The sequence below is a fragment of the Mesoplodon bidens genome (genome assembly GCF_964165515.1).
Source record: "Mesoplodon bidens genome assembly, chromosome: 18".
Classification (NCBI taxonomy): domain Eukaryota; kingdom Metazoa; phylum Chordata; class Mammalia; order Artiodactyla; family Ziphiidae; genus Mesoplodon; species Mesoplodon bidens.
The window spans coordinates 29,852,674-29,915,807 of NC_138175.1; the positions used below are offsets into that span (position 1 = coordinate 29,852,674).

Sequence of the window (63,134 nt, forward strand, 5' to 3'; positions counted from 1 at the left end):
CCACAGTTTTAACCCTGGTCAGTAAAAAGAATCGCTGAGATAAAATAGAAAAGGACACTATATGTGACACCCATTTTTCCCTTCAACACGTCAAATCACCTTCATACGTGGAGGAGCAATTCTGAAAGCTGGACGCTTTCATATGCTGCACTTACATTGAAGGTGTGCCCGAGTCCTGGGAACGCTTCACAGACGCCCCACTGTGCGGACCACACACGCCTGGAGCAGCTCTGCCCCCTGCCTCCCCACAGGGAACATCAGTCTTGGCTTGCCCAGGGCTACTGACAGGACACTCGCCACCCGTGACAGCTCCCTGCAGGGCCTTGGCTCTGAATCTTCGCAAGTTCCTCCCTAGATCAGGCTGACATCTTCCCTTCCCTCAAATGCAGCCCGTGGCTACTTGACACCCCGATAGTGATTTGAATTTGGTGGGAATTTCCCAGCTGTTTCCCTGAGACTTGCTTTCAGAAGAAGGACCTCATGTGTTCCTCTGCAGAGTGATGGTGGTGCTGCAGTGCGGAGGGCCTGGTGCTGTTTATTAGCAAGAAGCGTGTGCTGAGGGAACAGGTAATATAGTTCAGGTGTTGCGCCCCCTGGCGGTCTGGGGAGGGAACTCCTAGTTGATGGGCACTCGGAGAGAAAGAGGAGACACGTGGCTCAGAAGTCAGGAGCAAGATTGCCCACAGGTGCCCTGTGTGAAGGGGGGCATTTCAGGAGCCGGCCCGTTCTGCGTGCGTGGGTGTTGGTGTCAGGCACTCGGGTTCACAGCCAGCATGCCACTTCCTGACCTGGCAAGTCACTGATACTCTCGGAGATTTCATTTCCTCCTTTCGCTAAAAAAGATTAATTTCAATGAGGGGGAATAAGCCAGATAGTGGCCTGGCTCCTAGCTCGGGCTTCCCGAACGGTGTCCTTTATGATCGCTCTCTCCACACTGACATTTGTGCACAGAGAATCCTTGAGCTCCCAACAAGCTCCTGGAGAAAGGCTCCCTGGTTTGCAAGCAAGCTCATGGTGAGGGCACAGATGGATAGGAACCTTGCTTATCCAGTGCCAGAGGGCGTGGGGATGTTCTCCAACAAGCCCCATGGAACGAGGCACCGCCACAGCATTTGCACAGACTCAGTGAACCTGCAAGGTCTGGAGTGAGGGTGCCAATTGCAGAGAGGTTAAGCAACTTACCCAAGGGCACACAGCCTATACTCAGAGGACTACGCCTACACTACAGCTGTCTCACCTCCCGGCCACAGGGTGCCGGTTATGACATCACTGGAGGCTGAATCCGGCCTCTCCTTTTTCAGGGCTGCAAGGGTCTTCAGAGACAGTCCAGCTGTGCTCCTGGCTGCAGAGGTGGGAGGCTGAAGCCCAGAGAGGTCACAGAGCTGTGCAGAGGGCTCTGACTGCCAGCTCAGGGCTTTCCCACCGCTGCCTCTGTGCCAGGTGTTCCGTGTTCTCACCTTTCATGGGATGACACGGTGTCCGGTTGGGCGGGGGGCTGCAGTCAGCCTGCAGGAGGGCCAGTCCCATCTGTGTCACATGTAGCCCTGTGACATAACCTCTCTCTGGCTCAGTCTCCTCTGCTCTAAAGGGCAAAATAATAGTGTCTGGCTCTCGGGACTACAGAATTGAATACACGCAAAGAAGGTCAGAACCTACCGGGCACTCAGTGAGTCATCCATCGGATCACCGATTCACTTATTTATCTCTTTATTTATTTGTTATCATTAGCCTAGGAGACATTGTCCTCCTTCCAGACACGCAAGCAAGGATGGTGTGTTTAGCTCTGTGCTCTGGGCCGTCCTCATCAACCCTGTGAGCCTGGGACCAGTTCCCCTGAGAGGGTTATCCGGCCTTCCCGCAAAGAGCCGTTGACACTACAGGTAGAAAGCCGTGAGTCACACAGTCGCCGTCCTCCTAACACATACAGAAGGATCCTGCCATTTCTGCTGTCACCTGCATCCGGATTTCCTTACCATTTTCTTTTCAGCGATTTTCCGAAATATGTTATGCCAAAAGAAACCTCTTGAACACTACTGAAGGAGAGAGTCAGAAGGCAGCCACAAAGTCATAAATCCATTCCTATTCCGTCACTCTGGTCGCCCCCAGGATTGAGCTGGACATGGCAGAGACGGGCTGAGGACACAGCTCTGGGCCAAAGGGGAGCTTTCTCACTGACTCCCTCTCTCAGCCGCGAAGCGACAAAAGCACAGAAGCAGGGCACCACTCCCCAGCACCGTGGGCCTGCCTCCGGAGCCTCCTTGTACTGTAGGTAGTTTGGCCTTTGGGAAACGGGCTCCTGACTAGGATCTCCCTTCCCGGTTGGTGTGACAGTTCAAAGAGCAAGAGTGATGAACAAGGCTTGGCCTGGACTCCACGGTGAGTAACTGTCGGGACTACTCAAAGGGAACTATCCACTTGTCTCGCTGCTTTGTTATTTAACGCCAGGTCTGCCTATCACCTACAATGACGCCGTCCCTGGGGAGCATCCCATGATTGGGGAACCTCCACCCTGGCGTGGGGTGGACCGGCTACAGTGAGGAGCCCCCCTGGAAAGTTGAGGCAAAGAAGCCCCCGCGGAAATGAGCCAGGATCCCTCCAGGAAAGGAAGACACAAGTGAGGACGACTAGCGGCTGAAGGCAATGTTCAGCGCGCTGCGGTTCCAGGAGACGGTACCGGAAACATGCTTCCAAAGGACCGTGGTGGGGACCGGGGCTGGCAACGCCTGGGGACACGTGGGCTGGGCGAAACGGTGCTGAGGGTCACATCCGCCTGCCGTCTCTGACACCGCTCCCCGGCTCCAGCCAAGCCAGGGACACGAGCGGGAGGCGGGGGCTGTTCTCAGGCTGCAGGAAACGGCGACCCGCAGGCCGGCGGCGCGGGGCCCGGGGCGGGGAAGACCGCAGGACGCGGGAGCTGGATTCCTGCACAACCCGCCAACAGGGTGGCTGCTCCCGTCGGGCACATGGGGAAGGGGCGGCCGGGGGGCTGGGACACCGCTTACCGCACGGCACCCGGTTCCTCCGCTCCAGCCGGCACCGAAGTGGAATCGTGCGCTCGGCCCCGCCTGTTGCTCACAGCCCGGCCCAGGGCGCTGAGGGCGCTGAGGGCGCTGCGGACGGCGCGGGCGCGGGCGCGGGCGTGGGCGCGGGCGCGGATCCGCGGGGCGCGTGCAAGGCGGGGGCGGGGCCTCTGCGCCCGGGCCGCCTCCTCGGCCTATAACTGAGCCCCCGGGCTCCTCGCTCCCACACGGCCCCCACCGGACCCGTGCAGCCGCTTCGCCCCTTGCTTTGGACCTCGGGCCTCACTTCTCCTCCAGATGGACCCCAAGTGCTCCTGCCCCACTGGTAAGGGAGCCCTGGCTTTGAGCCTTAGGATGCCCCCTTCCCAGGCACAGGACGACAAGGGAGGGTTTTGAGTTTGAGCTCAGGAGGACTCCTGTCACGGGTCCGGGGCTTTCTTGGTAGCCAGGCCCCTGGGAGCATGTCAGTCTCCCTTTGCCTCTCTGTTGACACTGAGGGCACGGAGGCTCCAGGCTGTCCTTCTTGAGGTCACCCAGCTGGTCAGGGGATTGCTAGACCGGGACCCAGTGTTTGGAGGAGGCCTCGGAGCTGCCAGGACTGGATGGGAGGAGGGGACACTGCCTCTTCGGGGTTCAGGCCATGGGCCCTGGCCCCCAGCCCCAGTCAGCCTGGGCTGGGTCTGGAGCCTGGGACCTTCCCTGTGGAGTCCCATCAGGAGGGGACCTACTCTCCTTGGACCAGAAGAGACGAGCTGGGGCTTCTCTATCCGCCTGAGTGGACACGAGCTCCCAGGACTGGGTCCTGACGGAGGAGGAGGGCTCAGGGAGGCATTGCTGACCGTCTGCTGTAGCTCCTGCATCCCTCTCCCTGCTCACTGCTGGCCTTTCCCTTCCTGGCAGGCGGCTCCTGCAGCTGCGCTGGCTCCTGCACCTGCAAGGCCTGCAGATGCACCTCCTGCAAGAAGAGTGAGTGTGCGGGGCCTTCTCTGGCAATGCGGGGTGTGGGCTGAGTGCGAGGAGGGAGCCCAGAGCTCAGCAGGCAGGAGCAGGAGAGAGACCAAACTTCCCGGCACCCCCCTCACCAGGAAGGGATTCCCAATCAGAGCTGGAATCACCTTCGACATGACCGAGACCCAGGCGCGCACTAGAGAACAGGGAGACTGAGGCCCAGACGGGTCACCAACCAACGACCTCAGACCTGTCACTAGAACTAGTCCTCCTGCCTCCTGAGGCACGCTTCTGAATCCTCCCAGGGACTGAAGCACTGTAGGGACATGAGCGAGCGAGCGACCGTGTGTGGCTTCTCGGACCTGGTGCAGCCCCTTCCTGTCGAAGCAGCCCAGAGCTTCCCTATCCCGAGCGGGAGCTACTCTGTGAGGGGTTTGCCTCCACTTTGATCCTGAGGACTTGGCTCACATCACTGGTGGTGCTGGGGGCTGGCTTTGTCTTGTCCCCAGAGGCCCTGCTCAGTGTCTCTCCAAGGCGCTGTGCCCTGTCCTGGGCACAGATGGGGCAGGCGACCTGAACCTAGTGCCTGAGAGCAATTCTCTCAGGACAGAGGACACCGTCGTAAACTCAGGGTCTGGGCCTGAGGGCGGCTGGGGCCAGGCCTGCTGTTGGGAAGGGTGGTTGCGGACAACGCGTGGTCCGACTGCACGCTGCCCTTGCCTCCCCAGGCTGCTGCTCCTGCTGCCCCGTGGGCTGCGCCAAGTGTGCCCAGGGCTGCGTCTGCAAAGGGGCCTCGGACAAGTGCAGCTGCTGTGCCTGATGTCGCGGAGAGCCTGCCCCAGGTGTCAACAGGGCAACCAGGACAAACCTGCATTTTACCGTTTTTCATACAAGCGGACCTGACGCTACATTCCTTTTTCTATGAAATATGTGAGTTGTAATAAAAGTTGTTGACTTTATTCTGGCTCTGTCTTCCTTCTTCTGTCTTGAACAAAGAGACGCCGTGCCCATCAGGGCTGGCGTGGGGAACTGGACTGGACGTGCAGAGACCTCGGCTCTGGACCAAAGAGTACCCCCCCACCCGCCAAAACCCACGCACACGGAGCGTCTTAGCCCCTTAGGTTAAGTTGAGCTTCAGTTTCTCAGCTCCAAATGAAAGCCTCGCCCGATGACATAGGGCACTGGACACACAGAGGACACGCTCCGTCTATTCCCCTTACGAGTAGGGATTGCAGAGAACGTTGTCCATTTCTCATTGTCCTTCTCTGGGGGCCCCTGCCAAACTCAGTCCTCGGTGATGAGAGCATGGAAAAGTACCCAGAGGGGATGGAATCCCACACCCCTCTTGTTTGACTTCTACACGCGACTGGCGTCTAAAACACCCTGGAAAGACCTATTTGTATTTTCTGCCACAGTTTTAACCCTGGTCAGTAAAAAGAATCGCTGAGATAAAATAGAAAAGGACACTATATGTGACACCCATTTTTCCCTTCAACACGTCAAATCACCTTCATACGTGGAGGAGCAATTCTGAAAGCTGGACGCTTTCATATGCTGCACTTACATTGAAGGTGTGCCCGAGTCCTGGGAACGCTTCACAGACGCCCCACTGTGCGGACCACACACGCCTGGAGCAGCTCTGCCCCCTGCCTCCCCACAGGGAACATCAGTCTTGGCTTGCCCAGGGCTACTGACAGGACACTCGCCACCCGTGACAGCTCCCTGCAGGGCCTTGGCTCTGAATCTTCGCAAGTTCCTCCCTAGATCAGGCTGACATCTTCCCTTCCCTCAAATGCAGCCCGTGGCTACTTGACACCCCGATAGTGATTTGAATTTGGTGGGAATTTCCCAGCTGTTTCCCTGAGACTTGCTTTCAGAAGAAGGACCTCATGTGTTCCTCTGCAGAGTGATGGTGGTGCTGCAGTGCGGAGGGCCTGGTGCTGTTTATTAGCAAGAAGCGTGTGCTGAGGGAACAGGTAATATAGTTCAGGTGTTGCGCCCCCTGGCGGTCTGGGGAGGGAACTCCTAGTTGATGGGCACTCGGAGAGAAAGAGGAGACACGTGGCTCAGAAGTCAGGAGCAAGATTGCCCACAGGTGCCCTGTGTGAAGGGGGGCATTTCAGGAGCCGGCCCGTTCTGCGTGCGTGGGTGTTGGTGTCAGGCACTCGGGTTCACAGCCAGCATGCCACTTCCTGACCTGGCAAGTCACTGATACTCTCGGAGATTTCATTTCCTCCTTTCGCTAAAAAAGATTAATTTCAATGAGGGGGAATAAGCCAGATAGTGGCCTGGCTCCTAGCTCGGGCTTCCCGAACGGTGCCCTTTATGATCGCTCTCTCCACACTGACATTTGTGCACAGAGAATCCTTGAGCTCCCAACAAGCTCCTGGAGAAAGGCTCCCTGGTTTGCAAGCAAGCTCATGGTGAGGGCACAGATGGATAGGAACCTTGCTTATCCAGTGCCAGAGGGCGTGGGGATGTTCTCCAACAAGCCCCATGGAACGAGGCACCGCCACAGCATTTGCACAGACTCAGTGAACCTGCAAGGTCTGGAGTGAGGGTGCCAATTGCAGAGAGGTTAAGCAACTTACCCAAGGGCACACAGCCTATACTCAGAGGACTACGCCTACACTACAGCTGTCTCACCTCCCGGCCACAGGGTGCCGGTTATGACATCACTGGAGGCTGAATCCGGCCTCTCCTTTTTCAGGGCTGCAAGGGTCTTCGGAGACAGTCCAGCTGTGCTCCTGGCTGCAGAGGTGGGAGGCTGAAGCCCAGAGAGGTCACAGAGCTGTGCAGAGGGCTCTGACTGCCAGCTCAGGGCTTTCCCACCGCTGCCTCTGTGCCAGGTGTTCCGTGTTCTCACCTTTCATGGGATGACACGGTGTCCGGTTGGGCGGGGGGCTGCAGTCAGCCTGCAGGAGGGCCAGTCCCATCTGTGTCACATATAGCCCTGTGACATAACCTCTCTCTGGCTCAGTCTCCTCTGCTCTAAAGGGCAAAATAATAGTGTCTGGCTCTCGGGATTACAGAATTGAATACACGCAAAGAAGGTCAGAACCTACCGGGCACTCAGTGAGTCATCCATCGGATCACCGATTCACTTATTTATCTCTTTATTTATTTGTTATCATTAGCCTAGGAGACATTGTCCTCCTTCCAGACACGCAAGCAAGGATGGTGTGTTTAGCTCTGTGCTCTGGGCCGTCCTCATCAACCCTGTGAGCCTGGGACCAGTTCCCCTGAGAGGGTTATCCGGCCTTCCCGCAAAGAGCCGTTGACACTACAGGTAGAAAGCCGTGAGTCACACAGTCGCCGTCCTCCTAACACATACAGAAGGATCCTGCCATTTCTGCTGTCACCTGCATCCGGATTTCCTTACCATTTTCTTTTCAGCGATTTTCCGAAATATGTTATGCCAAAAGAAACCTCTTGAACACTACTGAAGGAGAGAGTCAGAAGGCAGCCACAAAGTCATAAATCCATTCCTATTCCGTCACTCTGGTCGCCCCCAGGATTGAGCTGGACATGGCAGAGACGGGCTGAGGACACAGCTCTGGGCCAAAGGGGAGCTTTCTCACTGACTCCCTCTCTCAGCCGCGAAGCGACAAAAGCACAGAAGCAGGGCACCACTCCCCAGCACCGTGGGCCTGCCTCCGGAGCCTCCTTGTACTGTAGGTAGTTTGGCCTTTGGGAAACGGGCTCCTGACTAGGATCTCCCTTCCCGGTTGGTGTGACAGTTCAAAGAGCAAGAGTGATGAACAAGGCTTGGCCTGGACTCCACGGTGAGTAACTGTCGGGACTACTCAAAGGGAACTATCCACTTGTCTCGCTGCTTTGTTATTTAACGCCAGGTCTGCCTATCACCTACAATGACGCCGTCCCTGGGGAGCATCCCATGATTGGGGAACCTCCACCCTGGCGTGGGGTGGACCGGCTACAGTGAGGAGCCCCCCTGGAAAGTTGAGGCAAAGAAGCCCCCGCGGAAATGAGCCAGGATCCCTCCAGGAAAGGAAGACACAAGTGAGGACGACTAGCGGCTGAAGGCAATGTTCAGCGCGCTGCGGTTCCAGGAGACGGTACCGGAAACATGCTTCCAAAGGACCGTGGTGGGGACCGGGGCTGGCAACGCCTGGGGACACGTGGGCTGGGCGAAACGGTGCTGAGGGTCACATCCGCCTGCCGTCTCTGACACCGCTCCCCGGCTCCAGCCAAGCCAGGGACACGAGCGGGAGGCGGGGGCTGTTCTCAGGCTGCAGGAAACGGCGACCCGCAGGCCGGCGGCGCGGGGCCCGGGGCGGGGAAGACCGCAGGACGCGGGAGCTGGATTCCTGCACAACCCGCCAACAGGGTGGCTGCTCCCGTCGGGCACATGGGGAAGGGGCGGCCGGGGGGCTGGGACACCGCTTACCGCACGGCACCCGGTTCCTCCGCTCCAGCCGGCACCGAAGTGGAGTCGTGCGCTCGGCCCCGCCTGTTGCTCACAGCCCGGCCCAGGGCGCTGAGGGCGCTGCGGACGGCGCGGGCGCGGGCGCGGGCGTGGGCGCGGGCGCGGATCCGCGGGGCGCGTGCAAGGCGGGGGCGGGGCCTCTGCGCCCGGGCCGCCTCCTCGGCCTATAACTGAGCCCCCGGGCTCCTCGCTCCCACACGGCCCCCACCGGACCCGTGCAGCCGCTTCGCCCCTTGCTTTGGACCTCGGGCCTCACTTCTCCTCCAGATGGACCCCAAGTGCTCCTGCCCCACTGGTAAGGGAGCCCTGGCTTTGAGCCTTAGGATGCCCCCTTCCCAGGCACAGGACGACAAGGGAGGGTTTTGAGTTTGAGCTCAGGAGGACTCCTGTCACGGGTCCGGGGCTTTCTTGGTAGCCAGGCCCCTGGGAGCATGTCAGTCTCCCTTTGCCTCTCTGTTGACACTGAGGGCACGGAGGCTCCAGGCTGTCCTTCTTGAGGTCACCCAGCTGGTCAGGGGATTGCTAGACCGGGACCCAGTGTTTGGAGGAGGCCTCGGAGCTGCCAGGACTGGATGGGAGGAGGGGACACTGCCTCTTTGGGGTTCAGGCCATGGGCCCTGGCCCCCAGCCCCAGTCAGCCTGGGCTGGGTCTGGAGCCTGGGACCTTCCCTGTGGAGTTCCATCAGGAGGGGACCTACTCTCCTTGGACCAGAAGAGACGAGCTGGGGCTTCTCTATCCGCCTGAGTGGACACGAGCTCCCAGGACTGGGTCCTGACGGAGGAGGAGGGCTCAGGGAGGCATTGCTGACCGTCTGCTGTAGCTCCTGCATCCCTCTCCCTGCTCACTGCTGGCCTTTCCCTTCCTGGCAGGCGGCTCCTGCAGCTGCGCTGGCTCCTGCACCTGCAAGGCCTGCAGATGCACCTCCTGCAAGAAGAGTGAGTGTGCGGGGCCTTCTCTGGCAATGCGGGGTGTGGGCTGAGTGCGAGGAGGGAGCCCAGAGCTCAGCAGGCAGGAGCAGGAGAGAGACCAAACTTCCCGGCACCCCCCTCACCAGGAAGGGATTCCCAATCAGAGCTGGAATCACCTTCGACATGACCGAGACCCAGGCGCGCACTAGAGAACAGGGAGACTGAGGCCCAGACGGGTCACCAACCAACGACCTCAGACCTGTCACTAGAACTAGTCCTCCTGCCTCCTGAGGCACGCTTCTGAATCCTCCCAGGGACTGAAGCACTGTAGGGACATGAGCGAGCGACCGTGTGTGGCTTCTCGGACCTGGTGCAGCCCCTTCCTGTCGAAGCAGCCCAGAGCCTCCCTATCCCGAGCGGGAGCTACTCTGTGAGGGGTTTGCCTCCACTTTGATCCTGAGGACGTGGCTCACATCACTGGTGGTGCTGGGGGCCGGCTTTGTCTTGTCCCCAGAGGCCCTGCTCACTGTCTGTCCAAGGCGCTGTGCCCTGTCCTGGGCACAGATGGGGCAGGCGACCTGAACCTAGTGTCTTGAGAGCAATTCTCTCAGGACAGAGGACACCGTCGTAAACTCAGGGTCTGGGCCTGAGGGCGGCTGGGGCCAGGCCTGGTGTTGGGAAGGGTGGTTGTGGACAACGCGTGGTCCGACTGCACGCTGCCCTTGCCTCCCCAGGCTGCTGCTCCTGCTGCCCCGTGGGCTGCGCCAAGTGTGCCCAGGGCTGCGTCTGCAAAGGGGCCTCGGACAAGTGCAGCTGCTGTGCCTGATGTCGCGGAGAGCCTGCCCCAGGTGTCAATGGAGGACCATGGGCCGACCTGTGTTTTTATACAACTCTTACTTGATTGCTACATTCCCTTTCCTATGAAATATGTGAGTTGTAATAAAAGTTGTTGACACTCTTCCGACTCGGTTCTTTTTTCTGTGCATTGGGAATAAGGGCTTTTGTGCCATCCAGGGCTGGTGTAGGAGACTGGATGAGAAGTGCAGAGACTTGGGTACTGGAACAAAATGTGAGTCCCTCACAAACTGAGTGCCTAAGACAAGCCACACTCCCTCACTGGGTTCATCTTCCGTAAAATGGAAGAGCATTAGACCAGATGCTCTAAGGGTGTTGAGCAGATACAAGGTCCCCTCCATTCTCATGGCAAGGGTTCGTGGCATGGCAAGGGTCGGTGACTTCTCAATGCCTCATTTCCCATCCTCTGATTTCCCTGGCTAACTTCACGTCCTCATAGATTTTAGGCTTCATAGACTCGAAAGAAGTTGGAATCACACCTCCAGTTACCTGAATCCCTACCTGGAAGTCTCAAACTCCCTGCACTGAAAGATGTGTGAATTTTCTAGCTGTGGTTTTTATTTTCTAACTTCACAAACCTAAACTTTGGTAAAATAAAATTAAGTGAACTACTAAGAAGAATTTCAAAGGACACAAAATACAAAACCCAATTTTTGATTCAGTAAATTTGAATAAATGTATGAGGATCAGAGTAATACAGGAAAAATTTAAAAAGTAAAAACATGTTTGTTCACCTGAAACTAACACAATATTGTAAATCAGCCATACTTCAATTATTAGAAAAAAACCATGAGTTCATCAAAGGAGTATGTTGAACACGGAAAACACTTTCAAACGCCCCACTGTGTGGATCACCCACACCTGAAGTAGCTCTTCCCACCATCCCCACAGGGAACATCCGTCTCGGCTGGTCCAGTGCCAGTGAGAGGACACCTGCTACCCCTGAGAGCTCCCTGCGGTGAGTTGGCTCTGAATCTTTGGAAGTTCCTTTAGGTCAGGCTGAACGCTGCCTTCAAAATCCAGCCCTTGGCTACTGGAAACCAGCAAAGTGACTAGGAATTTGTAGGTAATGCCCAGGCATTTCCCAACAAGAGGCAGAGTACCTGGAAACTGGTTCCACATGAAGGACTTCATGTCTGCCTGTGCAGGGTAGTGTCAGATTCTGCATTTACAACGTGGTGGTGGTATTTATTAGGAAGGAGTGAGGCGCTGAGTGACCTGTAAATAATGGCGAGAGCTGGTCCTCCTGACAACTTCTGGAGGGATTTGCTATTTGATGGAAAGTCAAAGAGAAAGACGAGTCACGTGGCCCAAGTGTCAGGACCGCACTCACCCACAGGTGTCCTGTGTGAAGAGGGGATTTTAGGAGCCAGCCTGTGCTGGGTGCATGGGTGCTGGTGTCAGGCAGTCTTGGTTCACAGACCACAGTGGCACTTACCAGCCGCGTATCCTAAATGAGTCGCTCGACCTCTCTAAGTCTCCATGTCCTATAAAAAGGAGATGATATCCCTGTGTGGTATTGAGAGTGGCCTAGCTCCTCACTAGGGCTTAATAAACTCTGTCTACTAGGATGCTTCTGTTCACAGTGACTTTACTGGGACACAATCTTGCTGAATTCCAACAAGCTCTTGGGGAAAGGCTCATGGTGTTGCAAGCATGACTCCAGGCTGGAGGTTCAGGTTTGATTGCAAGTTTACTGATCCACTGGCAGGGGGAGTGCGGATGCCCTGCAATAGCCCCCCTAGGATAAAATGCTGCCACACCATTTGGAGAAACACAAAATCAATGCCCATCCTTCCTATCACTTGATCTATATTGAACCAGTAACACAGTGAACCTGCAGGGGCGGGAATGATTGCGCCAGCTACCCAGAGTTTCAGCAACCTGCCTAAGGGCACACAGATCATATTCAGAGGTCTGAAGCTATAGCAAGGCTGTCTCACCTCCTTGCCAAAGGTCGCCGATTAGGAGGTCACTGAAGGCTGAGTCCTGCCTATCATTATTCAGAGCTGGAAGTGTCCTTTCAGACAGTCTAGTTGTGCTTCTGGCTGCAGAGATGGGAGACTAAAGTCCAGAGAGGTCACAGAGCTATGCAGAGGGATGTGACTGCCTGCTCAGTGCCCTTCCCACTGCTGAATACTGAAAGGGAAATAACCACTTTTCATGCTTTGCTCTTTAATGCCAGGTCTGCCCATCACTTACAATGATCCCTTCCACGGGGTGGGATCTCATCCTTTGCGAACCTCCATCCTGGTGCAGGGTGGACTGGCTAGGGTCAGGAAATCCCCTGCCAAGTTTAGGCCAGGAGCACAGGGACAAGTGTGCCCATCCATCCATTCAGTAGTGCAGGAAAGAAGGAAGGATGGGAGGCAGAGGCCTGAGTTGGTCGCGGTGCTCTTACGGAGAAACGTTAGAGAAGCGCTGCCTAAGGACCATCGTGGGGACCAGGACAGGAAATGGTGGGGGAAGAGGGAGTCGGAGGATTGGTGGTGAAGGTCACATCCACCGCCGCTCTCTGCACACAACTCCCAGGATCCAGCCATGCCTGGGACGGGAGCGCGAGACTAGGGTTGCACACGGGCTCCGGAAAGGGGGAACCTGAAGACAACAGCGCGGGGGCCGGTGGTGGGGAAGACAGCGAGGATACAGAGGCTGGGTTGCTGGAAAATCCCGGAACAAGGTGGCTGCCGCCCTCGGGAAAATCGGGAGGGGCGGACAGGGACGCTAGGACACCGCGCACCTCCTGGCAAACAGTCCCTACCGGCCAGCAGGCACCAAAGACGGCTCTCCGTGCGCAGAGCGGACCCACGTACACTGGGAGAATCCTGTCTCGGCCCCAAGGGTTGCTCACAGCCGGGGCCCCGGGCGCTGCGGGCGGGGCGGGCGCAGATCCGCGGGGCGGGCGCAAGGAGGGGGTGGGACCTCTGCGCCCGGGCCGCCTCCTCTGGGTACAAACACTGCAAGCAGGCTCCTAGGCTCCACACGCCTCCCACCAGCTCACGGGCCTCTTGGCCGCTTGCTTTCGACCCCCGGCCTCGCCTTGGCTCCAAATGGACCCCAACTGCTCCTGCCCCACTGGTAAGGAACCCCTGGCTCTGGGCCTTGGATGCCCGCTTCTCAGCCCAGGACACAGTGTCCCTGGGGTTAGATGAGGAAGAAGTTTCAATTTGAGCACAAGTGGACGGCCGCGGTTCACCCAGTGCTTTCTTCCCAGCCAGGGCAGCGACAGCATTTTTTTAATCTATTTTTTGTTTTGTTTTTTGGCTGTTACCACTCAGCTTGTGGGAGCTTAGTTCCCTGACCAGGGACGGAACCCAGACACTAGGAAGTGAGAGCGCTGTCCCCTAACCACTAGATCGCCAGAGATTTCCAGCCTCTATTTTTGAAAGGGGAGTACAGAGGCTCAAGACTGCCTTTGTTGAGGTCACCCAGCAGGTCACGGAATTGCTAGACCCAGGGTTTGGAGGAGGCCTCGGACTTGCCGGGACTGGATGGGAGGAGGGGACACTGCCTCTTTGGGGTTCAGGCCATGGGCCCTGGCCCCCAGCCCCAGTCAGCCTGGGCTGGGTCTGGAGCCTGGGACCTTCCCTGTGGAGTCCCATCAGGAGGGGACCTACTCTCCTTGGACCAGAAGAGACGAGCTGGGGCTTCTCTATCTGCCTGAGTGGACACGAGCTCCCAGGGCTGCGTCCTGACGGAGGAGGAGGGCTCAGGGAGGCATTGCTGACCGTCTGCTGTAGCTCCTGCATCCCTCTCCCTGCTCACTGCTGGCCTTTCCCTTCCTGGCAGGCGGCTCCTGCAGCTGCGCTGGCTCCTGCACCTGCAAGGCCTGCAGATGCACCTCCTGCAAGAAGAGTGAGTGTGCGGGGCCTTCTCTGGCAATGCGGGGTGTGGGCTGAGTGCAAGGAGGGAGCCCAGAGCTCAGCAGGCAGGAGCAGGACAGTGACCAAACTTCCCGGCACCCCCCTCACCAGGAAGGGATTCCCAATCAGAGCTGGAATCACCTTCGACATGACCGAGACCCAGGCGCGCACTAGAGAACAGGGAGACTGAGGCCCAGACGGGTCACCAACCAACAACCTCAGACCTGTCACTAGAACTAGTCCTCCTCCCTCCTGAGTCACGCTTCTGAATCCTCCCAGGGACTGAAGCACTGTAGGGACATGAACGAGTGACCCTGTGTGGCTTCTCGGACCTGGTGCAGCCCCTTCCTGTTGAAGCAGCCCAGAGCCTCCCTATCCCGAGCGGGAGCTGCTCTGTGAGGGGTTTGCCTCCACTTTGATCCTGAGGACTTGGCTCACATCACTGGTGGTGCTGGGGGCCGGCTTTGTCTTGTCCCCAGAGGCCCTGCTCAGTGTCTCTCCAAGGCGCTATGCCCTGTCCTGGGCACAGATGGGGCAGGCGACCTGAACCTAGTGCCTGAGAGCAATTCTCTCAGGACAGAGGACACCGTCGTAAACTCAGGGTCTGGGCCTGAGGGCGGCTGGGCCAGGCCTGCTGTTGGGAAGGGTGGTTGCGGACAACGCGTGGTCCGACTGCACGCTGCCCTTGCCTCCCCAGGCTGCTGCTCCTGCTGCCCCGTGGGCTGCGCCAAGTGTGCCCAGGGCTGCGTCTGCAAAGGGGCCTCGGACAAGTGCAGCTGCTGTGCCTGATGTCGCGGAGAGCCTGCCCCAGGTGTCAACAGGGCAACCAGGACAAACCTGCATTTTACCGTTTTTCATACAAGCGGACCTGACGCTACATTCCTTTTTCTATGAAATATGTGAGTTGTAATAAAAGTTGTTGACTTTATTCTGGCTCTGTCTTCCTTCTTCTGTCTTGAACAAAGAGACGCCGTGCCCATCAGGGCTGGCGTGGGGAACTGGACTGGACGTGCAGAGACCTCGGCTCTGGACCAAAGAGTACCCCCCCCCACCCCCCAAAACCCACGCACACGGAGCGTCTTAGCCCCTTAGGTTAAGTTGAGCTTCAGTTTCTCAGCTCCAAATGAAAGCCTCGCCCGATGACATAGGGCACTGGACACACAGAGGACACGCTCCCTCTATTCCCCTTACGAGTAGGGATTGCAGAGAACGTTGTCCATTTCTCATTGTCCTTCTCTGGGGGCCCCTGCCAAACTCAGTCCTCGGTGATGAGAGCCTGGAAAAGTACCCAGAGGGGATGGAATCCCACACCCCTCTTGTTTGACTTCTACACGCGACTGGCGTCTAAAACACCCTGGAAAGACCTATTTGTATTTTCTGCCACAGTTTTAACCCTGGTCAGTAAAAAGAATCGCTGAGATAAAATAGAAAAGGACACTATATGTGACACCCATTTTTCCCTTCAACACGTCAAATCACCTTCATACGTGGAGGAGCAATTCTGAAAGCTGGACGCTTTCATGTGCTGCACTTACATTGAAGGTGTGCCCGAGTCCTGGGAACGCTTCACAGACGCCCCACTGTGCGGACCACACACGCCTGGAGCAGCTCTGCCCCCTGCCTCCCCACAGGGAACATCAGTCTTGGCTTGCCCAGGGCTACTGACAGGACACTCGCCACCCGTGACAGCTCCCTGCAGGGCCTTGGCTCTGAATCTTCGCAAGTTCCTCCCTAGATCAGGCTGACATCTTCCCTTCCCTCAAATGCAGCCCGTGGCTACTTGACACCCCGATAGTGATTTGAATTTGGTGGGAATTTCCCAGCTGTTTCCCTGAGACTTGCTTTCAGAAGAAGGACCTCATGTGTTCCTCTGCAGAGTGATGGTGGTGCTGCAGTGCGGAGGGCCTGGTGCTGTTTATTAGCAAGAAGCGTGTGCTGAGGGAACAGGTAATATAGTTCAGGTGTTGCGCCCCCTGGCGGTCTGGGGAGGGAACTCCTAGTTGATGGGCACTCGGAGAGAAAGAGGAGACACGTGGCTCAGAAGTCAGGAGCAAGATTGCCCACAGGTGCCCTGTGTGAAGGGGGGCATTTCAGGAGCCGGCCCGTTCTGCGTGCGTGGGTGTTGGTGTCAGGCACTCGGGTTCACAGCCAGCATGCCACTTCCTGACCTGGCAAGTCACTGATACTCTCGGAGATTTCATTTCCTCCTTTCGCTAAAAAAGATTAATTTCAATGAGGGGGAATAAGCCAGATAGTGGCCTGGCTCCTAGCTCGGGCTTCCCGAACGGTGTCCTTTATGATCGCTCTCTCCACACTGACATTTGTGCACAGAGAATCCTTGAGCTCCCAACAAGCTCCTGGAGAAAGGCTCCCTGGTTTGCAAGCAAGCTCATGGTGAGGGCACAGATGGATAGGAACCTTGCTTATCCAGTGCCAGAGGGCGTGGGGATGTTCTCCAACAAGCCCCATGGAACGAGGCACCGCCACAGCATTTGCACAGACTCAGTGAACCTGCAAGGTCTGGAGTGAGGGTGCCAATTGCAGAGAGGTTAAGCAACTTACCCAAGGGCACACAGCCTATACTCAGAGGACTACGCCTACACTACAGCTGTCTCACCTCCCGGCCACAGGGTGCCGGTTATGACATCACTGGAGGCTGAATCCGGCCTCTCCTTTTTCAGGGCTGCAAGGGTCTTCAGAGACAGTCCAGCTGTGCTCCTGGCTGCAGAGGTGGGAGGCTGAAGCCCAGAGAGGTCACAGAGCTGTGCAGAGGGCTCTGACTGCCAGCTCAGGGCTTTCCCACCGCTGCCTCTGTGCCAGGTGTTCCGTGTTCTCACCTTTCATGGGATGACACGGTGTCCGGTTGGGCGGGGGGCTGCAGTCAGCCTGCAGGAGGGCCAGTCCCATCTGTGTCACATGTAGCCCTGTGACATAACCTCTCTCTGGCTCAGTCTCCTCTGCTCTAAAGGGCAAAATAATAGTGTCTGGCTCTCGGGACTACAGAATTGAATACACGCAAAGAAGGTCAGAACCTACCGGGCACTCAGTGAGTCATCCATCGGATCACCGATTCACTTATTTATCTCTTTATTTATTTGTTATCATTAGCCTAGGAGACATTGTCCTCCTTCCAGACACGCAAGCAAGGATGGTGTGTTTAGCTCTGTGCTCTGGGCCGTCCTCATCAACCCTGTGAGCCTGGGACCAGTTCCCCTGAGAGGGTTATCCGGCCTTCCCGCAAAGAGCCGTTGACACTACAGGTAGAAAGCCGTGAGTCACACAGTCGCCGTCCTCCTAACACATACAGAAGGATCCTGCCATTTCTGCTGTCACCTGCATCCGGATTTCCTTACCATTTTCTTTTCAGCGATTTTCCGAAATATGTTATGCCAAAAGAAACCTCTTGAACACTACTGAAGGAGAGAGTCAGAAGGCAGCCACAAAGTCATAAATCCATTCCTATTCCGTCACTCTGGTCGCCCCCAGGATTGAGCTGGACATGGCAGAGACGGGCTGAGGACACAGCTCTGGGCCAAAGGGGAGCTTTCTCACTGACTCCCTCTCTCAGCCGCGAAGCGACAAAAGCACAGAAGCAGGGCACCACTCCCCAGCACCGTGGGCCTGCCTCCGGAGCCTCCTTGTACTGTAGGTAGTTTGGCCTTTGGGAAACGGGCTCCTGACTAGGATCTCCCTTCCCGGTTGGTGTGACAGTTCAAAGAGCAAGAGTGATGAACAAGGCTTGGCCTGGACTCCACGGTGAGTAACTGTCGGGACTACTCAAAGGGAACTATCCACTTGTCTCGCTGCTTTGTTATTTAACGCCAGGTCTGCCTATCACCTACAATGACGCCGTCCCTGGGGAGCATCCCATGATTGGGGAACCTCCACCCTGGCGTGGGGTGGACCGGCTACAGTGAGGAGCCCCCCTGGAAAGTTGAGGCAAAGAAGCCCCCGCGGAAATGAGCCAGGATCCCTCCAGGAAAGGAAGACACAAGTGAGGACGACTAGCGGCTGAAGGCAATGTTCAGCGCGCTGCGGTTCCAGGAGACGGTACCGGAAACATGCTTCCAAAGGACCGTGGTGGGGACCGGGGCTGGCAACGCCTGGGGACACGTGGGCTGGGCGAAACGGTGCTGAGGGTCACATCCGCCTGCCGTCTCTGACACCGCTCCCCGGCTCCAGCCAAGCCAGGGACACGAGCGGGAGGCGGGGGCTGTTCTCAGGCTGCAGGAAACGGCGACCCGCAGGCCGGCGGCGCGGGGCCCGGGGCGGGGAAGACCGCAGGACGCGGGAGCTGGATTCCTGCACAACCCGCCAACAGGGTGGCTGCTCCCGTCGGGCACATGGGGAAGGGGCGGCCGGGGGGCTGGGACACCGCTTACCGCACGGCACCCGGTTCCTCCGCTCCAGCCGGCACCGAAGTGGAATCGTGCGCTCGGCCCCGCCTGTTGCTCACAGCCCGGCCCAGGGCGCTGAGGGCGCTGAGGGCGCTGCGGACGGCGCGGGCGCGGGCGCGGGCGTGGGCGCGGGCGCGGATCCGCGGGGCGCGTGCAAGGCGGGGGCGGGGCCTCTGCGCCCGGGCCGCCTCCTCGGCCTATAACTGAGCCCCCGGGCTCCTCGCTCCCACACGGCCCCCACCGGACCCGTGCAGCCGCTTCGCCCCTTGCTTTGGACCTCGGGCCTCACTTCTCCTCCAGATGGACCCCAAGTGCTCCTGCCCCACTGGTAAGGGAGCCCTGGCTTTGAGCCTTAGGATGCCCCCTTCCCAGGCACAGGACGACAAGGGAGGGTTTTGAGTTTGAGCTCAGGAGGACTCCTGTCACGGGTCCGGGGCTTTCTTGGTAGCCAGGCCCCTGGGAGCATGTCAGTCTCCCTTTGCCTCTCTGTTGACACTGAGGGCACGGAGGCTCCAGGCTGTCCTTCTTGAGGTCACCCAGCTGGTCAGGGGATTGCTAGACCGGGACCCAGTGTTTGGAGGAGGCCTCGGAGCTGCCAGGACTGGATGGGAGGAGGGGACACTGCCTCTTTGGGGTTCAGGCCATGGGCCCTGGCCCCCAGCCCCAGTCAGCCTGGGCTGGGTCTGGAGCCTGGGACCTTCCCTGTGGAGTTCCATCAGGAGGGGACCTACTCTCCTTGGACCAGAAGAGACGAGCTGGGGCTTCTCTATCCGCCTGAGTGGACACGAGCTCCCAGGACTGGGTCCTGACGGAGGAGGAGGGCTCAGGGAGGCATTGCTGACCGTCTGCTGTAGCTCCTGCATCCCTCTCCCTGCTCACTGCTGGCCTTTCCCTTCCTGGCAGGCGGCTCCTGCAGCTGCGCTGGCTCCTGCACCTGCAAGGCCTGCAGATGCACCTCCTGCAAGAAGAGTGAGTGTGCGGGGCCTTCTCTGGCAATGCGGGGTGTGGGCTGAGTGCGAGGAGGGAGCCCAGAGCTCAGCAGGCAGGAGCAGGAGAGAGACCAAACTTCCCGGCACCCCCCTCACCAGGAAGGGATTCCCAATCAGAGCTGGAATCACCTTCGACATGACCGAGACCCAGGCGCGCACTAGAGAACAGGGAGACTGAGGCCCAGACGGGTCACCAACCAACGACCTCAGACCTGTCACTAGAACTAGTCCTCCTGCCTCCTGAGGCACGCTTCTGAATCCTCCCAGGGACTGAAGCACTGTAGGGACATGAGCGAGCGACCGTGTGTGGCTTCTCGGACCTGGTGCAGCCCCTTCCTGTCGAAGCAGCCCAGAGCCTCCCTATCCCGAGCGGGAGCTACTCTGTGAGGGGTTTGCCTCCACTTTGATCCTGAGGACGTGGCTCACATCACTGGTGGTGCTGGGGGCCGGCTCTGTCTTGTCCCCAGAGGCCCTGCTCACTGTCTGTCCAAGGCGCTGTGCCCTGTCCTGGGCACAGATGGGGCAGGCGACCTGAACCTAGTGTCTTGAGAGCAATTCTCTCAGGACAGAGGACACCGTCGTAAACTCAGGGTCTGGGCCTGAGGGCGGCTGGGGCCAGGCCTGGTGTTGGGAAGGGTGGTTGTGGACAACGCGTGGTCCGACTGCACGCTGCCCTTGCCTCCCCAGGCTGCTGCTCCTGCTGCCCCGTGGGCTGCGCCAAGTGTGCCCAGGGCTGCGTCTGCAAAGGGGCCTCGGACAAGTGCAGCTGCTGTGCCTGATGTCGCGGAGAGCCTGCCCCAGGTGTCAATGGAGGACCATGGGCCGACCTGTGTTTTTATACAACTCTTACTTGATTGCTACATTCCCTTTCCTATGAAATATGTGAGTTGTAATAAAAGTTGTTGACACTCTTCCGACTCGGTTCTTTTTTCTGTGCATTGGGAATAAGGGCTTTTGTGCCATCCAGGGCTGGTGTAGGAGACTGGATGAGAAGTGCAGAGACTTGGGTACTGGAACAAAATGTGAGTCCCTCACAAACTGAGTGCCTAAGACAAGCCACACTCCCTCACTGGGTTCATCTTCCGTAAAATGGAAGAGCATTAGACCAGATGCTCTAAGGGTGTTGAGCAGATACAAGGTCCCCTCCATTCTCATGGCAAGGGTTCGTGGCATGGCAAGGGTCGGTGACTTCTCAATGCCTCATTTCCCATCCTCTGATTTCCCTGGCTAACTTCACGTCCTCATAGATTTTAGGCTTCATAGACTCGAAAGAAGTTGGAATCACACCTCCAGTTACCTGAATCCCTACCTGGAAGTCTCAAACTCCCTGCACTGAAAGATGTGTGAATTTTCTAGCTGTGGTTTTTATTTTCTAACTTCACAAACCTAAACTTTGGTAAAATAAAATTAAGTGAACTACTAAGAAGAATTTCAAAGGACACAAAATACAAAACCCAATTTTTGATTCAGTAAATTTGAATAAATGTATGAGGATCAGAGTAATACAGGAAAAATTTAAAAAGTAAAAACATGTTTGTTCACCTGAAACTAACACAATATTGTAAATCAGCCATACTTCAATTATTAGAAAAAAACCATGAGTTCATCAAAGGAGTATGTTGAACACGGAAAACACTTTCAAACGCCCCACTGTGTGGATCACCCACACCTGAAGTAGCTCTTCCCACCATCCCCACAGGGAACATCCGTCTCGGCTGGTCCAGTGCCAGTGAGAGGACACCTGCTACCCCTGAGAGCTCCCTGCGGTGAGTTGGCTCTGAATCTTTGGAAGTTCCTTTAGGTCAGGCTGAACGCTGCCTTCAAAATCCAGCCCTTGGCTACTGGAAACCAGCAAAGTGACTAGGAATTTGTAGGTAATGCCCAGGCATTTCCCAACAAGAGGCAGAGTACCTGGAAACTGGTTCCACATGAAGGACTTCATGTCTGCCTGTGCAGGGTAGTGTCAGATTCTGCATTTACAACGTGGTGGTGGTATTTATTAGGAAGGAGTGAGGCGCTGAGTGACCTGTAAATAATGGCGAGAGCTGGTCCTCCTGACAACTTCTGGAGGGATTTGCTATTTGATGGAAAGTCAAAGAGAAAGACGAGTCACGTGGCCCAAGTGTCAGGACCGCACTCACCCACAGGTGTCCTGTGTGAAGAGGGGATTTTAGGAGCCAGCCTGTGCTGGGTGCATGGGTGCTGGTGTCAGGCAGTCTTGGTTCACAGACCACAGTGGCACTTACCAGCCGCGTATCCTAAATGAGTCGCTCGACCTCTCTAAGTCTCCATGTCCTATAAAAAGGAGATGATATCCCTGTGTGGTATTGAGAGTGGCCTAGCTCCTCACTAGGGCTTAATAAACTCTGTCTACTAGGATGCTTCTGTTCACAGTGACTTTACTGGGACACAATCTTGCTGAATTCCAACAAGCTCTTGGGGAAAGGCTCATGGTGTTGCAAGCATGACTCCAGGCTGGAGGTTCAGGTTTGATTGCAAGTTTACTGATCCACTGGCAGGGGGAGTGCGGATGCCCTGCAATAGCCCCCCTAGGATAAAATGCTGCCACACCATTTGGAGAAACACAAAATCAATGCCCATCCTTCCTATCACTTGATCTATATTGAACCAGTAACACAGTGAACCTGCAGGGGCGGGAATGATTGCGCCAGCTACCCAGAGTTTCAGCAACCTGCCTAAGGGCACACAGATCATATTCAGAGGTCTGAAGCTATAGCAAGGCTGTCTCACCTCCTTGCCAAAGGTCGCCGATTAGGAGGTCACTGAAGGCTGAGTCCTGCCTATCATTATTCAGAGCTGGAAGTGTCCTTTCAGACAGTCTAGTTGTGCTTCTGGCTGCAGAGATGGGAGACTAAAGTCCAGAGAGGTCACAGAGCTATGCAGAGGGATGTGACTGCCTGCTCAGTGCCCTTCCCACTGCTGAATACTGAAAGGGAAATAACCACTTTTCATGCTTTGCTCTTTAATGCCAGGTCTGCCCATCACTTACAATGATCCCTTCCACGGGGTGGGATCTCATCCTTTGCGAACCTCCATCCTGGTGCAGGGTGGACTGGCTAGGGTCAGGAAATCCCCTGCCAAGTTTAGGCCAGGAGCACAGGGACAAGTGTGCCCATCCATCCATTCAGTAGTGCAGGAAAGAAGGAAGGATGGGAGGCAGAGGCCTGAGTTGGTCGCGGTGCTCTTACGGAGAAACGTTAGAGAAGCGCTGCCTAAGGACCATCGTGGGGACCAGGACAGGAAATGGTGGGGGAAGAGGGAGTCGGAGGATTGGTGGTGAAGGTCACATCCACCGCCGCTCTCTGCACACAACTCCCAGGATCCAGCCATGCCTGGGACGGGAGCGCGAGACTAGGGTTGCACACGGGCTCCGGAAAGGGGGAACCTGAAGACAACAGCGCGGGGGCCGGTGGTGGGGAAGACAGCGAGGATACAGAGGCTGGGTTGCTGGAAAATCCCGGAACAAGGTGGCTGCCGCCCTCGGGAAAATCGGGAGGGGCGGACAGGGACGCTAGGACACCGCGCACCTCCTGGCAAACAGTCCCTACCGGCCAGCAGGCACCAAAGACGGCTCTCCGTGCGCAGAGCGGACCCACGTACACTGGGAGAATCCTGTCTCGGCCCCAAGGGTTGCTCACAGCCGGGGCCCCGGGCGCTGCGGGCGGGGCGGGCGCAGATCCGCGGGGCGGGCGCAAGGAGGGGGTGGGACCTCTGCGCCCGGGCCGCCTCCTCTGGGTACAAACACTGCAAGCAGGCTCCTAGGCTCCACACGCCTCCCACCAGCTCACGGGCCTCTTGGCCGCTTGCTTTCGACCCCCGGCCTCGCCTTGGCTCCAAATGGACCCCAACTGCTCCTGCCCCACTGGTAAGGAACCCCTGGCTCTGGGCCTTGGATGCCCGCTTCTCAGCCCAGGACACAGTGTCCCTGGGGTTAGATGAGGAAGAAGTTTCAATTTGAGCACAAGTGGACGGCCGCGGTTCACCCAGTGCTTTCTTCCCAGCCAGGGCAGCGACAGCATTTTTTTAATCTATTTTTTGTTTTGTTGTTTGGCTGTTACCACTCAGCTTGTGGGAGCTTAGTTCCCTGACCAGGGACGGAACCCAGACACTAGGAAGTGAGAGCGCTGTCCCCTAACCACTAGATCGCCAGAGATTTCCAGCCTCTATTTTTGAAAGGGGAGTACAGAGGCTCAAGACTGCCTTTGTTGAGGTCACCCAGCAGGTCACGGAATTGCTAGACCCAGGGTTTGGAGGAGGCCTCGGACTTGCCGGGACTGGATGGGAGGAGGGGACACTGCCTCTTTGGGGTTCAGGCCATGGGCCCTGGCCCCCAGCCCCAGTCAGCCTGGGCTGGGTCTGGAGCCTGGGACCTTCCCTGTGGAGTCCCATCAGGAGGGGACCTACTCTCCTTGGACCAGAAGAGACGAGCTGGGGCTTCTCTATCTGCCTGAGTGGACACGAGCTCCCAGGGCTGCGTCCTGACGGAGGAGGAGGGCTCAGGGAGGCATTGCTGACCGTCTGCTGTAGCTCCTGCATCCCTCTCCCTGCTCACTGCTGGCCTTTCCCTTCCTGGCAGGCGGCTCCTGCAGCTGCGCTGGCTCCTGCACCTGCAAGGCCTGCAGATGCACCTCCTGCAAGAAGAGTGAGTGTGCGGGGCCTTCTCTGGCAATGCGGGGTGTGGGCTGAGTGCAAGGAGGGAGCCCAGAGCTCAGCAGGCAGGAGCAGGACAGTGACCAAACTTCCCGGCACCCCCCTCACCAGGAAGGGATTCCCAATCAGAGCTGGAATCACCTTCGACATGACCGAGACCCAGGCGCGCACTAGAGAACAGGGAGACTGAGGCCCAGACGGGTCACCAACCAACAACCTCAGACCTGTCACTAGAACTAGTCCTCCTCCCTCCTGAGTCACGCTTCTGAATCCTCCCAGGGACTGAAGCACTGTAGGGACATGAACGAGTGACCCTGTGTGGCTTCTCGGACCTGGTGCAGCCCCTTCCTGTTGAAGCAGCCCAGAGCCTCCCTATCCCGAGCGGGAGCTGCTCTGTGAGGGGTTTGCCTCCACTTTGATCCTGAGGACTTGGCTCACATCACTGGTGGTGCTGGGGGCCGGCTTTGTCTTGTCCCCAGAGGCCCTGCTCAGTGTCTCTCCAAGGCGCTATGCCCTGTCCTGGGCACAGATGGGGCAGGCGACCTGAACCTAGTGCCTGAGAGCAATTCTCTCAGGACAGAGGACACCGTCGTAAACTCAGGGTCTGGGCCTGAGGGCGGCTGGGCCAGGCCTGCTGTTGGGAAGGGTGGTTGCGGACAACGCGTGGTCCGACTGCACGCTGCCCTTGCCTCCCCAGGCTGCTGCTCCTGCTGCCCCGTGGGCTGCGCCAAGTGTGCCCAGGGCTGCGTCTGCAAAGGGGCCTCGGACAAGTGCAGCTGCTGTGCCTGATGTCGCGGAGAGCCTGCCCCAGGTGTCAACAGGGCAACCAGGACAAACCTGCATTTTACCGTTTTTCATACAAGCGGACCTGACGCTACATTCCTTTTTCTATGAAATATGTGAGTTGTAATAAAAGTTGTTGACTTTATTCTGGCTCTGTCTTCCTTCTTCTGTCTTGAACAAAGAGACGCCGTGCCCATCAGGGCTGGCGTGGGGAACTGGACTGGACGTGCAGAGACCTCGGCTCTGGACCAAAGAGTACCCCCCCCCACCCCCCAAAACCCACGCACACGGAGCGTCTTAGCCCCTTAGGTTAAGTTGAGCTTCAGTTTCTCAGCTCCAAATGAAAGCCTCGCCCGATGACATAGGGCACTGGACACACAGAGGACACGCTCCCTCTATTCCCCTTACGAGTAGGGATTGCAGAGAACGTTGTCCATTTCTCATTGTCCTTCTCTGGGGGCCCCTGCCAAACTCAGTCCTCGGTGATGAGAGCCTGGAAAAGTACCCAGAGGGGATGGAATCCCACACCCCTCTTGTTTGACTTCTACACGCGACTGGCGTCTAAAACACCCTGGAAAGACCTATTTGTATTTTCTGCCACAGTTTTAACCCTGGTCAGTAAAAAGAATCGCTGAGATAAAATAGAAAAGGACACTATATGTGACACCCATTTTTCCCTTCAACACGTCAAATCACCTTCATACGTGGAGGAGCAATTCTGAAAGCTGGACGCTTTCATGTGCTGCACTTACATTGAAGGTGTGCCCGAGTCCTGGGAACGCTTCACAGACGCCCCACTGTGCGGACCACACACGCCTGGAGCAGCTCTGCCCCCTGCCTCCCCACAGGGAACATCAGTCTTGGCTTGCCCAGGGCTACTGACAGGACACTCGCCACCCGTGACAGCTCCCTGCAGGGCCTTGGCTCTGAATCTTCGCAAGTTCCTCCCTAGATCAGGCTGACATCTTCCCTTCCCTCAAATGCAGCCCGTGGCTACTTGACACCCCGATAGTGATTTGAATTTGGTGGGAATTTCCCAGCTGTTTCCCTGAGACTTGCTTTCAGAAGAAGGACCTCATGTGTTCCTCTGCAGAGTGATGGTGGTGCTGCAGTGCGGAGGGCCTGGTGCTGTTTATTAGCAAGAAGCGTGTGCTGAGGGAACAGGTAATATAGTTCAGGTGTTGCGCCCCCTGGCGGTCTGGGGAGGGAACTCCTAGTTGATGGGCACTCGGAGAGAAAGAGGAGACACGTGGCTCAGAAGTCAGGAGCAAGATTGCCCACAGGTGCCCTGTGTGAAGGGGGGCATTTCAGGAGCCGGCCCGTTCTGCGTGCGTGGGTGTTGGTGTCAGGCACTCGGGTTCACAGCCAGCATGCCACTTCCTGACCTGGCAAGTCACTGATACTCTCGGAGATTTCATTTCCTCCTTTCGCTAAAAAAGATTAATTTCAATGAGGGGGAATAAGCCAGATAGTGGCCTGGCTCCTAGCTCGGGCTTCCCGAACGGTGTCCTTTATGATCGCTCTCTCCACACTGACATTTGTGCACAGAGAATCCTTGAGCTCCCAACAAGCTCCTGGAGAAAGGCTCCCTGGTTTGCAAGCAAGCTCATGGTGAGGGCACAGATGGATAGGAACCTTGCTTATCCAGTGCCAGAGGGCGTGGGGATGTTCTCCAACAAGCCCCATGGAACGAGGCACCGCCACAGCATTTGCACAGACTCAGTGAACCTGCAAGGTCTGGAGTGAGGGTGCCAATTGCAGAGAGGTTAAGCAACTTACCCAAGGGCACACAGCCTATACTCAGAGGACTACGCCTACACTACAGCTGTCTCACCTCCCGGCCACAGGGTGCCGGTTATGACATCACTGGAGGCTGAATCCGGCCTCTCCTTTTTCAGGGCTGCAAGGGTCTTCAGAGACAGTCCAGCTGTGCTCCTGGCTGCAGAGGTGGGAGGCTGAAGCCCAGAGAGGTCACAGAGCTGTGCAGAGGGCTCTGACTGCCAGCTCAGGGCTTTCCCACCGCTGCCTCTGTGCCAGGTGTTCCGTGTTCTCACCTTTCATGGGATGACACGGTGTCCGGTTGGGCGGGGGGCTGCAGTCAGCCTGCAGGAGGGCCAGTCCCATCTGTGTCACATGTAGCCCTGTGACATAACCTCTCTCTGGCTCAGTCTCCTCTGCTCTAAAGGGCAAAATAATAGTGTCTGGCTCTCGGGACTACAGAATTGAATACACGCAAAGAAGGTCAGAACCTACCGGGCACTCAGTGAGTCATCCATCGGATCACCGATTCACTTATTTATCTCTTTATTTATTTGTTATCATTAGCCTAGGAGACATTGTCCTCCTTCCAGACACGCAAGCAAGGATGGTGTGTTTAGCTCTGTGCTCTGGGCCGTCCTCATCAACCCTGTGAGCCTGGGACCAGTTCCCCTGAGAGGGTTATCCGGCCTTCCCGCAAAGAGCCGTTGACACTACAGGTAGAAAGCCGTGAGTCACACAGTCGCCGTCCTCCTAACACATACAGAAGGATCCTGCCATTTCTGCTGTCACCTGCATCCGGATTTCCTTACCATTTTCTTTTCAGCGATTTTCCGAAATATGTTATGCCAAAAGAAACCTCTTGAACACTACTGAAGGAGAGAGTCAGAAGGCAGCCACAAAGTCATAAATCCATTCCTATTCCGTCACTCTGGTCGCCCCCAGGATTGAGCTGGACATGGCAGAGACGGGCTGAGGACACAGCTCTGGGCCAAAGGGGAGCTTTCTCACTGACTCCCTCTCTCAGCCGCGAAGCGACAAAAGCACAGAAGCAGGGCACCACTCCCCAGCACCGTGGGCCTGCCTCCGGAGCCTCCTTGTACTGTAGGTAGTTTGGCCTTTGGGAAACGGGCTCCTGACTAGGATCTCCCTTCCCGGTTGGTGTGACAGTTCAAAGAGCAAGAGTGATGAACAAGGCTTGGCCTGGACTCCACGGTGAGTAACTGTCGGGACTACTCAAAGGGAACTATCCACTTGTCTCGCTGCTTTGTTATTTAACGCCAGGTCTGCCTATCACCTACAATGACGCCGTCCCTGGGGAGCATCCCATGATTGGGGAACCTCCACCCTGGCGTGGGGTGGACCGGCTACAGTGAGGAGCCCCCCTGGAAAGTTGAGGCAAAGAAGCCCCCGCGGAAATGAGCCAGGATCCCTCCAGGAAAGGAAGACACAAGTGAGGACGACTAGCGGCTGAAGGCAATGTTCAGCGCGCTGCGGTTCCAGGAGACGGTACCGGAAACATGCTTCCAAAGGACCGTGGTGGGGACCGGGGCTGGCAACGCCTGGGGACACGTGGGCTGGGCGAAACGGTGCTGAGGGTCACATCCGCCTGCCGTCTCTGACACCGCTCCCCGGCTCCAGCCAAGCCAGGGACACGAGCGGGAGGCGGGGGCTGTTCTCAGGCTGCAGGAAACGGCGACCCGCAGGCCGGCGGCGCGGGGCCCGGGGCGGGGAAGACCGCAGGACGCGGGAGCTGGATTCCTGCACAACCCGCCAACAGGGTGGCTGCTCCCGTCGGGCACATGGGGAAGGGGCGGCCAGGGGGCTGGGACACCGCTTACCGCACGGCACCCGGTTCCTCCGCTCCAGCCGGCACCGAAGTGGAGTCGTGCGCTCGGCCCCGCCTGTTGCTCACAGCCCGGCCCAGGGCGCTGAGGGCGCTGCGGACGGCGCGGGCGCGGGCGCGGGCGCGGGCGTGGGCGCGGGCGCGGATCCGCGGGGCGCGTGCAAGGCGGGGGCGGGGCCTCTGCGCCCGGGCCGCCTCCTCGGCCTATAACTGAGCCCCCGGGCTCCTCGCTCCCACACGGCCCCCACCGGACCCGTGCAGCCGCTTCGCCCCTTGCTTTGGACCTCGGGCCTCACTTCTCCTCCAGATGGACCCCAAGTGCTCCTGCCCCACTGGTAAGGGAGCCCTGGCTTTGAGCCTTAGGATGCCCCCTTCCCAGGCACAGGACGACAAGGGAGGGTTTTGAGTTTGAGCTCAGGAGGACTCCTGTCACGGGTCCGGGGCTTTCTTGGTAGCCAGGCCCCTGGGAGCATGTCAGTCTCCCTTTGCCTCTCTGTTGACACTGAGGGCACGGAGGCTCCAGGCTGTCCTTCTTGAGGTCACCCAGCTGGTCAGGGGATTGCTAGACCGGGACCCAGTGTTTGGAGGAGGCCTCGGAGCTGCCAGGACTGGATGGGAGGAGGGGACACTGCCTCTTTGGGGTTCAGGCCATGGGCCCTGGCCCCCAGCCCCAGTCAGCCTGGGCTGGGTCTGGAGCCTGGGACCTTCCCTGTGGAGTCCCATCAGGAGGGGACCTACTCTCCTTGGACCAGAAGAGACGAGCTGGGGCTTCTCTATCCGCCTGAGTGGACACGAGCTCCCAGGACTGGGTCCTGACGGAGGAGGAGGGCTCAGGGAGGCATTGCTGACCGTCTGCTGTAGCTCCTGCATCCCTCTCCCTGCTCACTGCTGGCCTTTCCCTTCCTGGCAGGCGGCTCCTGCAGCTGCGCTGGCTCCTGCACCTGCAAGGCCTGCAGATGCACCTCCTGCAAGAAGAGTGAGTGTGCGGGGCCTTCTCTGGCAATGCGGGGTGTGGGCTGAGTGCGAGGAGGGAGCCCAGAGCTCAGCAGGCAGGAGCAGGAGAGAGACCAAACTTCCCGGCACCCCCCTCACCAGGAAGGGATTCCCAATCAGAGCTGGAATCACCTTCGACATGACCGAGACCCAGGTGCGCACTAGAGAACAGGGAGACTGAGGCCCAGACGGGTCACCAACCAACGACCTCAGACCTGTCACTAGAACTAGTCCTCCTGCCTCCTGAGGCACGCTTCTGAATCCTCCCAGGGACTGAAGCACTGTAGGGACATGAGCGAGCGAGCGACCGTGTGTGGCTTCTCGGACCTGGTGCAGCCCCTTCCTGTCGAAGCAGCCCAGAGCCTCCCTATCCCGAGCGGGAGCTACTCTGTGAGGGGTTTGCCTCCACTTTGATCCTGAGGACGTGGCTCACATCACTGGTGGTGCTGGGGGCCGGCTCTGTCTTGTCCCCAGAGGCCCTGCTCACTGTCTGTCCAAGGCGCTGTGCCCTGTCCTGGGCACAGATGGGGCAGGCGACCTGAACCTAGTGTCTTGAGAGCAATTCTCTCAGGACAGAGGACACCGTCGTAAACTCAGGGTCTGGGCCTGAGGGCGGCTGGGGCCAGGCCTGGTGTTGGGAAGGGTGGTTGTGGACAACGCGTGGTCCGACTGCACGCTGCCCTTGCCTCCCCAGGCTGCTGCTCCTGCTGCCCCGTGGGCTGCGCCAAGTGTGCCCAGGGCTGCGTCTGCAAAGGGGCCTCGGACAAGTGCAGCTGCTGTGCCTGATGTCGCGGAGAGCCTGCCCCAGGTGTCAATGGAGGACCATGGGCCGACCTGTGTTTTTATACAACTCTTACTTGATTGCTACATTCCCTTTCCTATGAAATATGTGAGTTGTAATAAAAGTTGTTGACACTCTTCCGACTCGGTTCTTTTTTCTGTGCATTGGGAATAAGGGCTTTTGTGCCATCCAGGGCTGGTGTAGGAGACTGGATGAGAAGTGCAGAGACTTGGGTACTGGAACAAAATGTGAGTCCCTCACAAACTGAGTGCCTAAGACAAGCCACACTCCCTCACTGGGTTCATCTTCCGTAAAATGGAAGAGCATTAGACCAGATGCTCTAAGGGTGTTGAGCAGATACAAGGTCCCCTCCATTCTCATGGCAAGGGTTCGTGGCATGGCAAGGGTCGGTGACTTCTCAATGCCTCATTTCCCATCCTCTGATTTCCCTGGCTAACTTCACGTCCTCATAGATTTTAGGCTTCATAGACTCGAAAGAAGTTGGAATCACACCTCCAGTTACCTGAATCCCTACCTGGAAGTCTCAAACTCCCTGCACTGAAAGATGTGTGAATTTTCTAGCTGTGGTTTTTATTTTCTAACTTCACAAACCTAAACTTTGGTAAAATAAAATTAAGTGAACTACTAAGAAGAATTTCAAAGGACACAAAATACAAAACCCAATTTTTGATTCAGTAAATTTGAATAAATGTATGAGGATCAGAGTAATACAGGAAAAATTTAAAAAGTAAAAACATGTTTGTTCACCTGAAACTAACACAATATTGTAAATCAGCCATACTTCAATTATTAGAAAAAAACCATGAGTTCATCAAAGGAGTATGTTGAACACGGAAAACACTTTCAAACGCCCCACTGTGTGGATCACCCACACCTGAAGTAGCTCTTCCCACCATCCCCACAGGGAACATCCGTCTCGGCTGGTCCAGTGCCAGTGAGAGGACACCTGCTACCCCTGAGAGCTCCCTGCGGTGAGTTGGCTCTGAATCTTTGGAAGTTCCTTTAGGTCAGGCTGAACGCTGCCTTCAAAATCCAGCCCTTGGCTACTGGAAACCAGCAAAGTGACTAGGAATTTGTAGGTAATGCCCAGGCATTTCCCAACAAGAGGCAGAGTACCTGGAAACTGGTTCCACATGAAGGACTTCATGTCTGCCTGTGCAGGGTAGTGTCAGATTCTGCATTTACAACGTGGTGGTGGTATTTATTAGGAAGGAGTGAGGCGCTGAGTGACCTGTAAATAATGGCGAGAGCTGGTCCTCCTGACAACTTCTGGAGGGATTTGCTATTTGATGGAAAGTCAAAGAGAAAGACGAGTCACGTGGCCCAAGTGTCAGGACCGCACTCACCCACAGGTGTCCTGTGTGAAGAGGGGATTTTAGGAGCCAGCCTGTGCTGGGTGCATGGGTGCTGGTGTCAGGCAGTCTTGGTTCACAGACCACAGTGGCACTTACCAGCCGCGTATCCTAAATGAGTCGCTCGACCTCTCTAAGTCTCCATGTCCTATAAAAAGGAGATGATATCCCTGTGTGGTATTGAGAGTGGCCTAGCTCCTCACTAGGGCTTAATAAACTCTGTCTACTAGGATGCTTCTGTTCACAGTGACTTTACTGGGACACAATCTTGCTGAATTCCAACAAGCTCTTGGGGAAAGGCTCATGGTGTTGCAAGCATGACTCCAGGCTGGAGGTTCAGGTTTGATTGCAAGTTTACTGATCCACTGGCAGGGGGAGTGCGGATGCCCTGCAATAGCCCCCCTAGGATAAAATGCTGCCACACCATTTGGAGAAACACAAAATCAATGCCCATCCTTCCTATCACTTGATCTATATTGAACCAGTAACACAGTGAACCTGCAGGGGCGGGAATGATTGCGCCAGCTACCCAGAGTTTCAGCAACCTGCCTAAGGGCACACAGATCATATTCAGAGGTCTGAAGCTATAGCAAGGCTGTCTCACCTCCTTGCCAAAGGTCGCCGATTAGGAGGTCACTGAAGGCTGAGTCCTGCCTATCATTATTCAGAGCTGGAAGTGTCCTTTCAGACAGTCTAGTTGTGCTTCTGGCTGCAGAGATGGGAGACTAAAGTCCAGAGAGGTCACAGAGCTATGCAGAGGGATGTGACTGCCTGCTCAGTGCCCTTCCCACTGCTGAATACTGAAAGGGAAATAACCACTTTTCATGCTTTGCTCTTTAATGCCAGGTCTGCCCATCACTTACAATGATCCCTTCCACGGGGTGGGATCTCATCCTTTGCGAACCTCCATCCTGGTGCAGGGTGGACTGGCTAGGGTCAGGAAATCCCCTGCCAAGTTTAGGCCAGGAGCACAGGGACAAGTGTGCCCATCCATCCATTCAGTAGTGCAGGAAAGAAGGAAGGATGGGAGGCAGAGGCCTGAGTTGGTCGCGGTGCTCTTACGGAGAAACGTTAGAGAAGCGCTGCCTAAGGACCATCGTGGGGACCAGGACAGGAAATGGTGGGGGAAGAGGGAGTCGGAGGATTGGTGGTGAAGGTCACATCCACCGCCGCTCTCTGCACACAACTCCCAGGATCCAGCCATGCCTGGGACGGGAGCGCGAGACTAGGGTTGCACACGGGCTCCGGAAAGGGGGAACCTGAAGACAACAGCGCGGGGGCCGGTGGTGGGGAAGACAGCGAGGATACAGAGGCTGGGTTGCTGGAAAATCCCGGAACAAGGTGGCTGCCGCCCTCGGGAAAATCGGGAGGGGCGGACAGGGACGCTAGGACACCGCGCACCTCCTGGCAAACAGTCCCTACCGGCCAGCAGGCACCAAAGACGGCTCTCCGTGCGCAGAGCGGACCCACGTACACTGGGAGAATCCTGTCTCGGCCCCAAGGGTTGCTCACAGCCGGGGCCCCGGGCGCTGCGGGCGGGGCGGGCGCAGATCCGCGGGGCGGGCGCAAGGAGGGGGTGGGACCTCTGCGCCCGGGCCGCCTCCTCTGGGTACAAACACTGCAAGCAGGCTCCTAGGCTCCACACGCCTCCCACCAGCTCACGGGCCTCTTGGCCGCTTGCTTTCGACCCCCGGCCTCGCCTTGGCTCCAAATGGACCCCAACTGCTCCTGCCCCACTGGTAAGGAACCCCTGGCTCTGGGCCTTGGATGCCCGCTTCTCAGCCCAGGACACAGTGTCCCTGGGGTTAGATGAGGAAGAAGTTTCAATTTGAGCACAAGTGGACGGCCGCGGTTCACCCAGTGCTTTCTTCCCAGCCAGGGCAGCGACAGCATTTTTTTAATCTATTTTTTGTTTTGTTGTTTGGCTGTTACCACTCAGCTTGTGGGAGCTTAGTTCCCTGACCAGGGACGGAACCCAGACACTAGGAAGTGAGAGCGCTGTCCCCTAACCACTAGATCGCCAGAGATTTCCAGCCTCTATTTTTGAAAGGGGAGTACAGAGGCTCAAGACTGCCTTTGTTGAGGTCACCCAGCAGGTCACGGAATTGCTAGACCCAGGGTTTGGAGGAGGCCTCGGACTTGCCGGGACTGGATGGGAGGAGGGGACACTGCCTCTTTGGGGTTCAGGCCATGGGCCCTGGCCCCCAGCCCCAGTCAGCCTGGGCTGGGTCTGGAGCCTGGGACCTTCCCTGTGGAGTCCCATCAGGAGGGGACCTACTCTCCTTGGACCAGAAGAGACGAGCTGGGGCTTCTCTATCTGCCTGAGTGGACACGAGCTCCCAGGGCTGCGTCCTGACGGAGGAGGAGGGCTCAGGGAGGCATTGCTGACCGTCTGCTGTAGCTCCTGCATCCCTCTCCCTGCTCACTGCTGGCCTTTCCCTTCCTGGCAGGCGGCTCCTGCAGCTGCGCTGGCTCCTGCACCTGCAAGGCCTGCAGATGCACCTCCTGCAAGAAGAGTGAGTGTGCGGGGCCTTCTCTGGCAATGCGGGGTGTGGGCTGAGTGCAAGGAGGGAGCCCAGAGCTCAGCAGGCAGGAGCAGGACAGTGACCAAACTTCCCGGCACCCCCCTCACCAGGAAGGGATTCCCAATCAGAGCTGGAATCACCTTCGACATGACCGAGACCCAGGCGCGCACTAGAGAACAGGGAGACTGAGGCCCAGACGGGTCACCAACCAACAACCTCAGACCTGTCACTAGAACTAGTCCTCCTCCCTCCTGAGTCACGCTTCTGAATCCTCCCAGGGACTGAAGCACTGTAGGGACATGAACGAGTGACCCTGTGTGGCTTCTCGGACCTGGTGCAGCCCCTTCCTGTTGAAGCAGCCCAGAGCCTCCCTATCCCGAGCGGGAGCTGCTCTGTGAGGGGTTTGCCTCCACTTTGATCCTGAGGACTTGGCTCACATCACTGGTGGTGCTGGGGGCCGGCTTTGTCTTGTCCCCAGAGGCCCTGCTCAGTGTCTCTCCAAGGCGCTATGCCCTGTCCTGGGCACAGATGGGGCAGGCGACCTGAACCTAGTGCCTGAGAGCAATTCTCTCAGGACAGAGGACACCGTCGTAAACTCAGGGTCTGGGCCTGAGGGCGGCTGGGCCAGGCCTGCTGTTGGGAAGGGTGGTTGCGGACAACGCGTGGTCCGACTGCACGCTGCCCTTGCCTCCCCAGGCTGCTGCTCCTGCTGCCCCGTGGGCTGCGCCAAGTGTGCCCAGGGCTGCGTCTGCAAAGGGGCCTCGGACAAGTGCAGCTGCTGTGCCTGATGTCGCGGAGAGCCTGCCCCAGGTGTCAACAGGGCAACCAGGACAAACCTGCATTTTACCGTTTTTCATACAAGCGGACCTGACGCTACATTCCTTTTTCTATGAAATATGTGAGTTGTAATAAAAGTTGTTGACTTTATTCTGGCTCTGTCTTCCTTCTTCTGTCTTGAACAAAGAGACGCCGTGCCCATCAGGGCTGGCGTGGGGAACTGGACTGGACGTGCAGAGACCTCGGCTCTGGACCAAAGAGTACCCCCCCCCACCCCCCAAAACCCACGCACACGGAGCGTCTTAGCCCCTTAGGTTAAGTTGAGCTTCAGTTTCTCAGCTCCAAATGAAAGCCTCGCCCGATGACATAGGGCACTGGACACACAGAGGACACGCTCCCTCTATTCCCCTTACGAGTAGGGATTGCAGAGAACGTTGTCCATTTCTCATTGTCCTTCTCTGGGGGCCCCTGCCAAACTCAGTCCTCGGTGATGAGAGCCTGGAAAAGTACCCAGAGGGGATGGAATCCCACACCCCTCTTGTTTGACTTCTACACGCGACTGGCGTCTAAAACACCCTGGAAAGACCTATTTGTATTTTCTGCCACAGTTTTAACCCTGGTCAGTAAAAAGAATCGCTGAGATAAAATAGAAAAGGACACTATATGTGACACCCATTTTTCCCTTCAACACGTCAAATCACCTTCATACGTGGAGGAGCAATTCTGAAAGCTGGACGCTTTCATGTGCTGCACTTACATTGAAGGTGTGCCCGAGTCCTGGGAACGCTTCACAGACGCCCCACTGTGCGGACCACACACGCCTGGAGCAGCTCTGCCCCCTGCCTCCCCACAGGGAACATCAGTCTTGGCTTGCCCAGGGCTACTGACAGGACACTCGCCACCCGTGACAGCTCCCTGCAGGGCCTTGGCTCTGAATCTTCGCAAGTTCCTCCCTAGATCAGGCTGACATCTTCCCTTCCCTCAAATGCAGCCCGTGGCTACTTGACACCCCGATAGTGATTTGAATTTGGTGGGAATTTCCCAGCTGTTTCCCTGAGACTTGCTTTCAGAAGAAGGACCTCATGTGTTCCTCTGCAGAGTGATGGTGGTGCTGCAGTGCGGAGGGCCTGGTGCTGTTTATTAGCAAGAAGCGTGTGCTGAGGGAACAGGTAATATAGTTCAGGTGTTGCGCCCCCTGGCGGTCTGGGGAGGGAACTCCTAGTTGATGGGCACTCGGAGAGAAAGAGGAGACACGTGGCTCAGAAGTCAGGAGCAAGATTGCCCACAGGTGCCCTGTGTGAAGGGGGGCATTTCAGGAGCCGGCCCGTTCTGCGTGCGTGGGTGTTGGTGTCAGGCACTCGGGTTCACAGCCAGCATGCCACTTCCTGACCTGGCAAGTCACTGATACTCTCGGAGATTTCATTTCCTCCTTTCGCTAAAAAAGATTAATTTCAATGAGGGGGAATAAGCCAGATAGTGGCCTGGCTCCTAGCTCGGGCTTCCCGAACGGTGTCCTTTATGATCGCTCTCTCCACACTGACATTTGTGCACAGAGAATCCTTGAGCTCCCAACAAGCTCCTGGAGAAAGGCTCCCTGGTTTGCAAGCAAGCTCATGGTGAGGGCACAGATGGATAGGAACCTTGCTTATCCAGTGCCAGAGGGCGTGGGGATGTTCTCCAACAAGCCCCATGGAACGAGGCACCGCCACAGCATTTGCACAGACTCAGTGAACCTGCAAGGTCTGGAGTGAGGGTGCCAATTGCAGAGAGGTTAAGCAACTTACCCAAGGGCACACAGCCTATACTCAGAGGACTACGCCTACACTACAGCTGTCTCACCTCCCGGCCACAGGGTGCCGGTTATGACATCACTGGAGGCTGAATCCGGCCTCTCCTTTTTCAGGGCTGCAAGGGTCTTCAGAGACAGTCCAGCTGTGCTCCTGGCTGCAGAGGTGGGAGGCTGAAGCCCAGAGAGGTCACAGAGCTGTGCAGAGGGCTCTGACTGCCAGCTCAGGGCTTTCCCACCGCTGCCTCTGTGCCAGGTGTTCCGTGTTCTCACCTTTCATGGGATGACACGGTGTCCGGTTGGGCGGGGGGCTGCAGTCAGCCTGCAGGAGGGCCAGTCCCATCTGTGTCACATGTAGCCCTGTGACATAACCTCTCTCTGGCTCAGTCTCCTCTGCTCTAAAGGGCAAAATAATAGTGTCTGGCTCTCGGGACTACAGAATTGAATACACGCAAAGAAGGTCAGAACCTACCGGGCACTCAGTGAGTCATCCATCGGATCACCGATTCACTTATTTATCTCTTTATTTATTTGTTATCATTAGCCTAGGAGACATTGTCCTCCTTCCAGACACGCAAGCAAGGATGGTGTGTTTAGCTCTGTGCTCTGGGCCGTCCTCATCAACCCTGTGAGCCTGGGACCAGTTCCCCTGAGAGGGTTATCCGGCCTTCCCGCAAAGAGCCGTTGACACTACAGGTAGAAAGCCGTGAGTCACACAGTCGCCGTCCTCCTAACACATACAGAAGGATCCTGCCATTTCTGCTGTCACCTGCATCCGGATTTCCTTACCATTTTCTTTTCAGCGATTTTCCGAAATATGTTATGCCAAAAGAAACCTCTTGAACACTACTGAAGGAGAGAGTCAGAAGGCAGCCACAAAGTCATAAATCCATTCCTATTCCGTCACTCTGGTCGCCCCCAGGATTGAGCTGGACATGGCAGAGACGGGCTGAGGACACAGCTCTGGGCCAAAGGGGAGCTTTCTCACTGACTCCCTCTCTCAGCCGCGAAGCGACAAAAGCACAGAAGCAGGGCACCACTCCCCAGCACCGTGGGCCTGCCTCCGGAGCCTCCTTGTACTGTAGGTAGTTTGGCCTTTGGGAAACGGGCTCCTGACTAGGATCTCCCTTCCCGGTTGGTGTGACAGTTCAAAGAGCAAGAGTGATGAACAAGGCTTGGCCTGGACTCCACGGTGAGTAACTGTCGGGACTACTCAAAGGGAACTATCCACTTGTCTCGCTGCTTTGTTATTTAACGCCAGGTCTGCCTATCACCTACAATGACGCCGTCCCTGGGGAGCATCCCATGATTGGGGAACCTCCACCCTGGCGTGGGGTGGACCGGCTACAGTGAGGAGCCCCCCTGGAAAGTTGAGGCAAAGAAGCCCCCGCGGAAATGAGCCAGGATCCCTCCAGGAAAGGAAGACACAAGTGAGGACGACTAGCGGCTGAAGGCAATGTTCAGCGCGCTGCGGTTCCAGGAGACGGTACCGGAAACATGCTTCCAAAGGACCGTGGTGGGGACCGGGGCTGGCAACGCCTGGGGACACGTGGGCTGGGCGAAACGGTGCTGAGGGTCACATCCGCCTGCCGTCTCTGACACCGCTCCCCGGCTCCAGCCAAGCCAGGGACACGAGCGGGAGGCGGGGGCTGTTCTCAGGCTGCAGGAAACGGCGACCCGCAGGCCGGCGGCGCGGGGCCCGGGGCGGGGAAGACCGCAGGACGCGGGAGCTGGATTCCTGCACAACCCGCCAACAGGGTGGCTGCTCCCGTCGGGCACATTGGGAAGGGGCGGCCAGGGGGCTGGGACACCGCTTACCGCACGGCACCCGGTTCCTCCGCTCCAGCCGGCACCGAAGTGGAATCGTGCGCTCGGCCCCGCCTGTTGCTCACAGCCCGGCCCAGGGCGCTGAGGGCGCTGCGGACGGCGCGGGCGCGGGCGCGGGCGTGGGCGCGGGCGCGGATCCGCGGGGCGCGTGCAAGGCGGGGGCGGGGCCTCTGCGCCCGGGCCGCCTCCTCGGCCTATAACTGAGCCCCCGGGCTCCTCGCTCCCACACGGCCCCCACCGGACCCGTGCAGCCGCTTCGCCCCTTGCTTTGGACCTCGGGCCTCACTTCTCCTCCAGATGGACCCCAAGTGCTCCTGCCCCACTGGTAAGGGAGCCCTGGCTTTGAGCCTTAGGATGCCCCCTTCCCAGGCACAGGACGACAAGGGAGGGTTTTGAGTTTGAGCTCAGGAGGACTCCTGTCACGGGTCCGGGGCTTTCTTGGTAGCCAGGCCCCTGGGAGCATGTCAGTCTCCCTTTGCCTCTCTGTTGACACTGAGGGCACGGAGGCTCCAGGCTGTCCTTCTTGAGGTCACCCAGCTGGTCAGGGGATTGCTAGACCGGGACCCAGTGTTTGGAGGAGGCCTCGGAGCTGCCAGGACTGGATGGGAGGAGGGGACACTGCCTCTTTGGGGTTCAGGCCATGGGCCCTGGCCCCCAGCCCCAGTCAGCCTGGGCTGGGTCTGGAGCCTGGGACCTTCCCTGTGGAGTCCCATCAGGAGGGGACCTACTCTCCTTGGACCAGAAGAGACGAGCTGGGGCTTCTCTATCCGCCTGAGTGGACACGAGCTCCCAGGACTGGGTCCTGACGGAGGAGGAGGGCTCAGGGAGGCATTGCTGACCGTCTGCTGTAGCTCCTGCATCCCTCTCCCTGCTCACTGCTGGCCTTTCCCTTCCTGGCAGGCGGCTCCTGCAGCTGCGCTGGCTCCTGCACCTGCAAGGCCTGCAGATGCACCTCCTGCAAGAAGAGTGAGTGTGCGGGGCCTTCTCTGGGAATGCGGGGTGTGGGCTGAGTGCGAGGAGGGAGCCCAGAGCTCAGCAGGCAGGAGCAGGAGAGAGACCAAACTTCCCGGCACCCCCCTCACCAGGAAGGGATTCCCAATCAGAGCTGGAATCACCTTCGACATGACCGAGACCCAGGCGCGCACTAGAGAACAGGGAGACTGAGGCCCAGACGGGTCACCAACCAACGACCTCAGACCTGTCACTAGAACTAGTCCTCCTGCCTCCTGAGGCACGCTTCTGAATCCTCCCAGGGACTGAAGCACTGTAGGGACATGAGCGAGCGACCGTGTGTGGCTTCTCGGACCTGGTGCAGCCCCTTCCTGTCGAAGCAGCCCAGAGCCTCCCTATCCCGAGCGGGAGCTACTCTGTGAGGGGTTTGCCTCCACTTTGATCCTGAGGACGTGGCTCACATCACTGGTGGTGCTGGGGGCCGGCTTTCTCTTGCCCCAGAGGCCCTGCTCACTGTCTGTCCAAGGCGCTGTGCCCTGTCCTGGGCACAGATGGGGCAGGCGACCTGAACCTAGTGTCTGAGAGCAATTCTCTCAGGACAGAGGACACCGTCGTAAACTCAGGGTCTGGGCCTGAGGGCGGCTGGGGCCAGGCCTGCTGTTGGGAAGGGTGGTTGTGGACAACGCGTGGTCCGACTGCACGCTGCCCTTGCCTCCCCAGGCTGCTGCTCCTGCTGCCCCGTGGGCTGCGCCAAGTGTGCCCAGGGCTGCGTCTGCAAAGGGGCCTCGGACAAGTGCAGCTGCTGTGCCTGATGTCGCGGAGAGCCTGCCCCAGGTGTCAGTGGAGGACCACGGGCCGACCTGTGTTCTTATACAACTCTGACTTGATTGCTACATTCCCTTTCCTATGAAATATGTGAGTTGTAATAAAAGTTGTTGACACTCTTCCGACTCGGCTCTTTTTTCTGTGCATTGGGAATAAGGGCTTTTGTGCCATCCAGGGCTGGTGTAGGAGACTGGATGAGAAGTGCAGAGACTTGGGTACTGGAACAAAATGTGAGTCCCTAACAAACTGAGTGCCTAAGACAAGCCACACTCCCTCACTGGGTTCATCTTCCGTAAAATGGAAGAGCATTAGACCAGATGCTCTAAGGGTGTTGAGCAGATACAAGGTCCCCTCCATTCTCATGGCAAGGGTTCGTGGCATGGCAAGGGTTGGTGACTTCTCAATGCCTCATTTCCCATCCTCTGATTTCCCTGGCTAACTTCACGTCCTCATAGATTTTAGGCTTCATAGACTCGAAAGAAGTTGGAATCACACCTCCAGTTACCTGAATCCCTACCTGGAAGTCTCAAACTCCCTGCACTGAAAGATGTGTGAATTTTCTAGCTGTGGTTTTTATTTTCTAACTTCACAAACCTAAACTTTGGTAAAATAAAATTAAGTGAACTACTAAGAAGAATTTCAAAGGACACAAAATACAAAACCCAATTTTTGATTCAGTAAATTTGAATAAATGTATGAGGATCAGAGTAATACAGGAAAAATTTAAAAAGTAAAAACATGTTTGTTCACCTGAAACTAACACAATATTGTAAATCAGCCATACTTCAATTATTAGAAAAAAACCATGAGTTCATCAAAGGAGTATGTTGAACACGGAAAACACTTTCAAACGCCCCACTGTGTGGATCACCCACACCTGAAGTAGCTCTTCCCACCATCCCCACGGGGAACATCCGTCTCGGCTGGCCCAGTGCCAGTGAGAGGACACCTGCTACCCCTGAGAGCTCCCTGCGGTGAGTTGGCTCTGAATCTTTGGAAGTTCCTTTAGGTCAGGCTGAACGCTGCCTTCAAAATCCAGCCCTTGGCTACTGGAAACCAGCAAAGTGACTAGGAATTTGTAGGTAATGCCCAGCCATTTCCCAACAAGAGGCAGAGTACCTGGAAACTGGTTCCACATGAAGGACTTCATGTCTGCCTGTGCAGGGTAGTGTCAGATTCTGCATTTACAATGTGGTGGTGGTATTTATTAGGAAGGAGTGAGGCGCTGAGTGACCTGTAAATAATGGCGAGAGCTGGTCCTCCTGACAACTTCTGGAGGGATTTGCTATTTGATGGAAAGTCAAAGAGAAAGACGAGTCACGTGGCCCAAGTGTCAGGACCGCACTCACCCACAGGTGTCCTGTGTGAAGAGGGGATTTCAGGAGCCAGCCTGTGCTGGGTGCATGGGTGCTGGTGTCAGGCAGTCTTGGTTCACAGACCACAGTGGCACTTACCAGCCGCGTATCCTAAATGAGTCGCTCGACCTCTCTAAGTCTCCATGTCCTATAAAAAGGAGATGATATCCCTGTGTGGTATTGAGAGTGGCCTAGCTCCTCACTAGGGCTTAATAAACTCTGTCTACTAGGATGCTTCTGTTCACAGTGACTTTACTGGGACACAATCTTGCTGAATTCCAACAAGCTCTTGGGGAAAGGCTCATGGTGTTGCAAGCATGACTCCAGGCTGGAGGTTCAGGTTTGATTGCAAGTTTACTGATCCACTGGCAGGGGGAGTGCGGATGCCCTGCAATAGCCCCCCTAGGATAAAATGCTGCCACACCATTTGGAGAAACACAAAATCAATGCCCACCCTTCCTATCACTTGATCTATATTGAACCAGTAACACAGTGAACCTGCAGGGGCGGGAATGATTGCGCCAGCTACCCAGAGTTTCAGCAACCTGCCTAAGGGCACACAGATCATATTCAGAGGTCTGAAGCTAGAGCAAGGCTGTCTCACCTCCTTGCCAAAGGTGGCCGATTAGGAGGTCACTGAAGGCTGAGTCCTGCCTATCATTATTCAGAGCTGGAAGTGTCCTTTCAGACAGTCTAGTTGTGCTTCTGGCTGCAGAGATGGGAGACTAAAGTCCAGAGAGGTCACAGAGCTATGCAGAGGGATGTGACTGCCTGCTCAGTGCCCTTCCCACTGCTGAATACTGAAAGGGAAATAACCACTTTTCATGCTTTGCTCTTTAATGCCAGGTCTGCCCATCACTTACAATGATCCCTTCCACGGGGTGGGATCTCATCCTTTGGGAACCTCCATCCTGGTGCAGGGTGGACTGGCTAGGGTCAGGAAATCCCCTGCCAAGTTTAGGCCAGGAGCACAGGGACAAGTGTGCCCATCCATCCATTCAGCAGTGCAGAAAAGAAGGAAGGATGGGAGGCAGAGGCCTGAGTTGGTCGCGGTGCTCTTACGGAGAAACGTTAGAGAAGCGCTGCCTAAGGACCATCGTGGGGACCAGGACAGGAAATGGTGGGGGAAGAGGGAGTCGGAGGATTGGTGGTGAAGGTCACATCCACCGCCGCTCTCTGCACACAACTCCCAGGATCCAGCCATGCCTGGGACGGGAGCGCGAGACTAGGGTTGCACACGGGCTCCGGAAAGGGGGAACCTGAAGACAACAGCGCGGGGGCCGGTGGTGGGGAAGACAGCGAGGATACAGAGGCTGGGTTGCTGGAAAATCCCGGAACAAGGTGGCTGCCGCCCTCGGGAAAATCGGGAGGGGCGGACAGGGACGCTAGGACACCGCGCACCTCCTGGCAAACAGTCCCTACCGGCCAGCAGGCACCAAAGACGGCTCTCCGTGCGCAGAGCGGACCCACGTACACTGGGAGAATCCTGTCTCGGCCCCAAGGGTTGCTCACAGCCGGGGCCCCGGGCGCTGCGGGCGGGGCGGGCGCAGATCCGCGGGGCGGGCGCAAGGAGGGGGTGGGACCTCTGCGCCCGGGCCGCCTCCTCTGGGTACAAACACTGCAAGCAGGCTCCTAGGCTCCACACGCCTCCCACCAGCTCACGGGCCTCTTGGCCGCTTGCTTTCGACCCCCGGCCTCGCCTTGGCTCCAAATGGACCCCAACTGCTCCTGCCCCACTGGTAAGGAACCCCTGGCTCTGGGCCTTGGATGCCCGCTTCTCAGCCCAGGACACACTGTCCCTGGGGTTAGATGAGGAAGAAGTTTCAATTTGAGCACAAGTGGACGGCCGCGGTTCACCCAGTGCTTTCTTCCCAGCCAGGGCAGCAACAGCATTTTTTTAATCTATTTTTTGTTTTGTTGTTTGGCTGTACCACTCAGCTTGTGGGAGCTTAGTTCCCTGACCAGGGACGGAACCCAGACACTAGGAAGTGAGAGCGCTGTCCCCTAACCACTAGATCGCCAGAGATTTCCAGCCTCTATTTTTGAAAGGGGAGTACAGAGGCTCAAGACTGCCTTTGTTGAGGTCACCCAGCAGGTCAGGGGATTGCTAGACCGGGACCCAGTGTTTGGAGGAGGCCTCGGAGCTGCCAGGACTGGATGGGAGGAGGGGACACTGCCTCTTTGGGGTTCAGGCCATGGGCCCTGGCCCCCAGCCCCAGTCAGCCTGGGCTGGGTCTGGAGCCTGGGACCTTCCCTGTGGAGTCCCATCAGGAGGGGACCTACTCTCCTTGGACCAGAAGAGACGAGCTGGGGCTTCTCTATCCGCCTGAGTGGACACGAGCTCCCAGGACTGGGTCCTGACGGAGGAGGGCTCAGGGAGGCATTGCTGACCGTCTGCTGTAGCTCCTGCATCCCTCTCCCTGCTCACTGCTGGCCTTTCCCTTCCTGGCAGGCGGCTCCTGCAGCTGCGCTGGCTCCTGCACCTGCAAGGCCTGCAGATGCACCTCCTGCAAGAAGAGTGAGTGTGCGGGGCCTTCTCTGGCAATGCGGGGTGTGGGCTGAGTGCGAGGAGGGAGCCCAGAGCTCAGCAGGCAGGAGCAGGACAGTGACCAAACTTCCCGGCACCCCCCTCACCAGGAAGGGACTCCCAATCAGAGCTGGAATCACCTTCGACATGACCGAGACCCAGGCGCGCACTAGAGAACAGGGAGACTGAGGCCCAGACGGGTCACCAACCAACGACCTCAGACCTGTCACTAGAACTAGTCCTCCTCCCTCCTGAGTCACGCTTCTGAATCCTCCCAGGGACTGAAGCACTGTAGGGACATGAGCAAGCGACCGTGTGTGGCTTCTCGGACCTGGTGCAGCCCCTTCCTGTCGAAGCAGCCCAGAGCCTCCCTATCCCGAGCGGGAGCTGCTCTGTGAGGGGTTTGCCTCCACTTTGATCCTGAGGACTTGGCTCACATCACTGGTGGTGCTGGGGGCTGGCTTTGTCTTGTCCCCAGAGGCCCTGCTCAGTGTCTCTCCAAGGCGCTGTGCCCTGTCCTGGGCACAGATGGGGCAGGCAACCTGAACCTAGTGCCTGAGAGCAATTCTCTCAGGACAGAGGACACCATCGTAAACTCAGGGTCTGGGCCTGAGGGCGGCTGGGGCCAGGCCTGGTGTTGGGAAGGGTGGTTGTGGACAACGCGTGGTCCGACTGCACGCTGCCCTTGCCTCCCCAGGCTGCTGCTCCTGCTGCCCCGTGGGCTGCGCCAAGTGTGCCCAGGGCTGCGTCTGCAAAGGGGCCTCGGACAAGTGCAGCTGCTGTGCCTGATGTCGCGGAGAGCCTGCCCCAGGTGTCAACAGGGCAACCAGGACAAACCTGCATTTTACCGTTTTTCATACAAGCGGACCTGACGCTACATTCCTTTTTCTATGAAATATGTGAGTTGTAATAAAAGTTGTTGACTTTATTCTGGCTCTGTCTTCCTTCTTCTGTCTTGAACAAAGAGACGCCGTGCCCATCAGGGCTGGCGTGGGGAACTGGACTGGACGTGCAGAGACCTCGGCTCTGGACCAAAGAGTACCCCCCCACCCCCCAAAACCCACGCACACGGAGCGTCTTAGCCCCTTAGGTTAAGTTGAGCTTCAGTTTCTCAGCTCCAAATGAAAGCCTCGCCCGATGACATAGGGCGCTGGACACACAGAGGACACACTCCCTCTATTCCCCTTACGAGTAGGGATTGCAGAGAACGTTGTCCATTTCTCATTTTCCTTCTCTGGGGGCCCCTGCCAAACTCAGTCCTCGGTGATGAGAGCCTGGAAAAGTACCCAGAGGGGATGGAATCCCACACCCCTCTTGTTTGACTTCTACACGCGACTGGCGTCTAAAACACCCTGGAAAGACCTATTTGTATTTTCTGCCACAGTTTTAACCCTGGTCAGTAAAAAGAATCGCTGAGATAAAATAGAAAAGGACACTATATGTGACACCCATTTTTCCCTTCAACACGTCAAATCACCTTCATACGTGGAGGAGCAATTCTGAAAGCTGGACGCTTTCATATGCTGCACTTACATTGAAGGTGTGCCCGAGTCCTGGGAACGCTTCACAGACGCCCCACTGTGCGGACCACACACGCCTGGAGCAGCTCTGCCCCCTGCCTCCCCACAGGGAACATCAGTCTTGGCTTGCCCAGGGCTACTGACAGGACACTCGCCACCCGTGACAGCTCCCTGCAGGGCCTTGGCTCTGAATCTTCGCAAGTTCCTCCCTAGATCAGGCTGACATCTTCCCTTCCCTCAAATGCAGCCCGTGGCTACTTGACACCCCGATAGTGATTTGAATTTGGTGGGAATTTCCCAGCTGTTTCCCTGAGACTTGCTTTCAGAAGAAGGACCTCATGTGTTCCTCTGCAGAGTGATGGTGGTGCTGCAGTGCGGAGGGCCTGGTGCTGTTTATTAGCAAGAAGCGTGTGCTGAGGGAACAGGTAATATAGTTCAGGTGTTGCGCCCCCTGGCGGTCTGGGGAGGGAACTCCTAGTTGATGGGCACTCGGAGAGAAAGAGGAGACACGTGGCTCAGAAGTCAGGAGCAAGATTGCCCACAGGTGCCCTGTGTCAAGGGGGGCATTTCAGGAGCCGGCCCGTTCTGCGTGCGTGGGTGTTGGTGTCAGGCACTCGGGTTCACAGCCAGCATGCCACTTCCTGACCTGGCAAGTCACTGATACTCTCGGAGATTTCATTTCCTCCTTTCGCTAAAAAAGATTAATTTCAATGAGGGGGAATAAGCCAGATAGTGGCCTGGCTCCTAGCTCGGGCTTCCCGAACGGTGTCCTTTATGATCGCTCTCTCCACACTGACATTTGTGCACAGAGAATCCTTGAGCTCCCAACAAGCTCCTGGAGAAAGGCTCCCTGGTTTGCAAGCAAGCTCATGGTGAGGGCACAGATGGATAGGAACCTTGCTTATCCAGTGCCAGAGGGCGTGGGGATGTTCTCCAACAAGCCCCATGGAACGAGGCACCGCCACAGCATTTGCACAGACTCAGTGAACCTGCAAGGTCTGGAGTGAGGGTGCCAATTGCAGAGAGGTTAAGCAACTTACCCAAGGGCACACAGCCTATACTCAGAGGACTACGCCTACACTACAGCTGTCTCACCTCCCGGCCACAGGGTGCCGGTTATGACATCACTGGAGGCTGAATCCGGCCTCTCCTTTTTCAGGGCTGCAAGGGTCTTCGGAGACAGTCCAGCTGTGCTCCTGGCTGCAGAGGTGGGAGGCTGAAGCCCAGAGAGGTCACAGAGCTGTGCAGAGGGCTCTGACTGCCAGCTCAGGGCTTTCCCACCGCTGCCTCTGTGCCAGGTGTTCCGTGTTCTCACCTTTCATGGGATGACACGGTGTCCGGTTGGGCGGGGGGCTGCAGTCAGCCTGCAGGAGGGCCAGTCCCATCTGTGTCACATGTAGCCCTGTGACATAACCTCTCTCTGGCTCAGTCTCCTCTGCTCTAAAGGGCAAAATAATAGTGTCTGGCTCTCGGGAGTACAGAATTGAATACACGCAAAGAAGATCAGAACCTACCGGGCACTCAGTGAGTCATCCATCGGATCACCGATTCACTTATTTATCTCTTTATTTATTTGTTATCATTAGCCTAGGAGACATTGTCCTCCTTCCAGACACGCAAGCAAGGATGGTGTGTTTAGCTCTGTGCTCTGGGCCGTCCTCATCAACCCTGTGAGCCTGGGACCAGTTCCCCTGAGAGGGTTATCCGGCCTTCCCGCAAAGAGCCGTTGACACTACAGGTAGAAAGCCGTGAGTCACACAGTCGCCGTCCTCCTAACACATACAGAAGGATCCTGCCATTTCTGCTGTCACCTGCATCCGGATTTCCTTACCATTTTCTTTTCAGCGATTTTCCGAAATATGTTATGCCAAAAGAAACCTCTTGAACACTACTGAAGGAGAGAGTCAGAAGGCAGCCACAAAGTCATAAATCCATTCCTATTCCGTCACTCTGGTCGCCCCCAGGATTGAGCTGGACATGGCAGAGACGGGCTGAGGACACAGCTCTGGGCCAAAGGGGAGCTTTCTCACTGACTCCCTCTCTCAGCCGCGAAGCGACAAAAGCACAGAAGCAGGGCACCACTCCCCAGCACCGTGGGCCTGCCTCCGGAGCCTCCTTGTACTGTAGGTAGTTTGGCCTTTGGGAAACGGGCTCCTGACTAGGATCTCCCTTCCCGGTTGGTGTGACAGTTCAAAGAGCAAGAGTGATGAACAAGGCTTGGCCTGGACTCCACGGTGAGTAACTGTCGGGACTACTCAAAGGGAACTATCCACTTGTCTCGCTGCTTTGTTATTTAACGCCAGGTCTGCCTATCACCTACAATGACGCCGTCCCTGGGGAGCATCCCATGATTGGGGAACCTCCACCCTGGCGTGGGGTGGACCGGCTACAGTGAGGAGCCCCCCTGGAAAGTTGAGGCAAAGAAGCCCCCGCGGAAATGAGCCAGGATCCCTCCAGGAAAGGAAGACACAAGTGAGGACGACTAGCGGCTGAAGGCAATGTTCAGCGCGCTGCGGTTCCAGGAGACGGTACCGGAAACATGCTTCCAAAGGACCGTGGTGGGGACCGGGGCTGGCAACGCCTGGGGACACGTGGGCTGGGCGAAACGGTGCTGAGGGTCACATCCGCCTGCCGTCTCTGACACCGCTCCCCGGCTCCAGCCAAGCCAGGGACACGAGCGGGAGGCGGGGGCTGTTCTCAGGCTGCAGGAAACGGCGACCCGCAGGCCGGCGGCGCGGGGCCCGGGGCGGGGAAGACCGCAGGACGCGGGAGCTGGATTCCTGCACAACCCGCCAACAGGGTGGCTGCTCCCGTCGGGCACATTGGGAAGGGGCGGCCAGGGGGCTGGGACACCGCTTACCGCACGGCACCCGGTTCCTCCGCTCCAGCCGGCACCGAAGTGGAATCGTGCGCTCGGCCCCGCCTGTTGCTCACAGCCCGGCCCAGGGCGCTGAGGGCGCTGCGGACGGCGCGGGCGCGGGCGCGGGCGTGGGCGCGGGCGCGGATCCGCGGGGCGCGTGCAAGGCGGGGGCGGGGCCTCTGCGCCCGGGCCGCCTCCTCGGCCTATAACTGAGCCCCCGGGCTCCTCGCTCCCACACGGCCCCCACCGGACCCGTGCAGCCGCTTCGCCCCTTGCTTTGGACCTCGGGCCTCACTTCTCCTCCAGATGGACCCCAAGTGCTCCTGCCCCACTGGTAAGGGAGCCCTGGCTTTGAGCCTTAGGATGCCCCCTTCCCAGGCACAGGACGACAAGGGAGGGTTTTGAGTTTGAGCTCAGGAGGACTCCTGTCACGGGTCCGGGGCTTTCTTGGTAGCCAGGCCCCTGGGAGCATGTCAGTCTCCCTTTGCCTCTCTGTTGACACTGAGGGCACGGAGGCTCCAGGCTGTCCTTCTTGAGGTCACCCAGCTGGTCAGGGGATTGCTAGACCGGGACCCAGTGTTTGGAGGAGGCCTCGGAGCTGCCAGGACTGGATGGGAGGAGGGGACACTGCCTCTTTGGGGTTCAGGCCATGGGCCCTGGCCCCCAGCCCCAGTCAGCCTGGGCTGGGTCTGGAGCCTGGGACCTTCCCTGTGGAGTCCCATCAGGAGGGGACCCACTCTCCTTGGACCAGAAGAGACGAGCTGGGGCTTCTCTATCCGCCTGAGTGGACACGAGCTCCCAGGACTGGGTCCTGACGGAGGAGGAGGGCTCAGGGAGGCATTGCTGACCGTCTGCTGTAGCTCCTGCATCCCTCTCCCTGCTCACTGCTGGCCTTTCCCTTCCTGGCAGGCGGCTCCTGCAGCTGCGCTGGCTCCTGCACCTGCAAGGCCTGCAGATGCACCTCCTGCAAGAAGAGTGAGTGTGCGGGGCCTTCTCTGGGAATGCGGGGTGTGGGCTGAGTGCGAGGAGGGAGCCCAGAGCTCAGCAGGCAGGAGCAGGAGAGAGACCAAACTTCCCGGCACCCCCCTCACCAGGAAGGGATTCCCAATCAGAGCTGGAATCACCTTCGACATGACCGAGACCCAGGCGCGCACTAGAGAACAGGGAGACTGAGGCCCAGACGGGTCACCAACCAACGACCTCAGACCTGTCACTAGAACTAGTCCTCCTGCCTCCTGAGGCACGCTTCTGAATCCTCCCAGGGACTGAAGCACTGTAGGGACATGAGCGAGCGACCGTGTGTGGCTTCTCGGACCTGGTGCAGCCCCTTCCTGTCGAAGCAGCCCAGAGCCTCCCTATCCCGAGCGGGAGCTACTCTGTGAGGGGTTTGCCTCCACTTTGATCCTGAGGACGTGGCTCACATCACTGGTGGTGCTGGGGGCCGGCTTTCTCTTGCCCCAGAGGCCCTGCTCACTGTCTGTCCAAGGCGCTGTGCCCTGTCCTGGGCACAGATGGGGCAGGCGACCTGAACCTAGTGTCTGAGAGCAATTCTCTCAGGACAGAGGACACCGTCGTAAACTCAGGGTCTGGGCCTGAGGGCGGCTGGGGCCAGGCCTGCTGTTGGGAAGGGTGGTTGTGGACAACGCGTGGTCCGACTGCACGCTGCCCTTGCCTCCCCAGGCTGCTGCTCCTGCTGCCCCGTGGGCTGCGCCAAGTGTGCCCAGGGCTGCGTCTGCAAAGGGGCCTCGGACAAGTGCAGCTGCTGTGCCTGATGTCGCGGAGAGCCTGCCCCAGGTGTCAGTGGAGGACCACGGGCCGACCTGTGTTCTTATACAACTCTGACTTGATTGCTACATTCCCTTTCCTATGAAATATGTGAGTTGTAATAAAAGTTGTTGACACTCTTCCGACTCGGCTCTTTTTTCTGTGCATTGGGAATAAGGGCTTTTGTGCCATCCAGGGCTGGTGTAGGAGACTGGATGAGAAGTGCAGAGACTTGGGTACTGGAACAAAATGTGAGTCCCTAACAAACTGAGTGCCTAAGACAAGCCACACTCCCTCACTGGGTTCATCTTCCGTAAAATGGAAGAGCATTAGACCAGATGCTCTAAGGGTGTTGAGCAGATACAAGGTCCCCTCCATTCTCATGGCAAGGGTTCGTGGCATGGCAAGGGTTGGTGACTTCTCAATGCCTCATTTCCCATCCTCTGATTTCCCTGGCTAACTTCACGTCCTCATAGATTTTAGGCTTCATAGACTCGAAAGAAGTTGGAATCACACCTCCAGTTACCTGAATCCCTACCTGGAAGTCTCAAACTCCCTGCACTGAAAGATGTGTGAATTTTCTAGCTGTGGTTTTTATTTTCTAACTTCACAAACCTAAACTTTGGTAAAATAAAATTAAGTGAACTACTAAGAAGAATTTCAAAGGACACAAAATACAAAACCCAATTTTTGATTCAGTAAATTTGAATAAATGTATGAGGATCAGAGTAATACAGGAAAAATTTAAAAAGTAAAAACATGTTTGTTCACCTGAAACTAACACAATATTGTAAATCAGCCATACTTCAATTATTAGAAAAAAACCATGAGTTCATCAAAGGAGTATGTTGAACACGGAAAACACTTTCAAACGCCCCACTGTGTGGATCACCCACACCTGAAGTAGCTCTTCCCACCATCCCCACGGGGAACATCCGTCTCGGCTGGCCCAGTGCCAGTGAGAGGACACCTGCTACCCCTGAGAGCTCCCTGCGGTGAGTTGGCTCTGAATCTTTGGAAGTTCCTTTAGGTCAGGCTGAACGCTGCCTTCAAAATCCAGCCCTTGGCTACTGGAAACCAGCAAAGTGACTAGGAATTTGTAGGTAATGCCCAGCCATTTCCCAACAAGAGGCAGAGTACCTGGAAACTGGTTCCACATGAAGGACTTCATGTCTGCCTGTGCAGGGTAGTGTCAGATTCTGCATTTACAACGTGGTGGTGGTATTTATTAGGAAGGAGTGAGGCGCTGAGTGACCTGTAAATAATGGCGAGAGCTGGTCCTCCTGACAACTTCTGGAGGGATTTGCTATTTGATGGAAAGTCAAAGAGAAAGACGAGTCACGTGGCCCAAGTGTCAGGACCGCACTCACCCACAGGTGTCCTGTGTGAAGAGGGGATTTCAGGAGCCAGCCTGTGCTGGGTGCATGGGTGCTGGTGTCAGGCAGTCTTGGTTCACAGACCACAGTGGCACTTACCAGCCGCGTATCCTAAATGAGTCGCTCGACCTCTCTAAGTCTCCATGTCCTATAAAAAGGAGATGATATCCCTGTGTGGTATTGAGAGTGGCCTAGCTCCTCACTAGGGCTTAATAAACTCTGTCTACTAGGATGCTTCTGTTCACAGTGACTTTACTGGGACACAATCTTGCTGAATTCCAACAAGCTCTTGGGGAAAGGCTCATGGTGTTGCAAGCATGACTCCAGGCTGGAGGTTCAGGTTTGATTGCAAGTTTACTGATCCACTGGCAGGGGGAGTGCGGATGCCCTGCAATAGCCCCCCTAGGATAAAATGCTGCCACACCATTTGGAGAAACACAAAATCAATGCCCACCCTTCCTATCACTTGATCTATATTGAACCAGTAACACAGTGAACCTGCAGGGGCGGGAATGATTGCGCCAGCTACCCAGAGTTTCAGCAACCTGCCTAAGGGCACACAGATCATATTCAGAGGTCTGAAGCTAGAGCAAGGCTGTCTCACCTCCTTGCCAAAGGTGGCCGATTAGGAGGTCACTGAAGGCTGAGTCCTGCCTATCATTATTCAGAGCTGGAAGTGTCCTTTCAGACAGTCTAGTTGTGCTTCTGGCTGCAGAGATGGGAGACTAAAGTCCAGAGAGGTCACAGAGCTATGCAGAGGGATGTGACTGCCTGCTCAGTGCCCTTCCCACTGCTGAATACTGAAAGGGAAATAACCACTTTTCATGCTTTGCTCTTTAATGCCAGGTCTGCCCATCACTTACAATGATCCCTTCCACGGGGTGGGATCTCATCCTTTGGGAACCTCCATCCTGGTGCAGGGTGGACTGGCTAGGGTCAGGAAATCCCCTGCCAAGTTTAGGCCAGGAGCACAGGGACAAGTGTGCCCATCCATCCATTCAGCAGTGCAGAAAAGAAGGAAGGATGGGAGGCAGAGGCCTGAGTTGGTCGCGGTGCTCTTACGGAGAAACGTTAGAGAAGCGCTGCCTAAGGACCATCGTGGGGACCAGGACAGGAAATGGTGGGGGAAGAGGGAGTCGGAGGATTGGTGGTGAAGGTCACATCCACCGCCGCTCTCTGCACACAACTCCCAGGATCCAGCCATGCCTGGGACGGGAGCGCGAGACTAGGGTTGCACACGGGCTCCGGAAAGGGGGAACCTGAAGACAACAGCGCGGGGGCCGGTGGTGGGGAAGACAGCGAGGATACAGAGGCTGGGTTGCTGGAAAATCCCGGAACAAGGTGGCTGCCGCCCTCGGGAAAATCGGGAGGGGCGGACAGGGAGGCTAGGACACCGCGCACCTCCTGGCAAACAGTCCCTACCGGCCAGCAGGCACCAAAGACGGCTCTCCGTGCGCAGAGCGGACCCACGTACACTGGGAGAATCCTGTCTCGGCCCCAAGGGTTGCTCACAGCCGGGGCCCCGGGCGCTGCGGGCGGGGCGGGCGCAGATCCGCGGGGCGGGCGCAAGGAGGGGGTGGGACCTCTGCGCCCGGGCCGCCTCCTCTGGGTACAAACACTGCAAGCAGGCTCCTAGGCTCCACACGCCTCCCACCAGCTCACGGGCCTCTTGGCCGCTTGCTTTCGACCCCCGGCCTCGCCTTGGCTCCAAATGGACCCCAACTGCTCCTGCCCCACTGGTAAGGAACCCCTGGCTCTGGGCCTTGGATGCCCGCTTCTCAGCCCAGGACACACTGTCCCTGGGGTTAGATGAGGAAGAAGTTTCAATTTGAGCACAAGTGGACGGCCGCGGTTCACCCAGTGCTTTCTTCCCAGCCAGGGCAGCAACAGCATTTTTTTAATCTATTTTTTGTTTTGTTGTTTGGCTGTACCACTCAGCTTGTGGGAGCTTAGTTCCCTGACCAGGGACGGAACCCAGACACTAGGAAGTGAGAGCGCTGTCCCCTAACCACTAGATCGCCAGAGATTTCCAGCCTCTATTTTTGAAAGGGGAGTACAGAGGCTCAAGACTGCCTTTGTTGAGGTCACCCAGCAGGTCAGGGGATTGCTAGACCGGGACCCAGTATTTGGAGGAGGCCTCGGAGCTGCCAGGACTGGATGGGAGGAGGGGACACTGCCTCTTTGGGGTTCAGGCCATGGGCCCTGGCCCCCAGCCCCAGTCAGCCTGGGCTGGGTCTGGAGCCTGGGACCTTCCCTGTGGAGTCCCATCAGGAGGGGACCTACTCTCCTTGGACCAGAAGAGACGAGCTGGGGCTTCTCTATCCGCCTGAGTGGACACGAGCTCCCAGGACTGGGTCCTGGCGGAGGAGGGCTCAGGGAGGCATTGCTGACCGTCTGCTGTAGCTCCTGCATCCCTCTCCCTGCTCACTGCTGGCCTTTCCCTTCCTGGCAGGCGGCTCCTGCAGCTGCGCTGGCTCCTGCACCTGCAAGACCTGCAGATGCACCTCCTGCAAGAAGAGTGAGTGTGCGGGGCCTTCTCTGGCAATGCGGGGTGTGGGCTGAGTGCGAGGAGGGAGCCCAGAGCTCAGCAGGCAGGAGCAGGACAGTGACCAAACTTCCCGGCACCCCCCTCACCAGGAAGGGACTCCCAATCAGAGCTGGAATCACCTTCGACATGACCGAGACCCAGGCGCGCACTAGAGAACAGGGAGACTGAGGCCCAGACGGGTCACCAACCAACGACCTCAGACCTGTCACTAGAACTAGTCCTCCTCCCTCCTGAGTCACGCTTCTGAATCCTCCCAGGGACTGAAGCACTGTAGGGACATGAGCAAGCGACCGTGTGTGGCTTCTCGGACCTGGTGCAGCCCCTTCCTGTCGAAGCAGCCCAGAGCCTCCCTATCCCGAGCGGGAGCTGCTCTGTGAGGGGTTTGCCTCCACTTTGATCCTGAGGACTTGGCTCACATCACTGGTGGTGCTGGGGGCTGGCTTTGTCTTGTCCCCAGAGGCCCTGCTCAGTGTCTCTCCAAGGCGCTGTGCCCTGTCCTGGGCACAGATGGGGCAGGCAACCTGAACCTAGTGCCTGAGAGCAATTCTCTCAGGACAGAGGACACCATCGTAAACTCAGGGTCTGGGCCTGAGGGCGGCTGGGGCCAGGCCTGGTGTTGGGAAGGGTGGTTGTGGACAACGCGTGGTCCGACTGCACGCTGCCCTTGCCTCCCCAGGCTGCTGCTCCTGCTGCCCCGTGGGCTGCGCCAAGTGTGCCCAGGGCTGCGTCTGCAAAGGGGCCTCGGACAAGTGCAGCTGCTGTGCCTGATGTCGCGGAGAGCCTGCCCCAGGTGTCAACAGGGCAACCAGGACAAACCTGCATTTTACCGTTTTTCATACAAGCGGACCTGACGCTACATTCCTTTTTCTATGAAATATGTGAGTTGTAATAAAAGTTGTTGACTTTATTCTGGCTCTGTCTTCCTTCTTCTGTCTTGAACAAAGAGACGCCGTGCCCATCAGGGCTGGCGTGGGGAACTGGACTGGACGTGCAGAGACCTCGGCTCTGGACCAAAGAGTACCCCCCCACCCCCCAAAACCCACGCACACGGAGCGTCTTAGCCCCTTAGGTTAAGTTGAGCTTCAGTTTCTCAGCTCCAAATGAAAGCCTCGCCCGATGACATAGGGCGCTGGACACACAGAGGACACACTCCCTCTATTCCCCTTACGAGTAGGGATTGCAGAGAACGTTGTCCATTTCTCATTTTCCTTCTCTGGGGGCCCCTGCCAAACTCAGTCCTCGGTGATGAGAGCCTGGAAAAGTACCCAGAGGGGATGGAATCCCACACCCCTCTTGTTTGACTTCTACACGCGACTGGCGTCTAAAACACCCTGGAAAGACCTATTTGTATTTTCTGCCACAGTTTTAACCCTGGTCAGTAAAAAGAATCGCTGAGATAAAATAGAAAAGGACACTATATGTGACACCCATTTTTCCCTTCAACACGTCAAATCACCTTCATACGTGGAGGAGCAATTCTGAAAGCTGGACGCTTTCATATGCTGCACTTACATTGAAGGTGTGCCCGAGTCCTGGGAACGCTTCACAGACGCCCCACTGTGCGGACCACACACGCCTGGAGCAGCTCTGCCCCCTGCCTCCCCACAGGGAACATCAGTCTTGGCTTGCCCAGGGCTACTGACAGGACACTCGCCACCCGTGACAGCTCCCTGCAGGGCCTTGGCTCTGAATCTTCGCAAGTTCCTCCCTAGATCAGGCTGACATCTTCCCTTCCCTCAAATGCAGCCCGTGGCTACTTGACACCCCGATAGTGATTTGAATTTGGTGGGAATTTCCCAGCTGTTTCCCTGAGACTTGCTTTCAGAAGAAGGACCTCATGTGTTCCTCTGCAGAGTGATGGTGGTGCTGCAGTGCGGAGGGCCTGGTGCTGTTTATTAGCAAGAAGCGTGTGCTGAGGGAACAGGTAATATAGTTCAGGTGTTGCGCCCCCTGGCGGTCTGGGGAGGGAACTCCTAGTTGATGGGCACTCGGAGAGAAAGAGGAGACACGTGGCTCAGAAGTCAGGAGCAAGATTGCCCACAGGTGCCCTGTGTCAAGGGGGGCATTTCAGGAGCCGGCCCGTTCTGCGTGCGTGGGTGTTGGTGTCAGGCACTCGGGTTCACAGCCAGCATGCCACTTCCTGACCTGGCAAGTCACTGATACTCTCGGAGATTTCATTTCCTCCTTTCGCTAAAAAAGATTAATTTCAATGAGGGGGAATAAGCCAGATAGTGGCCTGGCTCCTAGCTCGGGCTTCCCGAACGGTGTCCTTTATGATCGCTCTCTCCACACTGACATTTGTGCACAGAGAATCCTTGAGCTCCCAACAAGCTCCTGGAGAAAGGCTCCCTGGTTTGCAAGCAAGCTCATGGTGAGGGCACAGATGGATAGGAACCTTGCTTATCCAGTGCCAGAGGGCGTGGGGATGTTCTCCAACAAGCCCCATGGAACGAGGCACCGCCACAGCATTTGCACAGACTCAGTGAACCTGCAAGGTCTGGAGTGAGGGTGCCAATTGCAGAGAGGTTAAGCAACTTACCCAAGGGCACACAGCCTATACTCAGAGGACTACGCCTACACTACAGCTGTCTCACCTCCTGGCCACAGGGTGCCGGTTATGACATCACTGGAGGCTGAATCCGGCCTCTCCTTTTTCAGGGCTGCAAGGGTCTTCGGAGACAGTCCAGCTGTGCTCCTGGCTGCAGAGGTGGGAGGCTGAAGCCCAGAGAGGTCACAGAGCTGTGCAGAGGGCTCTGACTGCCAGCTCAGGGCTTTCCCACCGCTGCCTCTGTGCCAGGTGTTCCGTGTTCTCACCTTTCATGGGATGACATGGTGTCCGGTTGGGCGGGGGGCTGCAGTCAGCCTGCAGGAGGGCCAGTCCCATCTGTGTCACATGTAGCCCTGTGACATAACCTCTCTCTGGCTCAGTCTCCTCTGCTCTAAAGGGCAAAATAATAGTGTCTGGCTCTCGGGAGTACAGAATTGAATACACGCAAAGAAGATCAGAACCTACTGGGCACTCAGTGAGTAATCCATCGGATCACCGATTCACTTATTTATCTCTTTATTTATTTGTTATCATTAGCCTAGGAGACATTGTCCTCCTTCCAGACACGCAAGCAAGGATGGTGTGTTTAGCTCTGTGCTCTGGGCCGTCCTCATCAACCCTGTGAGCCTGGGACCAGTTCCCCTGAGAGGGTTATCCGGCCTTCCCGCAAAGAGCCGTTGACACTACAGGTAGAAAGCCGTGAGTCACACAGTCGCCGTCCTCCTAACACATACAGAAGGATCCTGCCATTTCTGCTGTCACCTGCATCCGGATTTCCTTACCATTTTCTTTTCAGCGATTTTCCGAAATATGTTATGCCAAAAGAAACCTCTTGAACACTACTGAAGGAGAGAGTCAGAAGGCAGCCACAAAGTCATAAATCCATTCCTATTCCGTCACTCTGGTCGCCCCCAGGATTGAGCTGGACATGGCAGAGACGGGCTGAGGACACAGCTCTGGGCCAAAGGGGAGCTTTCTCACTGACTCCCTCTCTCAGCCGCGAAGCGACAAAAGCACAGAAGCAGGGCACCACTCCCCAGCACCGTGGGCCTGCCTCCGGAGCCTCCTTGTACTGTAGGTAGTTTGGCCTTTGGGAAACGGGCTCCTGACTAGGATCTCCCTTCCCGGTTGGTGTGACAGTTCAAAGAGCAAGAGTGATGAACAAGGCTTGGCCTGGACTCCACGGTGAGTAACTGTCGGGACTACTCAAAGGGAACTATCCACTTGTCTCGCTGCTTTGTTATTTAACGCCAGGTCTGCCTATCACCTACAATGACGCCGTCCCTGGGGAGCATCCCATGATTGGGGAACCTCCACCCTGGCGTGGGGTGGACCGGCTACAGTGAGGAGCCCCCCTGGAAAGTTGAGGCAAAGAAGCCCCCGCGGAAATGAGCCAGGATCCCTCCAGGAAAGGAAGACACAAGTGAGGACGACTAGCGGCTGAAGGCAATGTTCAGCGCGCTGCGGTTCCAGGAGACGGTACCGGAAACATGCTTCCAAAGGACCGTGGTGGGGACCGGGGCTGGCAACGCCTGGGGACACGTGGGCTGGGCGAAACGGTGCTGAGGGTCACATCCGCCTGCCGTCTCTGACACCGCTCCCCGGCTCCAGCCAAGCCAGGGACACGAGCGGGAGGCGGGGGCTGTTCTCAGGCTGCAGGAAACGGCGACCCGCAGGCCGGCGGCGCGGGGCCCGGGGCGGGGAAGACCGCAGGACGCGGGAGCTGGATTCCTGCACAACCCGCCAACAGGGTGGCTGCTCCCGTCGGGCACATTGGGAAGGGGCGGCCAGGGGGCTGGGACACCGCTTACCGCACGGCACCCGGTTCCTCCGCTCCAGCCGGCACCGAAGTGGAATCGTGCGCTCGGCCCCGCCTGTTGCTCACAGCCCGGCCCAGGGCGCTGAGGGCGCTGCGGACGGCGCGGGCGCGGGCGCGGGCGTGGGCGCGGGCGCGGATCCGCGGGGCGCGTGCAAGGCGGGGGCGGGGCCTCTGCGCCCGGGCCGCCTCCTCGGCCTATAACTGAGCCCCCGGGCTCCTCGCTCCCACACGGCCCCCACCGGACCCGTGCAGCCGCTTCGCCCCTTGCTTTGGACCTCGGGCCTCACTTCTCCTCCAGATGGACCCCAAGTGCTCCTGCCCCACTGGTAAGGGAGCCCTGGCTTTGAGCCTTAGGATGCCCCCTTCCCAGGCACAGGACGACAAGGGAGGGTTTTGAGTTTGAGCTCAGGAGGACTCCTGTCACGGGTCCGGGGCTTTCTTGGTAGCCAGGCCCCTGGGAGCATGTCAGTCTCCCTTTGCCTCTCTGTTGACACTGAGGGCACGGAGGCTCCAGGCTGTCCTTCTTGAGGTCACCCAGCTGGTCAGGGGATTGCTAGACCGGGACCCAGTGTTTGGAGGAGGCCTCGGAGCTGCCAGGACTGGATGGGAGGAGGGGACACTGCCTCTTTGGGGTTCAGGCCATGGGCCCTGGCCCCCAGCCCCAGTCAGCCTGGGCTGGGTCTGGAGCCTGGGACCTTCCCTGTGGAGTCCCATCAGGAGGGGACCCACTCTCCTTGGACCAGAAGAGACGAGCTGGGGCTTCTCTATCCGCCTGAGTGGACACGAGCTCCCAGGACTGGGTCCTGACGGAGGAGGAGGGCTCAGGGAGGCATTGCTGACCGTCTGCTGTAGCTCCTGCATCCCTCTCCCTGCTCACTGCTGGCCTTTCCCTTCCTGGCAGGCGGCTCCTGCAGCTGCGCTGGCTCCTGCACCTGCAAGGCCTGCAGATGCACCTCCTGCAAGAAGAGTGAGTGTGCGGGGCCTTCTCTGGCAATGCGGGGTGTGGGCTGAGTGCGAGGAGGGAGCCCAGAGCTCAGCAGGCAGGAGCAGGAGAGAGACCAAACTTCCCGGCACCCCCCTCACCAGGAAGGGATTCCCAATCAGAGCTGGAATCACCTTCGACATGACCGAGACCCAGGCGCGCACTAGAGAACAGGGAGACTGAGGCCCAGACGGGTCACCAACCAACGACCTCAGACCTGTCACTAGAACTAGTCCTCCTGCCTCCTGAGGCACGCTTCTGAATCCTCCCAGGGACTGAAGCACTGTAGGGACATGAGCGAGCGACCGTGTGTGGCTTCTCGGACCTGGTGCAGCCCCTTCCTGTCGAAGCAGCCCAGAGCCTCCCTATCCCGAGCGGGAGCTACTCTGTGAGGGGTTTGCCTCCACTTTGATCCTGAGGACATGGCTCACATCACTGGTGGTGCTGGGGGCCGGCTTTCTCTTGCCCCAGAGGCCCTGCTCACTGTCTGTCCAAGGCGCTGTGCCCTGTCCTGGGCACAGATGGGGCAGGCGACCTGAACCTAGTGTCTGAGAGCAATTCTCTCAGGACAGAGGACACCGTCGTAAACTCAGGGTCTGGGCCTGAGGGCGGCTGGGGCCAGGCCTGGTGTTGGGAAGGGTGGTTGTGGACAACGCGTGGTCCGACTGCACGCTGCCCTTGCCTCCCCAGGCTGCTGCTCCTGCTGCCCCGTGGGCTGCGCCAAGTGTGCCCAGGGCTGCGTCTGCAAAGGGGCCTCGGACAAGTGCAGCTGCTGTGCCTGATGTCGCGGAGAGCCTGCCCCAGGTGTCAGTGGAGGACCACGGGCCGACCTGTGTTCTTATACAACTCTGACTTGATTGCTACATTCCCTTTCCTATGAAATATGTGAGTTGTAATAAAAGTTGTTGACACTCTTCCGACTCGGCTCTTTTTTCTGTGCATTGGGAATAAGGGCTTTTGTGCCATCCAGGGCTGGTGTAGGAGACTGGATGAGAAGTGCAGAGACTTGGGTACTGGAACAAAATGTGAGTCCCTAACAAACTGAGTGCCTAAGACAAGCCACACTCCCTCACTGGGTTCATCTTCCGTAAAATGGAAGAGCATTAGACCAGATGCTCTAAGGGTGTTGAGCAGATACAAGGTCCCCTCCATTCTCATGGCAAGGGTTCGTGGCATGGCAAGGGTTGGTGACTTCTCAATGCCTCATTTCCCATCCTCTGATTTCCCTGGCTAACTTCACGTCCTCATAGATTTTAGGCTTCATAGACTCGAAAGAAGTTGGAATCACACCTCCAGTTACCTGAATCCCTACCTGGAAGTCTCAAACTCCCTGCACTGAAAGATGTGTGAATTTTCTAGCTGTGGTTTTTATTTTCTAACTTCACAAACCTAAACTTTGGTAAAATAAAATTAAGTGAACTACTAAGAAGAATTTCAAAGGACACAAAATACAAAACCCAATTTTTGATTCAGTAAATTTGAATAAATGTATGAGGATCAGAGTAATACAGGAAAAATTTAAAAAGTAAAAACATGTTTGTTCACCTGAAACTAACACAATATTGTAAATCAGCCATACTTCAATTATTAGAAAAAAACCATGAGTTCATCAAAGGAGTATGTTGAACACGGAAAACACTTTCAAACGCCCCACTGTGTGGATCACCCACACCTGAAGTAGCTCTTCCCACCATCCCCACGGGGAACATCCGTCTCGGCTGGCCCAGTGCCAGTGAGAGGACACCTGCTACCCCTGAGAGCTCCCTGCGGTGAGTTGGCTCTGAATCTTTGGAAGTTCCTTTAGGTCAGGCTGAACGCTGCCTTCAAAATCCAGCCCTTGGCTACTGGAAACCAGCAAAGTGACTAGGAATTTGTAGGTAATGCCCAGCCATTTCCCAACAAGAGGCAGAGTACCTGGAAACTGGTTCCACATGAAGGACTTCATGTCTGCCTGTGCAGGGTAGTGTCAGATTCTGCATTTACAACGTGGTGGTGGTATTTATTAGGAAGGAGTGAGGCGCTGAGTGACCTGTAAATAATGGCGAGAGCTGGTCCTCCTGACAACTTCTGGAGGGATTTGCTATTTGATGGAAAGTCAAAGAGAAAGACGAGTCACGTGGCCCAAGTGTCAGGACCGCACTCACCCACAGGTGTCCTGTGTGAAGAGGGGATTTCAGGAGCCAGCCTGTGCTGGGTGCATGGGTGCTGGTGTCAGGCAGTCTTGGTTCACAGACCACAGTGGCACTTACCAGCCGCGTATCCTAAATGAGTCGCTCGACCTCTCTAAGTCTCCATGTCCTATAAAAAGGAGATGATATCCCTGTGTGGTATTGAGAGTGGCCTAGCTCCTCACTAGGGCTTAATAAACTCTGTCTACTAGGATGCTTCTGTTCACAGTGACTTTACTGGGACACAATCTTGCTGAATTCCAACAAGCTCTTGGGGAAAGGCTCATGGTGTTGCAAGCATGACTCCAGGCTGGAGGTTCAGGTTTGATTGCAAGTTTACTGATCCACTGGCAGGGGGAGTGCGGATGCCCTGCAATAGCCCCCCTAGGATAAAATGCTGCCACACCATTTGGAGAAACACAAAATCAATGCCCACCCTTCCTATCACTTGATCTATATTGAACCAGTAACACAGTGAACCTGCAGGGGCGGGAATGATTGCGCCAGCTACCCAGAGTTTCAGCAACCTGCCTAAGGGCACACAGATCATATTCAGAGGTCTGAAGCTAGAGCAAGGCTGTCTCACCTCCTTGCCAAAGGTGGCCGATTAGGAGGTCACTGAAGGCTGAGTCCTGCCTATCATTATTCAGAGCTGGAAGTGTCCTTTCAGACAGTCTAGTTGTGCTTCTGGCTGCAGAGATGGGAGACTAAAGTCCAGAGAGGTCACAGAGCTATGCAGAGGGATGTGACTGCCTGCTCAGTGCCCTTCCCACTGCTGAATACTGAAAGGGAAATAACCACTTTTCATGCTTTGCTCTTTAATGCCAGGTCTGCCCATCACTTACAATGATCCCTTCCACGGGGTGGGATCTCATCCTTTGGGAACCTCCATCCTGGTGCAGGGTGGACTGGCTAGGGTCAGGAAATCCCCTGCCAAGTTTAGGCCAGGAGCACAGGGACAAGTGTGCCCATCCATCCATTCAGCAGTGCAGAAAAGAAGGAAGGATGGGAGGCAGAGGCCTGAGTTGGTCGCGGTGCTCTTACGGAGAAACGTTAGAGAAGCGCTGCCTAAGGACCATCGTGGGGACCAGGACAGGAAATGGTGGGGGAAGAGGGAGTCGGAGGATTGGTGGTGAAGGTCACATCCACCGCCGCTCTCTGCACACAACTCCCAGGATCCAGCCATGCCTGGGACGGGAGCGCGAGACTAGGGTTGCACACGGGCTCCGGAAAGGGGGAACCTGAAGACAACAGCGCGGGGGCCGGTGGTGGGGAAGACAGCGAGGATACAGAGGCTGGGTTGCTGGAAAATCCCGGAACAAGGTGGCTGCCGCCCTCGG

The 63,134-nt window shown here is 57.1% G+C and overlaps 4 protein-coding genes across 4 annotated transcripts; all 4 read left to right on the forward strand.

The window, feature by feature from the left end:
• Positions 1 to 13,118: 13,118 nt before the first annotated feature.
• Positions 13,119 to 14,989, forward strand: LOC308605457 (metallothionein-1E). Its single transcript, XM_081215497.1, has 3 exons — positions 13,119 to 13,260; positions 13,972 to 14,037; positions 14,743 to 14,989. Exons 1-3 carry the CDS (start codon positions 13,233 to 13,235, stop codon positions 14,832 to 14,834), a joined length of 186 nt encoding a protein of 61 aa, XP_081071623.1. The 5' UTR covers positions 13,119 to 13,232; the 3' UTR covers positions 14,835 to 14,989.
• Positions 14,990 to 33,233: 18,244 nt separating this feature from the next.
• LOC308605460 (metallothionein-1E) lies at positions 33,234 to 35,104 on the forward strand. The gene is made up of 3 exons (XM_081215500.1): positions 33,234 to 33,375; positions 34,087 to 34,152; positions 34,858 to 35,104. The coding sequence occupies exons 1-3, from the start codon at positions 33,348 to 33,350 to the stop codon at positions 34,947 to 34,949; spliced, it is 186 nt and encodes a 61-aa protein (XP_081071626.1). The 5' UTR covers positions 33,234 to 33,347; the 3' UTR covers positions 34,950 to 35,104.
• Positions 35,105 to 43,279: 8,175 nt separating this feature from the next.
• LOC308605459 (metallothionein-1E) lies at positions 43,280 to 50,483 on the forward strand. The gene is made up of 3 exons (XM_081215499.1): positions 43,280 to 43,421; positions 49,499 to 49,564; positions 50,270 to 50,483. Exons 1-3 carry the CDS (start codon positions 43,394 to 43,396, stop codon positions 50,359 to 50,361), a joined length of 186 nt encoding a protein of 61 aa, XP_081071625.1. The 5' UTR covers positions 43,280 to 43,393; the 3' UTR covers positions 50,362 to 50,483.
• Positions 50,484 to 53,326: 2,843 nt separating this feature from the next.
• On the forward strand, positions 53,327 to 55,200 carry LOC308605456 (metallothionein-1E-like). The gene is made up of 3 exons (XM_081215496.1): positions 53,327 to 53,468; positions 54,182 to 54,247; positions 54,954 to 55,200. The coding sequence occupies exons 1-3, from the start codon at positions 53,441 to 53,443 to the stop codon at positions 55,043 to 55,045; spliced, it is 186 nt and encodes a 61-aa protein (XP_081071622.1). The 5' UTR covers positions 53,327 to 53,440; the 3' UTR covers positions 55,046 to 55,200.
• The last annotated feature ends 7,934 nt before the right edge of the window (positions 55,201 to 63,134 follow it).

Coding starts and splice junctions, on each gene's coding strand:
- LOC308605457 (XM_081215497.1), top strand. CDS start 13,233: ATGGACCCCAACTGCTCCTGCCCCACTG. Junction 13,261..13,971: donor CAACTGCTCCTGCCCCACTG/GTAAGGAACCCC, acceptor CCTTCCTGGCAG/GCGGCTCCTGCAGCTGCGCT. Junction 14,038..14,742: donor ATGCACCTCCTGCAAGAAGA/GTGAGTGTGCGG, acceptor TTGCCTCCCCAG/GCTGCTGCTCCTGCTGCCCC.
- LOC308605460 (XM_081215500.1), top strand. CDS start 33,348: ATGGACCCCAACTGCTCCTGCCCCACTG. Junction 33,376..34,086: donor CAACTGCTCCTGCCCCACTG/GTAAGGAACCCC, acceptor CCTTCCTGGCAG/GCGGCTCCTGCAGCTGCGCT. Junction 34,153..34,857: donor ATGCACCTCCTGCAAGAAGA/GTGAGTGTGCGG, acceptor TTGCCTCCCCAG/GCTGCTGCTCCTGCTGCCCC.
- LOC308605459 (XM_081215499.1), top strand. CDS start 43,394: ATGGACCCCAACTGCTCCTGCCCCACTG. Junction 43,422..49,498: donor CAACTGCTCCTGCCCCACTG/GTAAGGAACCCC, acceptor CCTTCCTGGCAG/GCGGCTCCTGCAGCTGCGCT. Junction 49,565..50,269: donor ATGCACCTCCTGCAAGAAGA/GTGAGTGTGCGG, acceptor TTGCCTCCCCAG/GCTGCTGCTCCTGCTGCCCC.
- LOC308605456 (XM_081215496.1), top strand. CDS start 53,441: ATGGACCCCAACTGCTCCTGCCCCACTG. Junction 53,469..54,181: donor CAACTGCTCCTGCCCCACTG/GTAAGGAACCCC, acceptor CCTTCCTGGCAG/GCGGCTCCTGCAGCTGCGCT. Junction 54,248..54,953: donor ATGCACCTCCTGCAAGAAGA/GTGAGTGTGCGG, acceptor TTGCCTCCCCAG/GCTGCTGCTCCTGCTGCCCC.